A 60,948-nucleotide genomic window follows, 5' to 3' on the forward strand; every position below is an offset into this window, starting at 1 on the left:
AAATATAGGACTTCTGAACATTTATGATGAAAAAACCAGAGTGACATAGAAACTTTGAAGTTCAAACACGAGTGATCAGAAACATTAAAAGATAAATGTGAATGAACAGTGATAGGATAAACTGCTTACATTCAAATGTGGGGAAATAATATACATGTTTGTCCCTTCTGAATCCTAACATCATGTATAATAGAGGAAGTCCAATTAGACAAGTCCTGGGAATGATTTTGTATGTCTAGATCATTTTAAGAAAAGAAAGAAGAATAGGAATATTCTGGTTGGGAAGGGGGGAAGGAGAGGTAATTTGGGGAAATTATATCATATAATCAAAATGCACAAGTAGATTTCTATAACAAAAAAAAAAAAGAAAGACAGAAAAGAAAAGAAAAAGGAGGAAGGGGTGAGAGGAAGTGGCTGAAACTTGAATCTCATTCAGTCAGTCACTAAACACTTATTAAAAACCTGCTATGGTTCAGTTATTTTACTAAATGCTGAATATACAAATACAAATAAAAAAGAATGCTCCTGTCCTCAAGCAGCTTATAGTCTTATGGATAAAACAACACACAACAGGAAGCTGAAAAACAGGGAAGAGAGAAAAGAAGATATCCAGCATAGCAGAATACTGGAAAAATATAAAGAAATCCAAAAGCAATGTAGCTGGTGAGAAAAGAGATGAATGTCCTAAGCCCCCTCATTAAATGGAAATTTTGGATCTCATTGCTCTCCCTTCTAATCAGAGGAGCAGAGGGTGTTGATGAGATGTGAGTCCCAAGGCTAATTCAATTTTGTAAGATGATACAATTTTCTAATAATGAGGTTACCGGGGCATGATGGAGAATTCCAAAAGCAGAGCAGCTTTCATTTGAATCAGTCAAAAGCACACACACACACACACACACACACACACACACACACAGAGAGAGAGAGAGAGAGAGAGAGAGAGAGAGAGAGAGAGAGAGAGAGAGAGAGAGTATGAGAGTTTACCCAACAATAGTTTAGAGGTAAAGGGAAGAGGGAAGCGGGGAATTAGAGAGAGAACAGATTACAAGAGGAATTAGTCCTAAGCAAAACAAACTCTAAGGATACGCAAAAATATTTATTGCTCTTTTTGAGATGCAAAGAATGAGACTCTGAGGAAGTGCCTATAAAATGGAGAACCCATAGATATGTTGTGATATATAAATGTGATGGAATACTATCATGTTGGACTCTTCCCCATGTAATGATAAATTATCATTCCCAAGGGCTTATTATATAACACATTAACTACTTCCTAAGAAAAAGGTGAAGAACTCAGAATACAAAATGAGACAATTATTTTTTGACATGACCAATGTGAATTGATTGACCATACATGTTTGCAATGGATTTTGTTTTTCTTATTTTTTTAATTTGGGAAGAGTTTGGTAATAGAGCATGAAGAATGCAGATTTTGGCTGATTAAAACAAATAAATTATTTTTAATTGAAGAGTTATGAGACAATGACACTCACAAAGAATCAGGATTGTAGCCTTAGTAATGCATATGGCATATCACAGAATCACAAAATCAAAAGGGCCTTTGGGCCTTCAAGTCCAATCCATATATGAATGGGAATCTCCTTCTACCATACTTCCAATAAGAGCTTCTCTAGATTTTGTTTGAAGATCATCATTTAAAGATAACCCACTACTTTCTAGGGAAGCCCATTACATTTTTAAATAGATTTAATTGTTAGCAAATTATATCAGTTCTTCATAACTTGCCCATGTTGTTTCTACTAGAACTAGTCTAATGCTCTCTTTCATATGGCTCCTCAGATATTTGACAATGCACATTTCTCTTCCTCCTAAGTCTTTTCTTCTCCCTACTAATTATTCCCATTTCCTTTAGCAAATCCTCATAATATTAAGGTTTTTACTAAATTGGTCAGCTTTATAGAAACACTTTAATTTATCAGAGTGGTCCTTAAAATATAGCATCCAGAACTGGACATACTTAATTTTAATTTATGTTACTCTAACACTCTAGTTGTTGTCCCACCAGGTCAGAGTACAATAAGAAATCAGTCAACAATTCAGTCCTAAGCACACAGCCTCTCTTAATACAGCCTAAGAGCACATAATTTTTTTTTTAGTTTGCTAAATATCACTGTTTACTCATATTTAGTTTATAATTGGAGTGGAATCAAGATGGTAGAGCAGGAAGAAGTAGTAGAGTAAAGAACTCCCCCTCCCCTAATTCCTCCAAACAAATCTAGAAAATGGAGTAGGATAAACCATGATGGGGAAATTCAAGTTTACATAGTCCACTAAAACAACCTGAATCATGGTGCATTAGCCTCCCATCTTTCCTAGCTTGCACTTTTTTTTAAAAATTATAATTTAATTTTTCAATGGACAGACATTTATTTTCTCCTCCTCCTACTTTCTTTCTCAAAAACAAACAAACAAACAAACAAAAAGAAAAAGAAAATCTATCTTGAACTTATAATGCATATTTTAAAACTCAAGTGTAAGACTTTACATTTATTCCTATTAAATTATATCATGTAATTTGGCCTAATATTCTATTCTATCTAGGTCTTTTTTTTTGTTCCTAACTATAACCCCATATGTTATCTATTCCTAGTAACTTTGCATCATCTGCAAATTTGTTAAGTATGTCATTTTGGTTTTTATCCAAGTCATCAATAAGGACTGTTTAGAAGCAAAGAGCCAAGCATAAAATGCCAGGACATACACTCTAAAACTTCTTTCATAATGATCTCAAACCATTAATGGTGATTCTTTGAATCTATCCATCCAATCATTTTTTTTAATCCAACTAACTTTATATTACCTAGTTCTTCTCCTTCCCTCTTTTCCACACTCTCTGTCTCTCTCTTTATCTCTAGTCCCTCATATTTACATTTCAGAAAGTGCCATAAATCAGGAATTAATTTTGTGTTATTGATTATCTAAAGGAAAATGTTAGTAATATAAATTAAACTTAAAAATGTGTGTATAAGTCCTGCCATGCATTTTTCAGAGAGCTAGTTGTTAAACATTTACTTTTTACTTTTAAAGTCTTGTTTTTAATCTATCTTTTACTAAGAGAGAGGCTCTGGATTTGTGATTTCATTGGTATGGGAATTATTGAGTGAGGAAAATCACTCTATCAATGCAAGTCAAAACTTTGCCTGAAAATTTTAGTTTTAGTTGGTTAGTTGACAGGGAAGTTAAGAAATTTGACAGAGTCACATAAATATTATGTGTAAGTGGCTTTCTGGCTTACAGGTCAGTTTTATTTACTATACCCTACTGCTCCTTTCTTTACTAAAATCTAGGTATACAATCTCAGGTCTTAAAAGATAAGAGGAAAAAGTGACTATAGTTGTGGAATGTTTCCTAAGCTAACAGATATGATCATTTTATCAGTCAGTTTCACAACTACTTTTATGTGTTACAGAGGAAAGTTGAAGTTATATATATATATATCAGAAATTATTGTTGTTTTTAAAACCACAGCAATAAGACATGAGCAATAAAATAAAATCTAAGTATACTATCTCTATGGCATTTTCCAGATTTGTCAGTCTAATACCATTGTCAATAAAAGAAAAGAAGTCAGTCTGTCCTGGCCTTTTCTGAAGGGAATTATGGTAACTCTTTGTAAATAAAACTTCCTTTTTTAGATATTCAATAACTATTGCTTTAATAGACATTGTAGTTTTTTTTTCCCCCAGGAATCAAGTTAACCTTGCTAAATGAGAGTTTACAGACTCCTTGATCTTTTGTTTTTTAAATACCAGAACAGCAGCTGCCTTCCCCAATCCTTTAATATGTTCCCCCCGGAGTCTTGCAAAGATTACTGGCAGTGGCTCAGCAATCATATCTGCCAATTCTTTTTGGACCTGAGGGTGTCGTTCATCTAGGACTGGTGACATTAACTCATCAAGGACACGTAGATACTCTATTACTATCTCACAGTCCCTTTGATGTCTAAATTTCCTATTAGCCATTTTGGTATCTGCCCCTTCCAGTCCAAAGATTATTCTCTTTGATAGAGAAAATAAAAGTGAAATAATCTCTCCTTTCTGTGATAAGTTATCATTTTCCTATCTATCCTAAGCAGCAACTCCATCCTTCTTTTAATCTTCTCTTTCCAAATATAGTTTTGTAAAAGTAACATCCAAGCTCTATTCCAGCATTTTTATATTTGGCTCTGGGTTCATTTGGCTTCTTGTTTCCCAGGATTTACAATATCTGGGAACAGCAGACAAAAGATACTCATGGAGTCTGAAGGCAAAGGATGGGGACTCAGGGGAATTTATGGCCAAAGAGATAGCTCATCCCCATTGGTCCCTCTTCCTCTGGGTTCAGTGGCATTGGGCCTAGGACCTTTTAAGTAATGCTACTTTCCAGTAAAAAGAGACTTCAAGAATGGATGGGTGAACCAGATAAATGATCAGAGTAGCCATAAACCCTACAGTCATGCTCAGGAACTCATGCAGTTATGACACTGAGAATCACTGGAAATTTCCTCAATATTCTCCAACCCTGGAGTTTACACCTGTTGTGAGTTAACTGCTTATACCCCACTCCACTTTAGTGTAAGAGAGATGGTTAATTGTGGAACACAACTTCAGAGTTTGTTGTCTTTTGTTCCCCTGATGTATCTTAGAGAATGAAAAAGGTGGCACTAGAATCCAACACCAGAAGGTTTTATTTGTTTGTTAGCCTTATTAAGGGTTGAAAGTTGGAAGAAAAAGAATATAGCACTTTTCCCATAAAATCACCATAGATAGATCTATCAAATAATCTAGGCTCATATAACCACTCACCTCCAAACTGGAATGGAGGCGAGTGACTGAAACTATGCTGAATCATACTGAAGATAAGGTACATGTGTGATTAATAGGTGAAAACAGAATTATAGGACACATCATTATTTACAGATATTTGGAGGCCAGATCTATGATTTCATTAATTTAGGGAATTCCCAGTGAGAAAAGTCTTTCTATCAGCTGAGATCAGCAACTAGTTCATAACTTAGAGTCCCAAGGAGTTTTATGGAGGTGATTGAGCATTTCAGTAACTTGATGACAGTATCAACATTCGTCAGAGATAGAAGTTAAATATATCTACATATACATATATGTATATGTATATATAAAGAGAGAGACAGAGACAAAGACAGAGACCCAGAAACAGAGAGAGAGAGAGAGAGAGAGAGAGAGAGAGAGAGAGAGAGAGAGAGAGAGAGAGAGAGACTAACATGTCCTAGTACAGAAGACAGAATTGGGTCACTATTAGTCACCTCTCCATAGTCCTTTGTGTTTGTGGAATCCAGATAACACTAAGACAACTTAAAAAGTAGATAAAAAATAACCCCCACAGTTTTGTTTTCCTTAGCTTTTTTTTTTTATCATTCTTGGATTGTTCTGAATTTTAGCATGTTTCACCCCATTCGTTGTCACATATTAATATCTCTTCTCTATTTTCTTGATGACATCTTTTCAATATGTGTTTTAAAAATCTGACTTTGTTGATGGGCATCCTGGCCATCAGAATCTGCTTATTAGACAACTTGCAATTTTGCTCCTCACTGAAATGGTTTCTTTTTGTATCTTTGCTTTCTCCCTTCCCACCTGTCTTCCCCTCTAGGATTTCAGTTTATGTTGTCATATTTTGAGATATGACCAATAAAATACAATCTGGAGAAAACAACATCAAAGATATGCTCAAATCAACTTTTAAAGACAAATTCAGTTAGGGGAGAGAAAGGTCTTAAACCTTGAAATGCAGGGCCCCACAGTGACAGACCCTAGAATTCACACAAAACCAGTGTTCAAGAGGTAATCAGAACAATACCATGCTGAGGAGGAATTAATTTGAGATGTAGCCACTGAGAAAGGGAAATGGACCATTAGGGAGCAGTAAGAGATATAGTGAAGAAGGAAGAGAAGAGAACAAGGGAAAGAAAGAGAAGAGAAGAAATGAGAAGGGAAGGGAAGGAAAGGAAAAGGAAAAGAGAAGGGAGGAAAGGAAAGATAAGGGAAGGGAAAAAGGAAAATAAATAATGTGTCTCTAAGCTGAAATGTTGTTAATCATGCAATAAGAAAAAAGGTCTTAACTATTGATTCAATAAAATCTTGGTGTCAAAATTCACTTGCAGTTCAAAAAACACTAAAGGTAATTTTTTAAGGTATCAGAGCATCAGTTCACAGAATGCATAGTACTCTAATTATTTTCAGTCTCATTTCTCTTGATTGTATTCAGAATATTCTATGCTGAAAAGATGCTCCAAATCATTATTGATCAGAGAAATGCAAATTAAGACAATTCTGAGATACCACTACACACCTGTCAGATTGGCTAGAATGACAGGAAAAGATAATGAACAATGTTGGGGGGGGGGGGAATGTGGGAAAACTGGGACACTGATACATTGTTGGTGAAGTTATGAACAAATCCCACCATTCTGGAGAGAAATTTGGAACTATGTTTACGAAGTTATCAAACTGTGCATACCCTTTGATCCAGCAGGATCTCTATTGGGCTTATACCCCAAAGAGATCTTAAAGGAGGGAAAGGGACTCACATGTGCAAAAATGTTTGTGGCGGCCCTCTTTGTAGTGGCTAGAAACTGGAAACTGAGTGGATATCCATCAATTGGAGAATGGTTGAATAAGTTCAGATATATTAATGTTATGGAGTATTATTGTACTGTAAGAAACGATCAGCAGGATGATTTCAGAGAGGTCTGGAGAGACTTACATGAACTGATGCTAAGTAAAATAAGCTGAACCAGGAGATCATTATACACAGCAATAGCAAGATTATATGATGATCAACTCTGATGGATGTGGTTCTCTTTAACAATTATATATTCAAACTAGTTCCAATTGTTCAGTAAAGAAGAGAATCAGCTACACCCAGAGAGAGAACTATGGGAAATGAATGTGGACCACAACATAGCATTTCCACTCTTTCTGTTATTGTTTGCTTGCATTTTTGTTTTCCTTCTCGGTTTTTTCCTTTCTTTCTAGATCTGATTTTTCTTGTGCAGCAAGATAACTGTATAAATATGTATACATATATTGGATTTAACATATACTTTAACATATTTAAGATGTATTGAACTACCTGACATCTAGGGGAGGGGATGGAGGGAAGGAGTAGAAAAGTTGGAACAGAAGGTTTTTCAAGGATCATTGAAAAATTACCCATGCATATGTTTTATAAAGAAAAAAGCTATAATAATAATAAAAAAGAATATTCTATGCAACAAAAACCAATGTTCTTTAAGATATGATGTTTTTCTTCTTGGCTGAACATAAAATAATTTCCTTGTCATTGTAATTTTAGAGTTCAAGAATAATATGTTTGAATCATTTTACTCCAGGGCTCATCTCTGTCAATTTGATTTGTGTCCCTTGATTTCAATTTTTTAGCAAACTTTACTGTATGATTTGTTTTAAATAGAAAAGGATTCTTCATTCATTTCTTGAGAATCTAAATCCTCCTTTCAGGTTATTTTCTTGAGTTTTGTTCTTCAAATCTATCACCTCTGTCTCTAAGCATTCTTTTATTCATGTTGTTTTTCAGTATTATTTTCTTTCTGCTGATTTTGCCATTGTCTTCCATAAAACTATATGCTGTTTCTTGAATACATTGTTTTAATTATTTTCACCAACTCATCATGTTTTTATTCTTTTATTTCATAGTAATCATGTTCTAATACCTCATATATATCTCGCACAATAGAAGGATATTTTATCAGGGGCATAATGTTGTATTTATTTGTTTTTCATTTTAGCAACTTTGTTTTCATGTTTTTATGTCCATGATACCTTGTCTATCTTATCTCAGGAAGTAAATGTCTTCTGTTATATATCTTGTATATGTATATATGTGTCTCTCTGTGTATAGCAGAGAGTAATTCTCCATCTGCTTATGTACTTTCAATGGTAGGGAGCTAACTACTTTGTAGACCATCCCATTTCATTTTTATACAGTTCAATTATTTTGAAAGTCTTGGTTATAGTCAAATCTATCTCTACTTAATTTTCACCAATTGATTCTTACTCTATTCTTTGAGCAAATGTATGTTGGGATAGGCAATTGTTTTTTCAGATGCATCTCTAAAATTTCATCTAGCTTTCCCACTCAACACTGTAAGGCAGATGAATTTGAGTTGCTTTCCAAATGACACCAAGATTACTCATCAGTATAGCCTTGTGGACAAATAGATGTTGGAACAGATGACTATTTTTCAGTTGGATCTCTAAGATTTCATCTAGCTTTCTCACTTAACTCTGCAAGTCAGATGAATTTGAGTTGCATTCCACATGACACCAGGATTACTCATCAGTATAGCAGTTCTTTTCACAGGGCTAATATTTTTCCTGCTTTATTAACCTTTAAAACATAATACAGGGTAGTAATGATTACTCACAGTGTCTTTTCAATATACCATTGACTAGTCAGGACGAGGGCTGATTCTTGTTTTGCCCTTGGAAGGCTGACATCAGTATCACACTAGAAGAGAAAAATAAAATAAGAAGCAGATATTGTGTAACATAATAGCTTAAACTTTACTTGTTTAAACTAACTCTTAACTATGGAAAATGGGAGATGGATAAATATGAAGAAATGGACTCTGTCACTATTTCTCAGAGAAGTTTAACATGTGAAACAGTCATCACAAAAAAGTAGGTACAGAAATCCAGAAACCATCTCAACCATCAAATACTTAATCTCCTTAGCACGTGGGAAAGAATGTCAGCTAAGGATACCCAATTAGAGCCCAAACTCATCTGTGAAATATTGTGTAAAAGGATAAACATAATTACAAGCTGAATCATCTCATGGAAAAGGCAAAAAATGGAGATGTAAACAAATATATAGAAAATTTAATATGAAATTGAATGCAGACCAACCCAAGTTCATTTTGAGATGAACCTGGGAGAAGAGATATATAGGGAGTCTTGATTTGGAAGAAACTTTAGAGGTAATTTAATTTAACTTCTTCATTTTTTGTATAAATAAGGAACTAACTTCTAAGGAGTTTAAATGACTATCCAGACTTGACAAATAGAAAGCAATAAAAACTGAGATTCTACTCCAGTAGACTATAAATAACATTTTGGCAACAGCAGCTTCTTCTAACAGGTCATCTACTCAGATCTTGCTGCAGACAGGATGAGATATGAAGGACAGGATAATTTAGTATATATTCCTAAAAATCACTTTTCTGTTTTCTGAATTCTTTTAAAGGGACTTTGGGCAACAGATAAATGCCAAATTTCTTTATTAATTTCCTATTCAAGCTAAGGTAATTTTTAATGATCAAAATGCTTTGCAAAAAAAGAATACTTCTCTAATTTGGGCACTAAAATTATCTGATAATTACTAAATAATGGCTAGACTAAATGATTGGCAGTAGAAAAAGTAACATACCTATTGCAACAAATAACTTCTCAACATTGAAACAAGGTTAGGCTAACAAATTCAACTGATAAATATGCATCATCTTCTCAAAACCAAGATAAATCCTCAAAAGCACATGATTTTATATATAAATATAATCAAAACAGCTGACATGCTAAATGGAATATTAAAATAACATTCAGAATAAAAGAATCTTGATAAATAAACAGAAGATTCACTGTAGAATAAATTGGATATTTTATTTCTGTGAGGTTGAGGATATTTTTTCTCTTCTACATGCAAAGAAAGACTGTGATGAAAAGTTAAAGTAAAATAAAATATCATAATAGCCCAATTGCTCATCTACCAAAAACAACTAATTGTCTCAGTCTCTAATGGAATTGAAATAGAACAATTTGAGTCATCATGCACAATTTAGAGAACTTAATTTCAAGAATACATATATATATATGGAGAGAGAGAGAGAGAGAGAGAGAGAATAGATTTAAACCACAACAATCACATATATAAATTACCCCAGAAATAATTTTTAAATGTTATGTATAAAAGATCAAGATCCAAGTTTATTTCTTTTGCATTTTTTAATTTAAAAAAAATCCTTCTAATCTGGGCAAAGTTTATAGGATGAACATTCCTATTACCTTTCTGTTTCCTATATGTATCACAGGAAGCAAGGGCAAAATTAGCAAGTAACTCTGATGTTCCCAGTTATTGACTGCTCTTTGGGTGCTCCCATACTCTCATCTTTGGGGCCAGTTACCATTTTTGGAACTCAGTGTTCCCCAAATGCCTCAGCAAACAAGCAAACAAAAAAAACAGCCATAGCATTTTTTAAAAGGAACCTATTTGAAGCAATACAGTAAATTTCAATCAGTACTGCTTTTTTTAGGAACTTCAAACCATCCTTTTTATTCTGTGATAAAAAGTTTTGTCCACAGTGAAAAGCATTTCGGGGGATTAGTAAAGGGTGGACAATATATTTTAGGAACGAGAAGCCTTTCTGACAGCCCTAAAATCACATCATCAGCATCATTATCATAACCATCAGCACCTTCAGACCAGTGTTGGAATGTACCGCAGAGGTTATTGAGTCTAATCTCATCATTTTACAAATGAAGAAATCATGATTAAGTGATTTGCCCACACGTGCACAGGTAAGAAATGTCTGAGGTGGGATTAATCTTTGGATTCCTCAGTCTAGGGCAAAAGTTCCAACTTCCCTTATTTTGACAATATTAGTATATTTATATAGCTTTGAGGTTTATCCATTAAATCCTCACAACAACCTTGGGAGGAAAGTGCTATTATTACCCCCACTTTATAGATGAGGAAACCGAGGAATATAGAGGTGAAATCAGCTACCCAGTATCACACAGCTGGATCCATCCACCAAATGTGCCACCTAATATCATCACAAAGAATTTGAGATCCAGTGTGGCAGAATGGAAAGAACACTGACTCTCCTGAGAGAGGACCTGGATTAGATTCACTTCCTCCACTTAACAACAGAATAACTTCAGGTGAATGATGTAGCCTTCCTGGCTCTTGATGGGGAAGCCAGCCCTTTATTTTTATTTTTATTTTTAATTTTTTTTTGAAGCCAGCCCTTTAAAAGGAAGACAGTGAGAACTTCATTTCCATATAATCCCTAAAACCTATTTCTCGAATGGTATCAGTCCCCACCCACATCTTCCTTTCCAAACACAATTTTCTAAATTTATGGATAGAAAAATAGATTTGTGGATGTGTATTCTAACAACCAGCTTCTGTTCAAAGTACAAATTCATTAAGGCAAAGGAGATGACAATTCAGCTCCTGTCATGTACTCTTGCTTACAATAGCTGCATTCCCTTTTCAGGAAGTTGGGAAACACTGTGCTGAGGGTAGTCAGGCTTTAAGGGCCACAATAAGCTAAGCATTTGCCATCAGTGAGATTCTGCAAAGAGTACAAGCCTATCTGGCTACTTGGACTAACCACTCTCCCAATTTACTGGGGGAAATTTTTCAAAAGGTCAATTTTCTCTTACTCATCCATCTCTATCTATTGATGTGACCTTTAACATTCTCGTGTGAGAATCTGTTTGTCTTGTTGCACTTAGGCACAAGTGTATTTTATGTGGCTTTTGGAAAAGGAGAGCTTACATCTGAATCTGCTAGTCAATGCTTTGCAAGAGAATATTTTTAGGAGGAGCAATAATGTCTTATGCAGGTTGAGACTTGTGGCAGGAAAACTAGAGGTTCTCTGGCTATTATTACCCTAAAAAGCAATGGAATTATCCTTAAAACTTAATCAGTTCATATTTTCACCGTTTGTTTTTTGATTACTTTTTCTTTTGGTAGTTTCTCCCTTTTGGTCTGATTTTTCTTTTACAACATGATAAATGTGGAAATATGTTTAAATTGACTGTACATATATAACCTATATCAAATTGCTTGTTAACTTGGGAAGGCAGGAGAAAAAAATCTGTAACTCAAAATTTTACAAAAATGAATGTTGAAAACTATCTTTCCGTGAATTTAAAAAATAAAATACTATTGAGAAAGAATAAACAATAATAATAATGATAACATTAAAAAACTTTATCAGTCCAGCTCATGTATCTTCCTGGTTTCCTAAGCATTGGAAAACCTTCTTAGATTTATGTATTTCCCACTGCTATGTGAGTTAACATAGCTTTCAGATTGAGGATGCTATTGTGGCAAGCAAGGACATAAGAATTGCGATACTCTACAAACAAAACCAATACAGACAAGATTAGAAGGGAAGCAATAAACTGGGAAAACATTTTTACATTAAAGAGTTCTGATAAGGGGTTAAGTGACTTGCCCAGGGTCACACAATTAAAAAGTGTTAAGTGTCTGAGATTGCATTTGAACTAAGGTCGTCCTGATTTCAGATGCTCTATTCACTGCACCCACCTAGCTGCCCCTTGACTCAAATTTACAAGAATTCAAGCCATTCTCCACTTGTTAAATGATCAAAAGATATGAACAATTTTCAGATAAAGAAATTGAAACCATTTCTAGTTATAAGAAAAATGCTCTAAATCACTCTTGATTAGAGAAATGCAAATTAAGACAACTATGAGGTACCACTACACACCTGTCAGATTGGCTAAGATGATAGGAAAAGATAAAAATGAATGTTGGAGGGGATGTGGGAAAACTGGGATACTGATGCATTGTTGGTGGAGTTGTGAACTGATCCATTCTGGAGAGCAATATGGAATTATGGCCAAAGGATTATCAAACTGTGCATAGTCTTTGATCCAGCAGTTTTTACTGGGCTTTTATCCCAAAGAGATCTTAAAGGAGGGAAAAGGACCCACATGTGCAAAAATGTTTGTAGCAGCCGCTTTTTGTGGTGGCAAGAAACTGGAAACTGATTGGATGCTCATCAGTTGGGGAATGGCTGAATAAGTTATAGCATATTAATGTTATGGGATATTATTGTTCTATAAGAAATGATCAGCAGGATAATTTCAGAGAGGCCTGGAGAGACTTACATAAACTGATGTTAGATGAAAAGAGCAGAACCAGGAGATCATTATACATGGCAACAAGATGATGAATTCTAATAGACGTGACTTTTCTCAACATTGAAATGATTGAAACCAGTTCCAATGGTCTTCTGATAAAGAGAGCCATTTACACCCAGAGAGAGGACTGTGGGAACTGGGTGTGGAACACAATATAGTATTTTCATTCTTTCTATTGTTCTTTGCTTGCATTTTGTTTTCTTTCTTATTTTGTTTTCTTTTTGATTTGATTTTTCTTGTGCAGCACGATAATTGTGGAAATATGTACAAAAGAAATGCACATGTTTAACATAGATTACTTACCATCTGGGGGAAGAGTTGGGGGGAAAGGAGGGAAAAAATTTGGAACACAAGGTTTTGCCAGGGTGAATGTTGAGTTATCCATGCATGTGTTTTGAAAATAAAAAGCTTTAATAAAAAAAGAAGTGCTATACTCAAGTCAACCAACACTACATTTGTTTAATATTATGTGGCCTATGAATAACTCATTTCATTGTAATTCTAAACCTGAACCATGAACTGCCTTGAATTAGACCTGGACTGACCCTCTAAAGTTATGAGAACTCTAATCATAAATCATTGACTCTTGAACCTTACTCTATGATTTGTCCCCAAGGATGTGTGTGTGTATGTATGTGTGAATATACATATTTGTATGTATGTATATATGTATATATATGCTTTTCCCAAAATACCATTAGGTTTCTCTCATGTTGTCTCTATTTTAATGATTCATGCATATACATTCACATACATATATGTATATATATATATACATGTATATATATATACCTGCCTACATGTGCATATGTGACTACATATGCACAAAAATATATAGATGTATTCATAGTTCAAATAACCATAATTATACTTGAATAGAAATGAATAGAAATTTTACATTACTACACTAGCACCTCATCCATATAGAGCTCACTTATTTAAGTCACAGCTCTTTTGAAGATAATCCAAAAGTGTTCAGAATGATACTGAATCATCAAGCAAAGTGATTTTTTATTTTATGTTGTTTAAGAAGAATCTGAGAACTGATAGTGGGTAACTAATTACCTTAACCTAGTTTAAACTCCTATGCAATGTAAGAACATCCTCTGTGATATTCCCCCAAGTATTCATTTAACCTTTACTAGTATACTTCCAATGGCCAGAAAGTCCCAATTTCAAATGACAACCTGATCTATTTTCTGACAACTCTAATTGCCAGAGTATTCATCTTTATATTAAGTCAAGAATCTGTCTTCCTATAATTCCGCCTATTGAATTTAGTGCTACGCTATGAAGCTACCCTTTAAGCACTGGAGGAATCTCATGACATGTTTTCAAAGCCTCTCACCATCCTGATCAGGCTTCTGGAGAGTTGTTCTAGTGTGGCAGTATCTCTAATAATTATCACCCAAAATGTATGTGATGAAAAAGACTATCAACTGTTTCATCCACAAATCTATTAACTTTTAAAATTTCACTTTTAGCTTCCAAAAATAATCCCTTATCTCCTATATGTTATAGATGTCACAGGTTCAGTTTCTATTCTCAAGATCACCTATGAATTTACTTTGAACTAAATTATAAGTTGATGATTAATTAGATCAAATATATAAGTAAATTAAAAATAAAATTTAAGCTCAGAGAAATTTCGATTCGTCACTCAAGTAATATTCAGTGGTGTTCCATAATTATTACATTCCCCAGTAGAAATCCTTTGAAGAAGTAATCTTTTCCAGTCCAGTACACTTAATGTAGGTGTTCTTGGTTAATTGCTCCATTCTGCAATGCTTAAGATTAATTTATATTTTAATGTAAGTTCAGTTAGGTTTATTCAAGAAGACAAGATTTTGCACACACTATTTTTATCTATAAGCCTATTTTCACAAATTTATGGTGAAATTAAAAATCATTTAGATTAAATTACTCTTAGTTTTTATTACATGCATCCCTGTAACAGGAATGGACACAGCTTGTCCACAGTCCTGATCATCTACATGTAGCAAATGGAATTGTGGGATTGTGGCTTAATTACTTACAATAAATAAAGTTAATTTTTGTTATTAAAAAAATTATTGTTGGGGGAGCTAGATAGCACAATGGATAGAGAATAGGCCCCGAAGTCAGAAAGACCTGAGTTCAAATCTGATCTCAGACACTTAACACCTCCCGTTTGTGTGATCCTGAGCAAGTCACTTAACCCCAATTGCCTCGGCCAAAAAAAAAATTATTGTTATAACAAGAATTGTTAGATCAGTCATCTACCCTCAATCTTTTTAAAGTTCCAAAATTGACAACTGCATTCTGCAAAGGATTATAATTCTTTTCTTTTATTTTCTATTCTCTCAGACCATCTGTAAGTGACAATCCCACTTAGTGCTTGAACCAGAGCAAAATGTAATTGGAAAATGTTTAACAAAATACAATATACCATATATAATGTTAATTTATACTTTTCTAAGTCAACATGCCTATCCACTTTTGTTTGAGTTTAACATCACTACTCTATGGTACCATCTTCACATTCCCTTTTATTATAAGACTTTGTCATATATTTTGCTGGGAAAATAGAGGCAATGTGCCCTAAATTCCAAATAGTCCTCTCTTCTATTCCTCAAACCCTTTTAGCATTATTTCTCATTCTCTCCAGCTTTGTGCGCTCTCTCTCTCTCTCTCTCTCTCTCTCTCTCTCTCTCTCTCTCTCTCTCTCTCTTTCTCATTCCTCATCCTATGAAGTAAACTTCCTCTGTTTGTATCCTTAATTCTATCCCTTCTGAGTTCATCTTTTCAATCTCCCAACTTTTCTCATATTCTATTTCCCCATGGCCTTTGGTTCCTTCTCATTGCTTATAAACATCCCCAAATTTACTTGTTCCTAAAAAATTACTTCCCATTATTAACCCTACCATTCTCACATATCCCATATTCTTCTCTCACAGTCCCTGATTGTTGGAATCCTTACAAACTGCTAACTAATTAGAGTTGATCTAATCTTACAAGAAGATGTTTTGGGCAGAACCTGAAACAAGGTACTAAGTAGAACTAATTAATACAAGGCTTGTGTTCACACCTTTACTCATTGGAGTTCACAAGTATGGGAGTTTCACAAAGTAAACTTTGTAACTTTATGAGTTCACACCTCCCTTGAAGCTCTTTGGGCCAGAGAGCACTATGGGAGAAAACCCACAATCCCTCTCTTGAGCATAAATAGAGCTTCAATGGGCCAGTCAAAGAAGTTCTTCAGAGTGAAGAAGCTACAAGTCGAGATTTCAGGGGAATTACTCCAGAAGCCCTCTCTCCGAGGCAAGGCAAGAGAGAATATATTTTCCACTTGGCTGGCTGGTGGCAGAAGAAGAGTTTTCAGAGGAAGAAGCAACGAGTTGAGAGTTCAGTGGACAACCAGATTCATCTTCATCTCACACCACTGTGGTTGGTGGCTGGGCTCCTGCACGCTCCCCACTGAGACCAAGCTGGTCTGAAAGACTCACCAGAAAGCTAGCCGAGCCCCAAGTGAAGGAGACAAGAGATTCATTCCATCTCTGTGCTGGTTGGAGGCTGAAGAAAGCAGAGGCAGAGGCTGAAGGACCAGACCTTTGGGTTTGGAGATATTCGGAGGGCCCTAAGCTAAACCGGCTGTGTTTTGAGAAGAACAAGAACTCCAACATTTGAACTACCACACCTGATGACAATAAATGCTGGTTGATATTTCACCTTCCTCTCATTCCTCAATCTTTTGGAATATGGCTTTGATCCCTTTACCTATGGAAGCTGCTTTCTCCAATATTATCAATGATTTCTTTGTTTCTTAATCCAATACCTTTCTTACTGCTCATCCTTCTTGACCTCCCTACAGCATTTGATGCTTTTCATCATCCCTCTTTAAATTACTTTCTTCTCCTTATGCTTCCATGACATTGCTCTGTCATAGGTTTCTTTCACCTGGATTGGATCAATCCTTTCCAGTTTTCTTTGCAGGATTAGCATTTGTGATATGACCATATGAATGAGCTCTGTCCTAGATCTTCTTTCAGTGATTTCAGCAGTTCTCATGGATTTCCTGTCCTTAAGGAACTTTTATTCCACTTAAGCGATGTCATAGGTAACTAGATAAACACATTCATGGTATTTGAAGGAGTGAATACAAGCAAATAGAGTTGGAAAAGCTTTTCATGGGAGCACTGAAGGAATTCTAAAAGGCAAAGATAAAAAGGAGAGAATTTAAGATACTGTAGAAGCCATCCAAAGACTGCTAGTTTCAAGGAACAGCCAGGTAGGCTTGATTGTCTGGAAGCCAGCTTATAGGAAATAAGGCTGGAAAGTAAGGCTAGAGCTGGAGTTCTGGACCCCTTTGGCAGTTAAATGTAGTCTATGTATTCTTCAAAATAATATTTTTAAATGTATAAACATATAATATATTCAGGAAAACAATTATATTGAAATGTAGTTATCTCTTTTGTCTATGTATCTTTTTTTTACCATCTATTATCTATCTATTCATCCATCCTATATATCTACTGTCTATCTATCTATTTGTCTATCTACTATCTATCTGTCATAACAAGTACAGGGACCCCAGGTTGAGAACCTCTGGGCTAGAATTAGATTGTGTAGGTCTTTAATTGCCAAACTGAGGAGCTTTTGTCAAAGAGGCAATTGAGAGCTACTGAAGATTCTTGAGGAAGAGAGAAATATAATCAACTTTTGTTTGGAGAAGATTGCTTAGGCAGCTATATAAAGTGCAGAACCTGCTGGCAGGGAGAATACTTCAAATCCAGTTTTAGAAGCTTTTAACTGTGAGACTCTAGGCAAATCAGTTAACATTTGTCTACTGACTTTCTTCATCTGTAAAATGCTGATAAGAATAGCAACTATTTCCCAGGGTGGTTGTGAGGATAAACTGAGATATTTGTAAGGCATTTTGCAAATATTAAGTGCCATATAAATGCATCACACAGAGAGACAGAGAGAGACAGGGACAGAGACACACAGAGAGAAACAGAAGAGAGACAGGGACAGGGACAGAAAGACAGAGAAACACAGAGACAGACAAAAAAGAGAGAGATAGAGACAGAAAGACAGACAGACAGACAAAGAGAGAGAGAGAGACAGAGAAATAGAGAGAGGCGAGAGGTGATGAGAATTAGCCTCTTGTAATAGTTCAAGCAAAAAGTGACAAGGGGCTAAATTAGGGTGCTGATCATGTGAATGTAAAGGGAGGTTTAGAAGATATGCTGTAAGGTAGAATTTTTAAGACTTGACAAGGGATTCAATATGGTAGAGGAAGATGAGGGAAAAGGAAGAATCATGTCTGAAACTGGTGGTAAACTTGGATGACTGGAAAGATGGTGAAGCCTTGAAAATAGGACAATTTAGGGGAAGGATTGGTTTAGGAGGATGTTTTGACAGGATGATTTTGAGAACCTATGGAATATCCAATTGGACTATCCAGTTGTAGGCTATTGAATCAAACATTTAGTGCTGGAAAAGGGATACTAAATGGTTAGCTAGTCCACTAATATCAAACTCAAACAGAAACAGGGGCCACCATTCTCTATATAGGGATTCCTGTGGACAGCATGTTGACTTTATTTTCAAATATAATACTATTTTGTTTTATTGTATTTTGATTTATTTTGTTTCATATTTCCTAATCACATTTTCTTCTGACTCTGGTTGCACTGAGAAGGGATGCTAGTACATGCCGACTCTTATCTAGTCGCCCACCGTCTTTCTAAAGATGAGGAAATGGAGGGTTAGAGACCCTCAGAGAGGTTTAGTAACTTGCCCCCGCTCATATAGACCATAAATGGTTAAAAAAAAAAAAAAAGGTCTTTCAACTCTAGCTTAAGCACTCTCTCCATGGCATCTGCTCCCTCTGGTGGACAGATCAGGATGTGATCATGGAGTTCAGGAGAGAGATTAGGGATACTATTTTAAAATATATAAATGATTTTAAATTTCAGTTTATATTTTTTATTTAGGATTTCGGCTATTATTCAGTATTGTTGCAATATATCCAAAGCCACTGGCAAATAAAATATTCAACAACCATTTTAAGTCAGATCAGTTATTTTGTTTAAGGCATTAAGATATAGAACAGGGATGATCTTATATCTTAAATGTCTTAAATCTATGTCAAATTATATAGATTTAGGGATCATGAACTTTTCCAAATACACATAATGATACTTTATATTAATTTTGTAAGATCTTGTGTTCTAAATTTTTCTCCCCCTCTTCTTGCCCTTCTCAGCCAAAGACAGCAAGCAGTTGATATAGATTAAATATGTGCAATCCTTTTAAAGAAATATCAATATTTTTCATGTTTCATGAGAAAAATCAGACCGAAAGAGAAAATAAAAACATGAGAAAGAAAAGGCAAACATATCAACAACAACAAAAGGTAAAAATACTATGCTTTGATCCACATTCAGTCTCCATAGTTCTCTCTCTGTCTGGATGCAGATGGTATTTGCCATCCCAAGTCATTTGGAATTATCTTTAATTAATGCATTGCTAGGAAGAACCTAGTCCATCGTAGTTGATTGTCACATAATCTTGCTATCACTGTGTACAATGTTCTCTTGTTCTGTTCATTTCGCTCAGTATCAGATGATTTTTTTTGATAACTGCTTTTCAATATAACTAATTTCCTTTTTAATCCTAGTATTTTGTTTTGTGCACTTAGATGCAGTATCATGAGAAGAGGTCATTGCATTGCCAAAGAGATGCATGAGCACCAATCATTCCCAAAATACAGACACAAGATGAAGAACATCTGAATTGTAGAAAAAGCCACTTATACAGAGTTCAGAAGGAAACAAGAGAGTCTAAGAGATAGAGTTCATGAGGGAGAGCATTTCATATATGGGAGACAGCCAATACGAAGTCATGGAGGTGGGAGATGCAGAATTATGTATGAGGAACATTAAGAGGATCAATTTGGTTAGATCATTGAGTTCAAGAAGGATAATAACACATAATTTAGGTTAGAAAGATAGATCAGGGCCAAATTAGAAAGCGATTAAAAAACAAAGAGGAGATCCGACATGAAAGGCAATTTATCCATAGCAAAATGAAGTTCCAGAGTCACAGTGGAAAAATCCATCCACAGATGGAAGGGGGCTCATGGGTATGGAGGGAACATGGAATGATGGTCAGAGAAATAATCCTCAACTTAACCTGAGTCACAGAATTAAAGATAATGTTGATTTAATGATCAATTCTGAGCATGAATGGTGAATAGGGAAGGGGAAAAGGTATATACAATGGAAGAGTGGGGCAGTGTAAAAGAGGAAGATGGTATTCCTTTGAAAAGAATAAATATGACTTTTGGAGCACAGAGTTTTTTAAAGCTAAGTTTGATGTAACCTCAATTGAAATCTGAATCATGGGAGTTTCTGAAGAGCCGACAACCTATTTTGAAAAGACTACCACGATTTGCTTTGACATTTGTGTGTTTAAATTGGAGGAAGAATTATGAATGCTAGAGTTTGACCTATTTCTTGCTTGGACTGCTAGAATTTCATAGTGCAGATATGACCAACAAAAGAGTATGAACAGCAAAATAGAATTGCAAAAGAATGGGGAATTTAAAATTAGTTGCAAAATCCATCCTAACCAAGTGACTTAAACTCGTGGTGCCTCAGTTTCTTCATCTGTAAAATAAAGGGGTTGAATTGATGCCCTCCAAGTTCACTTTCAAATCTAAATCCATAATCCTGATATTTTGAATAGAAGGTAAGAGACTAACTGAAGAAGAAGAATGGCTACTCACCTTAGAAAAAAGATTTAGGAAGAGAAAATCACACATATATTTGGTAATCTATTTCCCATTTGAGAATCCAGTAGCTAAAGTTGTTTGGGAAGAGCTTTGAAAGTCTTGAATCACTGTAGGAAAGTGCTTTCTTATATATCTACTACTGGTACATAATGGTACACTTAATAATATTGATGCAAGCATGGAAATAGTTAACCAGCTATAGGCTATTGCTGCAATTTGTTTCATCTTAGTCCCATAAGGTGGATTGAACACTTCTATTCCGGTGAACTTTTTAAAATTATAATACAAAGTTCTTGAGAAAGTGGTAGGCACGTTGATGAATCAACAACTCACAGAAGAGGTGGTTAATGGACTACTGTGAATGAATGGCTTCCATGTAGCATATATAACTGAAGAACTGGTGTACTGTGGTTACATAATAGCAGTGAGCTAAATTAGAAAAATGGCCTCCTACAGTTGATGACTGAACTTTTCTGAAGATTTGTCCCTGTTTTCCTTTTTTAAAAGGGGCAGTTCCAGCTTGATTGACTATAAGTCTGTCTGATATGCCTAAAAATCTTATATATTTTTTCTTTTTGTCTTCTTTTGAACTCTTTTCCTAGGCTGTCTCTGCTCTGGACCTGGCCCGCTCATCTTATTTAATACTCCGTCTGGAAACATCCATATCACATAATAGAAATTTCCCTATTAACACAAGGTTTTGCAAGGATCAATGTTGAAAAATTATCCATGCATATGTTTTGAAAATAAAAAACTTTAATAAAAAAATGAAAATAAATTCTTTAAAAAAGAAACTTCCTTACTTTGGGCATTTCCCTAATATCTGCCTAACTCTGACATCAGAAATGAAAAATCTTTCAGATGAATTTGATTGAGAATAGGATGCTATGCTAGAAGCAATAATTCTAACCCTTCTTCCCTCCTTTCTTCAAGTTAGTCTAGTTTTTTTTTTCTTTAAAAGGTATTGAAACATGAACTGATGCTGAGTGAAATGAGCAGAACCAGGAGATCATAACGATACTGTTTGAGGATGTATTCTGATGGAAGTGGATCTCTTCGATAAAGAGAGCCTTAATTGATCAAAGATGGACAGAAGTAGCTACACCCAGAGAAAGAACACTGGGAAATGAATATAAACTGCTTGCATTTTTGTTTTTCTTCCCGGGTTATTTATACCTTCTGAATTCAATTCTCCCTGTGCAACAAGAAAACTATTCGGTTCTGCACACATATATTGTATCAAGGATTTACTGCAACCCATTCAACATGTAAAGGACTCTTGCCATCTGGGGGAAGGGGTGGAGGGAGGGAGGGGAAAAATCGGAACAGAAGTGAATGCAAGGGATAATGCTGTAAAAAATTACCCTGGCATGCGTTCTATCAAAAAATTATTAAAAAATTAAAAATAAAATAAAATAAAAGGTATTGAAATCTTCGTTGAAACTTGGTTGACTCAGGGAACTAAAGTTTTAAACCACTGATATCATTTCCTTATCACTTGAGTTCTAGGACCACACTGATTTTTGGTTGGTGGATTGTGATATGTAATTCAGGTAACAGAACTTCACTAAAGTGAATCGATTCAAGTGTTTTAGATGCCTATTTTTATTTTTCCTGTCTATGGCTAAGTCCATCACTTTTTGTTAACTACTTGACAGAGGTTTTCTATTATTCTAACATTGAACTGGTCTGAGTCAAGCCCAGCTCCAAACATATCCCCTTCCCATAAAATTCATGTTTTTTTCCCTGAATCAGCAGATTGACCTGATAAGGAGAAAACCAAGGACCTCTTACCTCTTACATCAGGAGGACATGAGAATTTGGCAGAATCTAGATGTACCATGTCCAATGGCAGCCTCCCACTAAACCATTGCTGACCTCTTCCTGTTCTCCCTACCAGAGCCAGAAGACCATCATAAAGGAAGATTTTATTTTAAATTTTCCTATTGTTTTCCTCACTTGTGCTCTCCCTGTCTCCCAATATCCAGACATCTCATTTTATTCTCTGGACATTCCTTTATGTGAGTTAAATCTGTCATCATAAAAGTCTGCTGTTTTATACATTATGTAAGCCTTTAAATCCCAAACTGCCATATAATGGACAAGGGCAGATGTCAGTATGGAAAACATTTGTGTGGGATGTTGCTCAAAATCTTATATATATATACTCACACATATATACATATATATGTATATATAATTATGCTTCTAGGGCATTTAGGGGAAAAAATGCATACTGCTGAGAAATCACTATGTGAATACCAACTTGGATCACATGAAATGAAAAAAAAAAAAGAATTCTTTTGCATATCATTTGAGACAATAACATCAGGCTATTTATGTAATAGCTCACAGTTGTCTAGCTCTTTAGGATTTACAAAGCATTACAGTCCAAAAAATCCTATGAAATATGCTGCACCAAAGACTACACATAATAAATATATATGTATGGATCATTAGAATGTAATCAAATGCAATTTAAAGTAGTTCAGCGCTAGGTATCTCTGCATGCCAGGCTTTGTGGAACTGAGCACAAGTTCTATTTGAGGACATTGTATTCAGCTTCTGATGTGCCTACCGAAAGAACTGCTGCATGTCATTCAGGGAGAAAACCAAGAGAAGGAAAAGGGAAGTCCATTGCCAAATTGTTCCAAATATTGTGTGCTTTAAAATTAAGTTGTTCTAGGTGCTCTTCCATAGAGGGCTGAGTGGATCAATGGATGGATCAATCATCCCCACCCAAATTGAACTCACAAGAAGCTGTGACCTGTTGTTTGTCCTTTGTTTTCAGAGGATCAGTGAATTTGCAGGGTGATATCTTCACGTGAATGGGATTTAAATAAAGCAGAATTAGACAGTCTTCAGCATCACTCTCTCCTCCAGAGTCATCAAATTCCAATGTCAAGACAAAAATCAAGATAAACTGCCAACGGTCTGGATGTAGTGGATTACCTTGGCACCTTTCATATCTCACCAAATTCTAAGTGTTCCACCAGTGCCTGCTTCTGCTTCCTGGGTGGCTGTTGGAACAAATTCCCAACAACCCATTCCACTGAGGAAAGTCTTCGTGTGCTTGGAGTAGATATTGCCTAAACTCACCAATAGATTTGAGGTCTGTTGGTTACCCTAGGTTGGCCCATCTGCCAACAGTTTATTGGGCCATTGTACATGCTACAGTTTCTTGGGGCAACGGGTGATATTTGAATAACAAGTACACAGAAAAAGTAGATGAGCAGTCCTGAGAAAGGCTCAGCAAACTAGAGAAGCCAGTCCTTCTTGAACACCCAAATACCCCCCTGACACCAGTATCTATCTAGATGAGCACCTCTTCAATGTTTTAATCAGTCAGAGTTAAAATAGATGCAAAAAGTCTCTGATCATTTTATCAGAATGAAAGTCATTGAAATGAAATGGCATGGACATGGGTATCTAGATTGGCTAAAGAGACTTGGTTACATTCTATGGGTCTTGTAAAAAATGGCAAATCTGAAGGAAAATGACATTTTCTTACCTGGCCAATAAGGCAGTCCAGCCAAGACCCTGAGAGGGAATCATCCAGGGAAGAGAAGTTTTGTCTCCTCTTTCCTACTTCTTGACCAGAGGATGACTGTGTGAACTTCAAAATGTCAGAAGATTTAGGACTTTTCATTGCTTCTAAGTGCTCTACCACTGTGGCACTATATGCATTAAACACTAACGATAAATTAATTTCTGAGAGAAAAGTGGCTTCAGTGTTCTAACAGGCAATGCTGCACCATACCTAAGGAGAACTTGACAAAGCCCTTATAAAGGAAGAAAAAGACTTCAGGGGCTACGTTACCCTCTTTTGCCACATCATAGGCTTTATTTTTGAGCATGCTTTTTTACTGGACGTATTGCATACATATGGAGAGTTTGTCCCAGTTTGGAGGAATATTTAATAGCAATTGTTTTTGCCATACAACTGAGTAAATACTTATTTTTAAAACCAAACTAAGACTGGGTGAATAAGTATATCAATTGATATTAATGGGAGAAACACAATAGTGGGAGATCATGAGTTTTCATACTAAAAACTATACTACTTTCGCGAGGGTCTTCTAGAACTCAGAAAGGAAAAATACTAACCAATGTCCCAGGGCTGGTGATAAGGAAAAGAGTAGGACTCAAATCTATAATACAGAAGAATAGAGCTAAAAATTTAAAATACAGGAACTAGGGAAAATAGAATGATTCTCTAAAACTTAAGTATGTGGTCATTATGCTAATGGATATGACAAAATATTTTTTGGTTTAAAAAAATCTTGATATCAATCATAGCTTCTTTTTTCAATGACAGCTGACTAAACATTTCAGAGAACTGCAATTTGAATTATTGGAAATTAATCTTAAGGTTGTGATTTAAATGCTTTTCTTGTTTTAAGATAAAATACACATAAAATGTATTTTCCATTTTTTTTTATTCTAGATTCTTTTGTGGGGAAAATTTTTTCCTAAAAAGTTCTTTTAGAGTTTGGTCCATGGAACATCAAGGCCCTCTAGAATGAAATTTCATCATCATACTGTTTGATTCAGTTTTTGGATACTCAACATCTTCTCACTCCCTCTGGCTTCTCCACTCCCCCTACTTTCTTTTCGGTTTTCTTTTGTGTGTTGTCTTCCCCTACTAAATTATAAGCTCCTTGAGGGCAGGAACTGCCTTTCTTTTTCTAATTTGTATTCTAGTGCCAAACATAGTGTCTAGCACACTGGTGCTCAATAAATGTTTACTGGATTGAACTATGGAGTTTTTTCCCTTACGATTTGACCTTAAACATCAAATAAAATAAGTACTTCCATATACATAAAAAGGTTGCATATGAAACTGCAAATGTCTATTATGTACAATGTAGATTTTCTCAGGATGAAAAAAAAATGACTGAAAATCTTTATGTATATGGTACGTATATATATGTATATGTGTGTGTGTGTATATATGTATATACACACACACACATATACATATATATATATATATGCATACATCTAAGGTATCTTGTAAACAAGTAACCCAATAACATCACACATTGGGACAGTCATCTGTATAAAACATTAAAAGACAGTTTAATAAGTAAAATGATAGCACCTTTGATCACCAAGTTCTTTTAAAAGAGAATAATTGGGAAAAAAAAAAGCTTCTGAAATACCAACATCTCTACTACATTGAAGGATTATGAAAGACGTGCTATAAAATGAAACAAATAATTCTGGAAAATAAGATTACATCTATTGACTGTAAATGTAAACAATATAATATGCTGAAAGCCAATCTTTAATCCATGATTCTAGGATTTCCCCCACCCCAGTCATGATAATCTCTCTAAAGTAGGTCAAACAGTTGCCCATTATGAGAAGGGATCCACATCAACCAAAACCTTAGGAGAATTAGCTTAAAAATTAAAATAAATTTTAAAAAATTAACTAACATATATAAATTACAGCTATTGATATAGAGAAGAATTTGGGATAAAATGAGAAAGATCTTTTTTATTTAGTTAGTTAGTTGTTTTTTGCTGAGGCAATTGGGATTAAGCAACTTTCCCAGGATCAGAGTTAAGTGATAAGATAAGCGTTAAGTTCTGAGACCAGATTTGAACCCACGTCCTCCTGATTTCAGGACTGGTACTCTATTCACTGTGCCACCTAGCTGCCCCAGAAAGCTCTTTTTTAAAAAAGGATTCAGTCATGAACCTTTATATGCAAAGGACCTTGTTATAAAATGCATTTTTTCCTTAAAATTTGTACTGTGGGACAGACACTGAAAATAGAATTATAACAAGGTTTTATCATGGAAATATGTACTTATTTTTACTTTTTTCCCCTAACTCCTTTAACTCCTGAGAAATTGGAGAAAAAACTATTGAACAAGTAAAAAACACAAAGCTTACTTTGGGGGTAAGGGTGGGTATCCAAACAAACAATTATTTTTTTCACAAACTGATACCAACAGCTTAGACACATTATTATGATTGCATTCCCCTAAAGCCAGAATTAGGGATATGTACAGGGTAGGCAGCTGCCAGGAAAGGCAAGATGAGTGGTGAAAAGGGGAAGCACTTATTAATATTGTATTTTAAACCCACATACTTTTCAATCGCAGAGATCTGCAGGTAAGCATTTATTTCATGATCCTTCCAAGTCATATGAATTAAAGCCAATGCCTAAAGCCTCCAGTGGACAGAAATATCCAGTGGGTGCTATTTTCAAATTCAGGTAGACCAAAGTGTCAAACCTTGCCTAAAGTACACAAATGCCTTTCCCTGTCCTTATGTTAAACTCTTCACTATAAGCAATTCAATGACCACTTGTCATTTTTGTTAACTTTATAATTTTATAGGACAGAATCTTTCTCACAGCCAGGAAGACCTGGATTTTTCAATTAATTTCTCAGTACCCAGGTATTTCTCTAAGACTAAAAGTGTCAAAGTAGTTGCAAATATTCATTAATAATGGTAATTGATAATCTTCATCCAGAAGCTCCCCAGACCCACAAAAAAAGTTCTACTGCAGAAAACAGTCTATGTCCCTCCTGTGCCATCACAGATCATATACTTTATTTCATAGCTGGACAAATTGAGTTAGAGAAATATCAATACATCGTTAAAGAAATTATGATCTTGGATTTACTTTACTTGACAAATGTCATTTGAATGGCACTCATTCCCACTTCTATAATATTAAGTCACTAAACTAATTTATTAACATTGATTTTAAAAGACTAAAACATTTTTCAAGGCAAACACATTACTAAGATTACTGAAGACTTTTTTTTAAAGTAACATTTCTATTTGATGCATATCTAATTAACTCCTAATGACTTCTGATACCTATTAGGTATTTAATAATAAAAATCCATTTAACATTTTATGGTTGATATTTGCATAGAACTTATTGCCTCTAAAATAACATGGCATAATTTGAGGTAAAAAAAATGATAAACGTGAAATTTCAAGTTAACATTTAGGAAATAATACAATCCAGGTTATTTCAAGATGTTGTTTATTCTTGTTATTAAACTTGTATGATGATGAGGATCAAAGAGTTTTTGTGAATTTCTCATTCTGAAAAAGCACCTTCCTCATAGGGATACTCAATCATCTTTTTCCACAATCACCTCTCCATGAAGCACCTTTCTCCTTTGCCGCAACATGTGAAAATACAATTGTGGGAACACTTGATTGAAAAGAAAGAAAACAAGTAAAAATCTGATAATGCTTCAAGTTAATCATACTATAATTATGTAAACAGCAACCTATTGAAAAGAACAAAAATTGAGAGCAAATGAACATCTACATCTACATACTTATGTATATATCTCATATGCACACAGAATATGCATACAGATATATATTTATACTTAATGTATCATAATAACTGGCACTAATTATAACATTTTAAGTTTTGCAAAACACTTTATAATATTATGTTATCTTAACTTAATAACAACCCTGGAAGATGAGCTGCTATTATTATTCCCATTTTATAGATGATGAAATTGAGATAGACAAAGCTGGATATGTTAAACACCTATTTTATGTCAGATACTGTGCCTGGTACTAGAAAAAGAAATACAAAGAATATACATGTAGAAATAGATATACACATATATACATATATACAAGTACACATATGCATTATATAAACATAAATATCTGTATATATCAGAATAAAAGTGAATGTTAATGTGCTTGATTATTTTATAGATGAGGAGATTTAGGCAATTTGTCCAAAATGGGACAGATAAGTGTCAGAGCTGAGATTTGAACTCAGATTCTCTGTTTCTATATTCAGTACTCAATGTACCACCTTGAAAATATTAACTTAAGAGGAACTAAAAATTTCAAGTTCTTTGAGTACAGAAAAGATTGGCAGGTTCTTATGTTATATATAATATACAGACTTCTATGTAGAAATCTTAATATATATGGTCCATCAACATTTGATGCTAAAAGAGTATCTACTAGGTGTGTGTCCTAAAGAGATCATAAAAAAGGGAAAAAGACCCACACGTACAAAAATGTTTGTAGCAGCCCTTTTTGTAGTGGCAAAGAATTGGAAATTGAGGAACTGCCTATTAATTGGGGAATGGTTGAACAAGTTGTGGTGTATGAATATAATGGAATATTAGTGTGCTATAAGAAATTATGGGTAGGTAATCTGCTTTCAGAAAAACTTGGAAAGGCTTACATGAACTGATGCTGAATGAAATAAGTAGAACCCAGGAGAACACTGTACAGTAACAGCAACATTATGTGATGATCAACTATGAGAGACAGCTCTTCTCAGTAATACAATGATCTAAGAAAATCCACATCTAATATTATTGTTCTGTAAGGAATGACCAGTAGGATGAATAGAGAGGACTGGAGAGACTTACATGAACTGATGCTAATTGAAATGAGCAGAACCAAGAGATTATTATATACCTCAACAATGATACTGTTTGAGGATGTATTCTGATGGAAGTGGATCTCTTTGACAAAGAGAGCTAATTCAGTTTCAATTGATCAAGAATGGACAGAAGCAGCTACACCCAAAGAAAGAACACTGGGAAATGAATATAAACTGCTTGCATTTTTGTTTTTCTTCTCAGGTTATTTATACCTTTTGAATCCAATTCTCCCTGTGCAACAAGAGAACTGTTGGGTTCTGCACACATATATTGTATCTAGGATATACTGTAAACTATTTAACATGTAAAGGACTGCTTGCCATCTGGGGGAGGGGGTGGAGAGAGGGAGGGGAAAAATCGGAACAGAAGTGAGTGCAAGGGATAATGCTGTGAAAAATTACCTTGGCATGGGTTATGTCAATAAAAAGTTATTTTAAAAAAAAGCTATAAGGAACACCAAAAAAAAGAAAAAAAGAAAAAAAGAAAAGAAAAGAAAAGAAAAGAAAAGAAAATCCACATCTAGAGAAAGAATTGTGGAGTCTGAATGCAGATCAAAGCATATGATTTTCACTTTTTAAAATTTGTTTTTTGTTTTGCCTTTCTCGTGGTTTTTGTCTTTTGTTCTGATTCTTCTTTTACAATATGAATAATATAGAAATATATTTAATATGATTGCACATGTATTGCCTGTATCAGATTGCTTTCAGTTTTGAGGAAGAGGGAGAGAAGGAGGAAAGGGAAAAAATTTGGAATTCAAAATCTTACAAAAATGACTCTTTACATATAATTAGAAAAAATACTATTAAATGAAAAAAATAAAAAATAAGTACTCCAAGTACTACTTCATACTAAAATGTAGTATTACCCTAATTAAGTTGATTCTCATTTAACTATATATACATATGTATACCTATACATATACATATATATGGAAGATCTTCTATAAGAGGTACCATAGTCATGAAAAAACTTAAGACTTTCCAGAGTTCCAAAGTTGCCTTCTTTTAGAAAAAAATAAAAATATTTCATAAACTATGTAAAATGTTGGAAAAAGTCCCTACTTCTCTCTCTGCATTAACATGTAATCTTCTTATGGATTTTCTTTTCTTGCCTCATTGGAAGTGCCAGGAAAAGATTTGGCACCTTTTTTGAGTTGGGATGTTTGCCTGGCAGCCCCTGAGGTAAATCCATTAAAGGGTATCAACAAGTTCTGCTATGTTGTTGATGGAGAAAAAAGATCTTGAATAATTTCACCTTCATGTCTGTTCTTTCCCATTTTGATATAACTCAACAGTGCCAGGGTATGGTTATAGAAAATAAGGAGGACCCTTTCTAAGCACACAATTCAGATTTGAATAACCTTTGTTATCTGAAAAGTTTTTAATATTTTGGAATTCAAAATAGACTTATGGTACATTTCCATCTTCTGATGAAAAAGGTAGATTTTATAGTGGATTGGCTATTGATTTTGGAGTAGGAAAGATGCGAATTGAAATCTTTCCTCAGACTAGCTGTGCGAGTCAGGTCAAGTTAGTGTCTTGAAATTTTTTTTAAAGAAGAAATAATGGAAACTGAAAATTATAAGCCAAAAAGCTTGAATTTAGTTCCTGGATAAATTCTAAAATTAATTATTAAAGGGATATTAATGAACAACTAAAAAGGTAACAGTGATCATAAAAATATAGAATGGCTTCATCAAGAATAGACTATGCACGACTAACTTCATCTTCTCAATGGAGCCAATCTCATTATCTCAGTTCTCCATAGGGCCAATTCTCTATATCACCAGAGTTGATCAGAAGAGTGTAAGACATCATTTGCCTAACAAACTATTTTTAAAGTAAATTTAAAGAAAAGATGACAAAGCTTCTCAGGTTCTTCTTGAGGAAAAAATGGGGAGATGTAGGTTATTTGATAGTACATTGATTTGGAATGGAAGTAGTTATACCCAAATTCTAATTATGAAAGATTCCATGTTAATTAGAAAAGAGTCTCTAGTGGAATGTCCCAAGGATCTATGCTTAGTCCTGTGGTGTTGAACATTTTTATTAATAATATCTTGATAATAAAAGCTTCCACAGCATGTTTATCAAGGTGTTTTTAAAAGGGGAAGAAACAAAGAAGGTTTACCTGATATTTAAGTCAATGAGAAAAATCATGTCTAATTAAATACAATAAATATGGGGGACTTTTCTGGGTCACATAAGCAACAAGATGGCAGACTGGACATTTTCTCCAATCTCCACTACCTCTCAAACCTCTCCAAAACAGAAATTTTAAACATTATTTATAATTATATAAAATATAAATATAAAATATATTTTATTTGTATGTAGTGAATATATATAAACCCAAATATAAAACAATTTCAATTGTCTTCATGGTTTAGGACAAAGATTCTTAAACTTTTTCCACTCATGATCCTTTTTTGCTCAAGAAATTTTTACATAACCACTTGTATAGGCATATCCAACCAATTAAATTAGATTATCCAAATTAGATATCCAAACTAAACATGATATATTTATATGATGATATTATATTTGATCATATATTATATGATGATATATAAATCATAATTTCACGAACCCCACATTCAGTTACATGACCCCATATAGGGTCGCAAACCACAGATCCTGGGATCAGGACACTAAGAATGCAAGAGAAGGTTAAAAAACAAACCCCAAACAAACAAAAAAGAATCCACCATCCAAAATTAAATATAATGAATGAAATATTTGATCCAAATATTGCCTCCATTTCCCCTCCATACCTGGAAAAAAAAGCCTGCGAATTTTTTTTTTTTGGAGCATAATTTGTATACACAGTTTCTCCTTTCAAAGAAACCTCATTTCAGACATATTATTTTCATACACACATAATATATGAAACAGAAAAATGGAGAGACAGAGACAGAAAAAGATAGAAAGAGACAAAGAATGGAAAGAGAAAAAGAGACAGAGAGAAAGAGAGGGAAAGACCCACAGAGTGAGACAAACAAAGAGAGAGAGAGAGAGAGAGAGAGAGAAACAGAGAGGGAGGGAGTGAGGGGGGGAGGGAGAGACAGACAGACAGACAGACAGACAGAGAAAGACAAACAGAGAGACAGAGACAGAGAAACAGAGAAGGGGGGAAAGGGAATACTTTTTTTTCTTTTTCTTTTTTTGTGTATGTTTTCTTTTACAGCACAACTAACATGGATATATGTTTTATATGATGACACTCGTATGGAGTATATCACATTACTTGTCTTTTCATTGGAGGGGGGGAAGGGAAAGGAGAGGGAGAGATTTTGGAAATGTAAAATTTAAAAAAATGAATGTTAAAATTGTTTTACACGTAATTTCATATTCAAAATGATAGAGGGAAAAAGAGAGAAAGGGAGGATTGAACGAAGGAGAGAGGGAGGGAAAAACAGAGAGACAGAGAGAGGGAAACAGAAACACAAGAAGAGTATAGGGGAAGAGACAGAGAGACAAAGACTGAGAAACAGACAGAAACAGATAGAGTCAGAGACAGGCAGAGAGAATAAGGCAATAAACAATGAGAGACAGAGAGAGACAGAGTAGGGGAAGAGAGACACCTTGAATGAGGAAAAGAGAAAAGGGGAAAAGTTGAATTCAGAGGGACCTAGTTCAATCCTGCCTTTTCCCGCTTGCTCTCTGTGTTTCCCAAATGCACATTCACTGCTTTATAGAATAGTTTTAACAGCAAATGTCTCTGCTCAGCATCACAAAACCTAGAATTAGTGATTAGTGAAAATCCAGTGGTCAAGTCAATCAGTAAATGTTATTGTTCCTTCTTAGTTCTCAGAGTGGATGACATTGTGAGGATGATGTCCTGACTCACCAGTGAATTGCATGTAAATGAAGCAGAGCTTTGAAAGGTCACTCCATCTCCTCCAGCCTCCTGAATCCAGTGCTAAGACCATTGGTGATGGCCCAGGATGCAGTGAGAGACCCTGAGCTAAGGCCTTTTTCAGACAAAATGGCTCTCAGTTGGTCTGAGGTAATGCCCATTTGGTGATTAAAGGATAGGTAAGAATTGAGAGAAAAGATGGCCTAATTTGTCATCCCCAAAGCAGCAGTCTGGGAGTGGAAGACCTTCAGAGTTTCTGAGCAGAACAGAAACAATTCCTATTGATCTCCACTTGGAGCCATCAGAATCCCAAAGATCAAATGGAACTTGGGCTGGAATCTATGATTGGCTAATCAATGAAAGGCAGAGTGATATGGTTTTAAAGGCAGAGCCAAGGAGCTTGATTTGAATTACAATGAGCTTTTTCAAAGTCTGTTTTTCCAGAGCTATATTTTAAGAAATCATAAATTAAAGCTACTTGATTCAGTCATTCAATAAACATTTATTAAGTGCCTGTACATGTCAGGCAGGGGCAGCTAGGTGGTGCAGTAAATAGAACACTGTGCTTGGAATCAAGATCTCTCTTCCTGAGTTCAAATCCAGCCTCAGATACACATTAGTTGTGTGACCCTGGTCAAGTCACTTAACCCTGTTTGCCTCAGTTTCCTTATCTGTAAATTAATTCTGGAGAAGAAAATGGCAACTCATTTCAGTAATTTTGGCAAGAAAATACCAAATGGAAAAACAATATGTGCTGGTCACTGTGCTAAGTGCTAGGAGTACAAATAAAGACCAAAAAACCCACAAAAAACAAAACTAAACAAACCAGGTTCTGCCCTGGAGGAGCTCATAGTTTAATGAGGGAGACAACATATAAAAACCAAGGTACAAACATGCCATATTCACAGTAAAAAAAGAAAGAAGAGAGGTTTTTAAATATATATATATATGTTTAGTTGTATCTACTTTATCCCTTCCCCTACTGAACCAGATTATTATAACTGCCAAAAATTAAACTACTATAAAAAAGAATCCCCAATCCTAAATGAAAGTAGAAGTGAATACATACTTACATGGTATGTAGGAGGCCATAGTTATAAGAAGAAAATAATAATAGTCAAAGGAAACATTGTACTTGTTAGGAAGTCTTAGCGAAAACATTCCTGTCTTCTTTACATAGGGTAAAGCTGCATAAATAGTAAGAAGTTCACCAACAACTCCAACAGGATACAAGATGATAAAAAAATTGTATCTGCAGGAGAAAAAAGACCAGAGAATTATTTTCTAACAAATAACTTAAATCTAATTTCTGTGATTTCTTGTAGATGTGGAACTACTTAAAATATCTCTCCCTCTACCATCTTATTACAAATATATCTTAGAACAGATTTCTAGGTCTTTTAAAAGGATAATAACACTTCAAATTTACATAGTGCTTTTGGATTTGGGCTCTTTTCTAATAACAGCTTTGTAAACTAGGTAATTCAAACATTTCTATCACTATTTTTTAAATGAGGAAACTTAAGACAGAATTAAGCAATTTAGACTTTCTCACATTATAAACAAGTATGTGAAGAGCAGAGAAAGAGAAGGATTTGATCAGATTCCAAATCTATCCAGTACTTTTTCCTTTGGTTTTAGCATAATTAGTGCTATTAGTGTATAATTGATTCTTCTTCATTTACATTATCCAAATGATTTAAAAAACAAACACTATCCCCACTGTTACCACAAAGGCATAGATACCAGTCAGAGTTTCTACATGCAATTTAGTCTTTGAACTTGATGCTAATTAATTAATAATTGTATAATAATAAGTTAATACATACTTTAAAATCTTACATAGTAGCAGTGATAGTGAGGTACATAGGATGTTGTGGAGTAATTTTTCAGTCATATTTGAATCTTTGTGAGCCCATTTGAGGTTTTCTTGCCAAAGATACTGGTGTGATTTGACTTTTCCTTCTCTAGCTCATTTTACAGATAAGGAAACTGAGACATAAATAAGACTCAATGGTTTGCCCAGGTAGAAAGTGTCTGAGGCCGGATTTGAATTCAAGAAGATATGTGTTACTGACTCATGCTTGGAACTTTATCCACTGTGCCATCTAGCTGCCCATATATAAACCTTGAAATCTCTAAAGTTATAAAAAAAAATTTTATTTAAATAGAGAATTTCAAAAAATAAACTTTTGTTACTTACGCACTTATTTGCTGACTTGTTTTTTGCAAAAATGGATTTTATCACTCAAAGGGATAGCAATGAAAATTATTAAATTGAAACCAGAAAATGAATCTATGTGGTACTTCCAGAAATAATACAATAATGACACAGCCAATGTGACTGCTTAAACTAGGGTAAGGAAAAAGTGCTATTTTCTTCCTGATGTCTATTAGGTGTCTCTCTCTTTCTCCCAAAGCCTGGGAAAAATTTTTTAAATGATCTCTTACTTTAGCAGGAATATCTTTAAAGGCCATAAGCTGGAATAAAAATCATTTTTCCATGATTCAACCTCTATTTGCTATGATAGGAACACAATTAAGTTTAGCATCCTGGCAGAAGAGAGAACAAATAAATCCATCTCTTTTTAGATTCAGTTTTAGAAAGGAAAATAATGACCAAAATTAGATATTAATTAAGGAAAGTTGAAAAGGTAAAAGTTTAAAGGATTTCCTAACTTCTGGTAAGTTTCTGACTTAAAAAAAACCATTTTATCTGGAACCCAAGTAAAATTGTTCCTAAAAAAAGAAAGTGTTAAAAATGAAAACACTCCTCCTCTTCACAATTAGCATAGCTGGCTGACTGGCAAAGTCAAAAAAATTAGAGAGAAAAAAATTATTAAAAAAATGGAAAGTCTAAATGGAATGAATCTGGAAGCTCAGAAAATATCTGAAGGTCAGGTACAAATTGAGAATTAGGTAGACACTTTGAAAGCACATGAAAGAAGGAATATAGATCAATTAGTAGGATTACTTGAGCAAAAGTACACTCAGGTCAAAGATACATAAAAAAAGTATATTTTAGGAATTCAAAAAATGTAGAATTAGTATTCAGCAGGAGAGGGGCAAGTGGTAAGGCTGTACGGAAGAGTACATTAAAGCAAATTGATCAGAATAGGATTATGGGGAGAGAGGCCAAGATTGGATGGAAGATTTTGGCCTTGATGTCTATCTCCTCCTTCATTCCTCTGAATTTAAGCTCATAAGTCTACAAAAAATATTTTCATAGATGACTTTTCCATTTTTGTCTTAAAAGTCTCATTTTTCTTTAAAATGCTATAATGTAGAATGGAAATATATGTCTATTGGGGTATCCCTAAAATGAGAACTTTTTGGAAAGAATCTATATGCAGGATTGTTAGGACCGTGTTAGCACTCTGGATGCCTTAGAATCAGCCAGAGTCAGGATAAGCAAAAGTTCTTGGTCTATATTCTTGGTCTTATGCTAATAGAGTATTGTCCAATAAGTAATTAGCCTTAAGTGCTTGGTTGTCCAAGTGCACCTACTCAGAGTTTCAGACCTTTACATTGGATAATATTAATATACACATATATAATTATTTTTACTTGTACTTATATACAAAGATGATTTTTATATATCACTGAACTTCAGTAGAATAAAGTTCCCTTCCCTTAGTTGTTGTTCAGTTGATTTAGATGCTACTCCATTTGGTGGGGTTTTTTTTTTGGCAAGGATACTGGAGTGCTTTGCCATTTTCTTCTCCAATGGATCTAGTGAATCCATTCTGTTAGGCAATCAGAGATTAATTGATTGCCCAGGGTCACACAGCTAGAAAATACCTAATGCTGGATTCTATCCATTGAGCCACCCAATACCACCCTACAGTTCTTAGAGTCGGTAAGCATTCCAAATAAAATGAGAATAAACTTTGTGATTTATTTTTAAATATGCATTTTTAAAGGAATGTGTAGAATGACTACATTTGATAAACTTCTTACAGGGCCTCAACAGGAAAATTAATTGCTCACCATTTAGACTTGCACTGAAAAAGGCATAATGTTTCTTGACAGTGTGAGAATTCTTAAGTATGATTACTATTATGTATTGAGATCCAACATTTTTTTTAGAGGAAACACATATTTGAAAATAAAATGGAAGCCAGAGGGAAAATGTGATTCATTATGCAAACATTTACTCTATTTACTACTTATTCATAACAGTAACTAATAGACAAAATTAAGTTATGTGAATATAATATCATAGCTGTCTTTATGTTTTATGCATAGGAAATATTTATGAACTTAAGAGATTTCAAAGCAAAGTATTGTTAATAGCAAGGTTCAATATTTTGAATAGATATAAATTTAAATATAACTTCAATTTATTTATAAGAATGACAGATGTATTTAGAAATGAATGCAAATCTTAATGCCCACCAACAATCAATGAATGTAACATCTTCTGTGATATTTTCAGGCTTGATTAAACAAACAGACCCAAATAACATGAATTAGATGAAATGAACACATGCAGTTTGAAAGAGTGTAAACCCAAAACATATCATTTAATATCAAGGCAAACAAGGCAAAATGCTTTCTTAAAGTATCACATCCAACATGCAATTTTTAAAACGAAAATTAAATAACAGCACTGTTTGGAAAACATTTTCAGAAACTTAGTCAAGACATGCAGAAGCAATTAATTACTTATTAAAAAGCACTTTGGCAAAACAATGAAAACTAGTGTAAGGACCTAAAAGAAATGTACAATGAACATTCCTTAACCTACCCAGATGATTTGTTCTTTAAGGTAGATTGAAATGGAAAATTTTTATGAACAAATAGGTAAATGAAGGTAAAATAGTTTAACAAATTTGAAAAAGAGTTGATTATATAAATGATATTCATGAATGATGATAATTTTGAAAATAGGATAACTACTAATGACACCTAATTGCATTTTTAAAAAACACCCCACTGTAAACAAGCAGATTGATCATTTGAAAGACTCAATAGTTGCAAATGAATGTTAAAAGTATTTGGTAGTGAAGTGTTCAAGTGAAATAATACCTTTGTACTAAAATTTTGGGATCAAGGTATAAAACTTTAGAAGTATATTTACATTCAAACTGTGAATATCTAATTTTTTCCCTATAATTCAACTAGTTGTATTGTTTCCATTGCACACACAGTAGGCATTTAATAAACATGTTCAGATGAATTTATTCCTAATCTTAATCTATAGGCTAATTGATTGTTTAAATGTCAGTATATTTCAAATATTTAATTATTTAAAAGGATAATCTCAGAGTACATTTGGCTCTGTATATGCCCAATTCAATCAAAGAATGATTCCAAGTTTAGGAATATCATGAGAGTGTTAAACATAAGAAAAGATCATAAACATGTTATTTTATTTTGGAAATAATATAAGAACCAGAAATGTATAAAGTAAAAACCCCTCTGAGCTATTTGACTCAATTATTCTTAAATAATGAGTAAATAATAATGGACAAATCTTTTCTAGATATGATTCAATCTCAAAAGTGCAATAAAACATGTAGCTTATTTATCCTTTGTTTTACATAGCAAATTTATGATACATTAAAAAAGTAAAAGAATTTAGCTTTAGGAAGATTATGGGGAATGAGAAATGCTCCTGTAATCTAGAAAATTCATATAAAATTTTTTGGTCTTCCTTTCATACCAGAAAAGAAGTCTGAATTTTTTTCCTTTTTTATGGGTGTTTATGGTACATTATTGTAAAATTTTGGGCTGATATTATGTTATGCTATATTTTATACATTTCTGAGTTTCTAAACTTTTTCAGCATCATCTGCTGGCCTATCATCTATAGCTTCCATAAAATTCCCCCAAAACTTCCATTTAATTTTTTATGCCAATTCATAATATATTGAAACTGTGACAGGAAAAGTCACAATGCAGAACAGATAAATGTATAGCATGACTAAATTTAGTTGAAATGTTAAAATAATTTACAGTATTAAATTAAGTTGTGCAGTTTTTAGAATGCAAATTGTAACATTTCCAAAATCCAAAATGACAGTATCCTGACATGTGGCCAAAACTCAAAATCTGTTCTTTGATGTTAGCTCAGCATTCATGAAATAAACATGCACAAAACTGCAAGACATTTCCACCTGGCCCATTTAATGAAGTATGGCAAGTGGTTCAGAAGATTGAATGTGTAGAAGGAATATCGAGTAATTTCTGTCACAGTCCACGCCACCAGAAAAAGTACCACACTGTCCTCATTCTGGATCTGCAGAATTATAAAGAATCAATAGCATTTTTGTGGAAAACTACATTTTTAGTTTAAAGTTATTAATTCATAGAAATTTTGAAAAGACATGAATTTAATGCCTTATTGGAAAAGATGTTCTTTATACAAATAAACAATGGATAATAAACATCTTACCTACATACTAACCAGTTGCACAGTCTCCTATTCTCTTTGACCCTCATCTCATCCATCAACTCACTCTAGCCAACTACTAAATTGTCTTGGAACAATGGCACCACCTTTTGGTCAAGTATAGAAAGATCTAAACTTCTGGTACAATTTTTCCCATATTCTATTTCCTTTCTTTACCCTCAAGCAAATTGTATTTAAGAAAATCAAGTGACAAAGACTATTAAAAGATTGTCATCTAGGGCAAAACATTCACTGGATTGTTTTTATTTTATCATTGCCCACTATTTGTCCAAATTTTCTTCTTTCACCACTCATATCATAGTTAATTTCTCCTCGAAAAAAAAAGTCCTTTTTTATATATTCCCTTTAATCATCTTATTCACTCTTCCATCTCTCTTACCTGGTTCTTTTAGGAAAAATCTCTCTCCTTTTTCTCAAGCTTAATCTATTCTGGAAGTTAAATAATGAGCTTAAACATGACTAAGCATAAGAGGAATGTTACTGATAAACCGGAATTAAGGGAAAAGAAACCAGAAGTTTTGAATTGAAATTAATACATAATATTAATACAAAAAAAGGAAAATACTCAGAAATTCCACTTAGAATTTCTTTATACATTTTTAACTCTTTTTCTCTTCCTCTAATTAAAGCATTGGTCTCAGAGATTTTTCTTTTCAAAGGAAGAGCACCTGTTTCTAATTTAATGGGGGGCGGGGGGAGGGAGGAAGGAAGAGGGCATGAAGAAGGAAAGAACTAGCTCCTAATAGTAATAAGCTATAAATCTTTGACAGCAGGCATTTTATTTTTTATATTTATATTCCAAGTACCTAGCATCTACTGTCCCTGGAACAGTAGCTATGTAATAAAATAAAAATAAATGCTTACTAACTCATTGTTACAACAAATTGTTCTTTTTACTTTTTTAGTGTAGCATATATTATTTCTACTATATTGAGTTAAATAGACTTTGTGACCTAATCTACAAGGCAAATGACTAGCTGTATGTTTTTTTCTTCTCTATAACAACAAAAAAGTGTTCTGAATGTTAAGTAAATGACCTACATATTAATTTTTGGTAAATAACACATTCATAAGTTACCAAGGTCTATTTTGAGGAAAAGCATTAGATGATGAAATTCAAACTGCACTAAAGCCTCATTCCAATAACTGAGAATCTGAGATTACTAAATGGATATAAATTTACTTTCATTTAGAAAATACTTTCTTCATAAATAATGCAAATAAGCAAGAAATATATAACTTTAAGAGAACAAGTTTTAAAAGAATTTCAGCACATTACTTCTATAAAAGTTAATGCTAATTACAAATAAGTATCATCTATTCATTTAAAAACTATCCTTTGCCTTATTCCTGGTCTTAGAACTGCTGATGTTCCAAGGATTATTTTTAGTTATTCTAACCACTGGTCAATTTTCAGTGATTCTCATGGCAGATGGCCAAGGTGGCAATAGTCTGAGTCACTTCATGTGGGTAATAGATGGATTCTTCCCTCCAAACTCCCTAAATTTGTTCTTTTAAGAACACTTTTTAAATGGAGTTTAACAACAGCATTAAAAAATAGGGAAACAGGTATTACAAATAAGTAAGGCTATTTCTCGAAATAAAAGTCAACAAGCATTTATTAAGCACACTAAGTGCCGGGCACTATGCAAAGCACTGGACATACAAAAATATGGTTCCTGTCCTCAAGGACCTTACATTCTAATCAGGCAAACAATATGCAAACAACTAAGTTCATATAAGCTATGGAGGGGTTTCGTCTGGTGAAAGGCATACTGTCAGAGTGAAAGACATTCTAAGGAGGTGTTAAAGTTTGTTTTGAAACACTGTGCCTCGCAAATAACTTTGTGCATGTCTGGGAACTTCCTCAAACTGACAAGCACGGGGCCTTGTGAGATCTCTATTGAGCTGAAAATCATAACAAAGATATAGTAATCAGATACAAGCTGTAGAGCAAGACATAACAAGGATACCGTGACCAGAACATAATCTTCACTATATCCACCACATTGCCTTGAGTGTCTAGTTTCTCACCTAGGATGCTGGCCTGTTGCCCCTGAGCCCTGGGACCCAGGCCCCAAATTAGTACTGCTTGCTAAGTACAATGCAGATCTCTAATGACATATATAATGATGCTTTGCAGCTCTTCTTTCTTTTGCTTGATTTCTATCATTACCATGGAACTTTTGGGGAGTCTTTGTGGGATCCACTGAATAGTCTGGCCACTACCCCAGACTATATGAGATCCAGTGAATTGTCTGGCAGCCATTCCCAGACAGCCACTATGTAAGTAATCCACCATGATTATTATACCAATCATATAATAGTAATTAGAACTTCCTGCCTCTTTCTTTGGTAATTTAACTTGCCTCTTAGTTAGGGGTTGGGGGGAGCAGACTCAGGGTTCCTTTGGTTGTGGAATTCCAGACTCTACAGATATATAAAAATTGAAGGTAATTTCAAAGGGAAGGTTTTCCATGGAGGAGGAGGAGGAAAAGACTTTTGTAGAAAGTGATATTTGAGTGAAGATTTGAAGGAAATCATTGAAACCAGAGGCAAAGACAAAGAGAGAGAACAGTCCAGACCTGGGGGACAGTTAGTGAAAATGCAAGGAACAGGGAAGGAAGAGGACAAGGAAGTTGGACCCGTGTGTAACTGCGGGATCAAGAAAAGCTGGGAAGGAAATATAGGATTTGGCCTCACTAGTCAGCCTGCCACCTGGTGGGAAAAGTTTAAGAGATGATGAGAGACTGGGCACTGAGCTGACTTTGCCTTCCGCTGGCTGTTTCTGTGAGTGAAGAGGAATAAGATCACAGTCTCTGGGAATAAAGTAGTATAAGAATATAGGAAGTTCTTAGTAAGGAAGGATCCACAACATTATGGTAATATTCCTCAAGAGGACAAAAGAAGATAATCAATAGGAATCAAAGCTTTTGCCCTTTGTCACTAATCACTCTGACCTTTTTTCTCCCCTTAAATGTTTGCCCTATTCACTGTTTCTATTTCTCAGACCTTAGCCACTGTTGGAAACATATTCTTTCTCTTTAATAATAACTCTTCTTTTGATTCTGTTAATGTTTCATACTAGGGTTAATATTTCATACTAGTAATCTCTACCTCCTGATCAGGTCTGCTCTCCGTGATGTCTCTTACCTTCTACCCTATAATTTGTTCTTCTGTTTTAGAGTCCAGACTTCCATTTAATGAGGGGACCCAGTCCCACTTAATTAGTCCTAGCCCAATGCGCTCTCTGGAATTCACTTGCTAGTCATCATCTCTGACCAATTATGGGTAACCTCTCTTTTCCCTTTCTAGTTTCCCTTTATAAATTGTTTTCTCCTATTAGAATGAAAGCTCTTTATGGTTAGGGACTGTCTTGTTTGCTTGTATTGTTATCTCCAGCTCTTAGCACAGAACCTATGTAATGAAAGGTTTACCCCCTGCCTCAGTGTGCACAAGATGTTACCTAAGTAGTGATAATTGGTCAAAGGGTTAAATCAGTCAAGCTGATCAAAGGACACAGATAGATCAATTGAAGATATTGATTCATAAAAAGATCTACAAAGAATACATACAAAGAATCTCTTCTCAAGTAGACAGGAGAGCAGGGGTCTCTTCTAAGAAAGAAAAAAGCAAGAGTTCATCTTTCGGCAGAGAGCTTGTTAAATATTAAAAGAATGAACAAAACGATAGGGAGGTATATCCCCAAGGGACAGGTGATCAGGGATCTATGTAGAGTGGAAAGAGAACCAGAAAACTGTTCCCAAGAACTTGGGAGGCTTTGAAGTCTTCCCAGAAGGTCAGGAGTGAGCCATAGCATCAGGGCGGGGTGGAGTGGAGAGGACAAAGATGTTGCTATTCCAGGCCAAAGTAAGCTCTTGGCACAGTAAATCAAGAATTGGCCATAACAATATGCGTAAGCCATCAAGTTCAGTTCTGTGTCCTCAAGTCCATGAATATTTTGTTCTGAGGATATTCTCCTATTTTTTGGTTTTTCAATTAAGTCAAATTAACAAGCATTTATTATTACCTACTATGTGCCAAGCACTGTGCTAATGTCTGGCGAAACAAAGAAAGTCAAAAAGTAACATTCTACCCTTTCCTCTAAGTGCTCACAGTCTTAATAGAATCTCCTCCTTTTTCACTCCCTCCTAGTTATTTTTTTATTTCCTAATTTCAAATCTTTCTCATTTTTAATTAAATCTCTTCTAACAAACAGCTCAGTCCTTTAATTAATTTTATGTCTAAAAATATTCTGTGCTAAATTATTAAAAGTGAAAATAGTTTAAACTAAGTTACAAATACAAAGAAAATATGATTTTTAATGCTTGTTATTAGTTATTAGATGCTGGGCATCATATTGTAGAAAGGATTGTTAAATTGGAAAGTGTCCTAGGGAAGAACAACCCAAATAGAAGAATCCATGCCATAAGAGGATCAACTGAAGCAACTGGAAATGTTTACTCAGAGAAAGGAAGAGATCCCAAAGTCTTGATAGTATTTTCAAGAGCTTGAGAATCTGGCAGAAGTTTTTAGACTAGACTCATGTTTGTTTCAAGAACAAAGCTCTAAAAGCAATAAGCAGAAGTAGCAAAGAGGCAGATTTTTATAACAACTCCATGTTGAGGAATTTGCCTTGGAAGATAGCATGTAGTCCTTACAAGAAAGCTTCAAGCAAAGGATGGATGACTACTTCTAGGATTTATTGTCATATGGATTTGTTTATAGATATGATTTGGAATAAGCAGCTGCTGAGGTCTCTTTCAACTCTCTAACTTGCTGAAACTTGTTGCTTAATATTAAACCGATATTCAGTTACAGTCTCTAACAGCACCTAAAACCCTGATTCAGCCTGTGTTAAGTAATATTTCAGCTTTTTTTGAAAAAGACTAAAATTTCATATTAGAAATTCTCCTCTAGACTGTCATAGAACAAAGTCACTTACTGGTTTTATACTGTGGGTGATGAGCCACACCATAAAGATTCTTGAACTCACTTGGACCCCAGTCACAAGTACAGAAGTAGGTACAATTCCTTCAAGAGAAAAAAGAAAGTCAACAATGTCTCTTAATGAAACATTTAATTAACCACAACTGGATCTAGTAGAAGAGGACCTGAGTTTATCACTTACTGCCTCTCTGATTGTAGGCAAAGCATTTAACCTCTCTAGGCTTCTGTTTTTCCATAGATGAAATAAGAGGGTAGGATAAGATGACTTTTAAGATCTCCCCTCCCCCCAGCTTTCAGTCTAAGAAAGTACAAATAAAAGCAGGAACTCACCAATTATACAGTGGACTATCTGTAAGGAAATGGAGAAAAAATGCAATTACATAATTTGAAATTTGTTTAGAATCTGCAATATTGCACAATATCTCACAAAGTGAGAAAGCTACACTAAAAAAAATGGTAAGCTAGGTTTTAACAACATAAGATTTGGCTTTCTAATCAAATAAATTTTCTTATAAATAAAGCAAGAGAAATCAAGCAAGATGGAGAAATTAAATGTTTACCTCCAGCAATGCAAATGTCTGGAAAAATTTGAGTGTCTTCTGAATACTTTTGTATAAACCCTTGTGTGTTCCTTTCTCCATATAAAACCGAACCATGGCAACAGCTAGTACCAGCCAACTAGATTAAATAAAATGTATTGTGAGAAACAGCAAAATTAGCACAACTGAATTTCTCTAGGAATATAAATATATAAAGATCCAAACATTTAATGCTTTTATGTGGACTATATACATGAGACAATCTGATTTATGTAGTCAAAGGAATATCACACATGGAGTAAGGCAAAATCTTCCTTTTATGGATTTCAGGTTCTTTATCTGTAAAATGGGGCTAATAACTGGGACAGTATTTTGGGAAAATAAGCTTTTAAAAAAAGCTATAAACTCATTTTTCTTCTCTTATTTAGAGTTAGAGCATTTTGTTCAAATGAAAGGACAAACAAAATACTTAATACCATTTTTTATTATTATTTAGAGCTAGAGCATTTTGTTCAAATGAAATAAGCCATGAACAGTACTATATAACCTTGAAGAGTCTATGAATACAAATCACCATTATTAGTTACTTTTGCTCCTCTTGAAGACTTCAACTGGAACTTTGGATCAATGATATAGGTCATTGATTTTAGACCCTCAAAGTGTAGAATAGAATACATAAAAGAACAATCAACAAGATTTATTATGCACACACCACATATATACTAGGTACTGTGCTGGGAATACAAAGACGGGATAATGCCATATAAGTAATTTATTAACTAAATTATTTACATAAGGTGGTACAAGCTATGTACAAAGTAAAAAAAAAAAGTTATTGGGCAAAGAGAAGTATTGGAAGTGAATCAGAAGAGAGCTTATGTAGAAGTGGTAGTTGAATTAAGCTTTCAGGGGAGAGAGAGATTCTACCCAGTTAAGAAAAAGTGCTAAACATGGGGTAGGGTTGGGGAGAGGGTGAGGAGAGGAAAGATAAGGAGATAAAAAGCTTATATAAGTGGAAGAGCAAATATGTCAGTTTGGTGGGAAAAAATATATATAGTAAACTCAGAATAAGGTAGTTTGGAGCTAGATTGTGAAGGACTTTAAATGCCAAAAAAATAGATGCAGAAGGAAGACACTGGAGCTTTTGGAGCCAAGGACTGACATAGGCTGACTAGATGTATAGATTTTGGAGTTATGTACACCATGAAATGATAACTGAACTTACGGTAACTGATGAGATTTCCAAAAGAAAGTATAATCATCCCTTTCACAAAATAATTTCCCCCCATTGAAATTTTGATGTATCATGGAATTAAAACATAAGAAATTAAATGAGAATTTTGAGGGGAAGAGTTTTGGGGAAGCCATAGATAACACAAAAAAAGTTTAGAAACTGAGAAATGCATAAAATACATGTATAGAATTGTATAATATAGCCTCCAACCCAACTTTTACAATGTTACTGTAAACACTCAATCAAAGAAAAAGAAAAAATTTCAGACTTTTTCTCTGGCAAGATAGGTTTTCGATATCATCAAAACCTATAAAGCAGCAAGTTGTTGTTTGTCCTTCCTTCTCAGAGAATCATAACATTACAGAGGTGACATACAAATGAATTGGATTGAAGTGAAGGAGAGCTGTGTAAGGTCACCTGCTTCACTTTTTCTGAGTTTAGTGGCCATTCTGGAGACTGACCTGGATTCAGAGATAGACCTGGGCCTTTTTATTCTAGTCTTTAATGGGTCTGGATTTGATTAAGGCCCTTCCATTCAGTGACGAAGGCGAGGTAAGAATGAAGTGAGGCAAAAAAAAAAAAAAAAAGCCAAAAGAACAAGTAGTTGGGAGAAGATATTGGTCAATATTGTTAAATATTACAGAGAAGTAAATAAAAGGGAAAACAGAAAAGGTTGGTAGATTTGGCAATTGAGTCCACTGGTGATTTCAGAGAAAGCTGTTTCAGTTGAGTAATGAAACTGAAGTCAGAGAGCAGGGAATAAAGAAGTGAATGAGGAGGGGAACAATCTTTTGTTTTTCTTTGTTATATTTGGCTCTGTTGCTTTAATACTTGTGAGACACTGGATAAGCATTCAATCAACAAGCAATTATTGAGTGCCTACTATGTACCAAGGCCTGTGCTAGAGATACAAAGAAACAAATTCCTTGCATTCAAGAAGTTTACAGGCAATAAATAAGACAGTTATTTTTCATAATCTGGCTCTGAAAAGCAAAAGGGAGTTTAGGATTATAGTTTGTGGGTAGGGGAGATCTAATGAATCATTTTTGAGAACAGAGATCAGATTTTTTTTTTTTTTTTTGGCAGCAGGTAAAGAGAAAGTAGACCAATAATACCAAAATCCAAAATTAGGTCTATTATTTGATAAATTCAATAAGACAAAAGGACTTTAATACATGAAAGATGATTGTTATGTACAAAATCTATAATGATAAAGAAAAAATATAAGACTATATTGGAAAAGTCAGAATATAAAAATATAAGGTATTCAATGAAAATTACTAATTTATATTTTAGTGCTCACTAAAAATATATATATTTTGCCATGCTTCAGGAAACCTCAACAATTCATCAGGCCTTTGCTTTAAAGGACTTTTTATTTTAGAAAAAGATAATTTCTTAGAGCAATTTTTGGAGACATTTACATTTTTTAACCATTGAATCAATTTGTTAATCAAAAAGTTAGTTGTCATTGGAATAAAATATCATAAGTATATTGGAAAGAGAGCCTTGAGTCTTAATTTTTGAGCCAAAAAAGATCTAGATTTCCTCAATACATAGTAGATATATGACTTTGAATAAGTTACTTAAATTTTCTTTCCTAGAATTACTCTAACTGCAAAGGAGGAGCTGATCTGCTTTGATAGGGGAATTCTCTAGCTAATGAAACTATAATTCTAATTCCTATTTTTTAAAAATGACATCCTTCCTTCCCTCCTCTTCTGTCACCTTACTAGGTGTGTGTGTGAAGTAATTAAGCTCTTAAATGTCTGTGAAGACAATTTTTTTTTCCAATTCTATTTGCATCTTCTATTTCTTTTCATCCTCATAACATCCAAATGAAGAAGAGATGAGAATATGAGAGCCAAGGAAGATTGTGATTTTCCCAATGCCTCAGAAAACAGAGCTGAGATTAGGATTCAGCTATCACTTCCAATTCCTTTATACCCCTCTGAGAAAACCCATGTACCTTTTAGAAAGTAAGAATTATATTCCAGTAAAATGTAAGCTACTTGAGGGCAGGGACTGGCTCATTTTTGGCTTAATAGTCCTGTATCTAAGACTGTACCTGGCACAGAATAGATGCTTAAATGCTGTTGAATTGACTTAGTAGTTGGCCACAGTTATAACCAGTTTCTTGTAGGGAGGGTTTTTTAAAAATTGCATTTCAGTTTGATTATCCTATTATGTCTAAGGGATTATCCTATTCTCTGAAACACATTCTTAAAACCATCATTCTTCACAGAAAATGCATTTTTTTAAAAATTAGGCCAAGGATTTCACAAGTTTTAGCTCAAGAATGGAAATATTTTTTACTTAGAACAATTATACCAACAACACCTTCGGGGAGGGTGTTAATTTGAACCGGAAATCTGAAATTATATTTGCTATTGCTTTCAGAAAACCAAAAGTAAGAACCAATATTATATTAGGCACAGTCCCAGAATCCAACCTAAATTTGACAAAAGTGTGTTTGGTGTGATGTTCCAATCACATTGCAGAGAATCATTATTTATGACTCTAATGAAAACTATTGAGCTAAAGGTAGAACTGGATAACTCAGTGGTCCTCCGTGTATTAAAATGTAGTACTCCATCTTAACCTGCAACATAGCCATTGATTTTGCATTCTCTCTCTCTCTCTCTCTCTCTCTCTCTTTGGTATAAGGTGAGATTTCTTCATTTGTTTTCTTTTTAAAATCTTCTTTGGCCATTTGCTTCTCTCCCTAAGCTTCTATGTGCAGATATTGGTGGAGGCAGTTAAGCAAATTATGACATGAATATAATGTCTTCAAAGGACTGATGAATATGAATTCAGAGAAAATGGAAAAACCCATATAAGTGTTACAAGAGGAAACTGGGAAGGAAAAACCAAATAAGTTGTGTTTATCACAATGTAAATAAAGACATTAAAAGGCAGAAAATTCTGGAAAATGCTATTACCTCAACAGTTAAAACACACTTACTTCATGCTATTAAAAGATGAACTACAAAAGTAGTAGGGGTCACATACTGTCATATGGTTTTATTTGTTTGGGCTGAACTTTATGGTGGTAGTTGATTGGGTATTTCCTGGATATTTTTGTCACAACAAAAAATGTATCAACTTAAAGAAAGAAAATAAAGGGATTGGGCCAGTGAGAAGTAAATTGTCATAAATATCTAAAGTCGCAGGCCCTTCAACAGTGAGAAAAAAAAAATATTATCTTCTTTCTGTCTTCTTTACTAAGAGATCTGATGTCTAGCAGATAAAGAATCAAACACTTCTTGCATCTTCTCTCTTTCCCCTCCCTTACTGCTCGAGAGCAATGGTGCTTCACAATTAATCTTTCATATCTGGCAGCCTATAATGTTCGTGTAGAAATTCATGCACATCTCAGGCATTAACTCAAAGCAGTTATTTATGAAGTCACATCTGAGGCTTCTGAGTCTAAACAGACAAATAACCTTATCTCACATGGTAAGATCTCCATCAGAGATAACTTGAAAGCTCTTGTTCTTGCTTTTCCTGCCTTTTACTGTCTTGAGGATAGACCATATCTGCACTCAAATCAGTACAAAATTTCATCCTTTAAATAGAAGCTCTCAATTTCCCTGAAAGACAGATAATGGACTAAAGGTACAGAATGAGACAGACATTTCCAGGCAGGCCTTTAAGGTTATTTGCTTTGCTTGACTATGCATATCTGTTATGTAATTTCCTGCCCTGAGAGGCACAACTCCATTATCTGTGCTATGCATGTGGAAAGACTTTTGATTGTCCCAGAGAATGCAATCTAGGTGTTGCCAATTATCCCAGTAAAGGAGATTGCTGGAAGACTCTTAAGAGTAGGATTTTGATTAGGAACAGTTGATGAAACAAGCCTAAACTTCTGAATGGCCAATGTGCCCATCCTGTTGCTCAACTTCCAGCATTTGCCATCAAAAAAATTGATGAGAATGAACATCTACTGGTGAAATCTTGGCTAAACTGAGGTATTTTATTTCTCTGGGCTTAAAAGTTCCTTTATTATCATATCTTCTCTATGATATCATATCATATCATATCTAATATATTATCATATATTAGAATTTATACAGTTTCCCTGACTTCTATTTATTTTTTCGTTTGGATAAATGGGTGCAGAGAAGTTAAGCAAGGGAACTTAGTTAGCCTAAAACCATCAGGCACAGAGCCTTTTAAGCTGAATTCTTAATACTCTAAAAGTAGACACAGTTGATGATTGAGAGAGGATTATTTTTCTAGCCCAATATTTCTCTTAAAGAGACTAAAGGTGGGGACTATTAGTTGGTGCAATGGATAGAGCACCAGCCCTGAAGTCAGGAGGACCTGAACTCAAACCTGGCCTCAGACACTTAACACTTCCTATTTGTGTGACCCTGGGCAAGTCACTTAACCCAAACTGTTTCAGCAAAAAGAGAGAGACAGAGACAGAGAGCAGAGAGACTGAAAGAAAAAATGTTCAACCTCAGTTCTAGGACTGCCTAGAAAGAGAAATCACCCAGTTCTTTGGCTCATCTACAAAGGTTAGCCACTTTTCAAATAACATGCATAAGGTCTGCAAGCTCTGTCCATTTATTTAGACAGACACAGAATGCATTTTTTTTCCTTTTCTTTTTTTTTCAATTGGAAGGTGGTGGGAGGAAGACAAGGACTAGGGATGTGTTAACTAAGGAAAAAAGAAAAAGAAAAAAATCACAAAAGCAGCTTTTTAAAAATAGCACAGAAGAGAAAAAGAAAGCCAAAGAAAGAACAACAGAGAAGGACATATTTAAAAGTTACATGTTGAATTTATTAAAAAGAAAAGGCATGCTGTATATGTTGGATCCATGTTTACATGGAAATGCACATTTATTTATTAAGCTCAGAATTTTTTCTTAAAAAATTTAAAAAAATGAGATTTTTGATAACTAGAATCATATATTATTTGGTATATCCTACAGTGGAGCAGCTAGGTGATATATACATGAAGTGTCAAGCCTGGAGTCAGACCCATCTTCCTAAATTCAAATCTAGCCTCAAGATTTCCTCAAGGAAATGGCAAATACTAAAAGTATCTTTGCTTAGAATATCATAATGAGGTCACAAAAAGTCTGACACAATTGAACAACAATAACAAGAGATACAAAGACAAAAAAAAAAAAAAAAGGGTAATAGCCCTACCCTCAGGAAGCTTACAATCTCTTCAGAAAAACCACAAATACAAATAAGTAAATACAAAGTAACTGGGGTGGGGTAAGGGGGACTCTCATAGCTGGATTATCAGGAAAGATAATTTATAGGAAGACTGCATTTTAATTTTGCTTTTCAGGGTCAGGTTGCATCACTCAGTGTCTCTATAAGAATCCATTAATTTTTTTTTTTACTCTACATATTCTAAATTTTAAAACTTATTTCCCCTCAATGCTAGCAGATTATAAGTAGCCAGTTAGAAAGCTTAGCAAAAAGGAGACAGGCACATAATAGTTGCAGAAGATAACAGTTGGACATTAATCATGAAGAATAGGTGGGGAAAAGAACACAAAGTGTGTGATTTAGAAGATGCTGATGACCCCATCCAGTTTTAAGATCCTATGCTTATATAAGAAGAAACAAAGTGGGGGGAGGGAGAGAAAGTAGAAAAAATAGGGAAAAATAGGGAAAAGCATAAATACATATTCTATTTTTCATAAGGAGATTTTATTTTTCAAATGGAATCTCTTTCAATGAACAAAAAAATCAATTTTCTATTCTTCCCACTTTCCCCTCTTCATGGTGATCAGGAGAGAAACAAGAAAAACAAAACCTCTTGTAACAAATAAACATGATAAAGCAAAACAAAAAGTATATATATCTTATGTCTTATTGTATATATAATACATAAAATAAAAAAATGGAGTATAGAGACAAAGGAATAAAGATTAAAAATAAGATCACTCAGAGAAAAAAGGCAGCATAAGGATGGAAAATGAATTTAAGAGAAAAACATCCACTATCACCAGGCTGCACAAAATGTAGAAAAAATTTCTCCAATGTGACTGGGGTCTGGTGCCCACACAAAGCTCATCACCTTTCTTGGCTAATGAAATTTCCCCAAGGTGGGGAGAATGAGGATGATGTATAAGGAAAGTGAATTGGAGAGAATAGAGCATTGATTAACATTTTGCACTTAGTTCTTTTTATTATTTTTATTTTCAATATTTTATTTTTCCAAACACATTCAAAGATGGTTTTCAACATTTATCTTTGCAAAACCTTGTGTTCTAAGTTTTTCCCCCTTTCTTACCCTAACCCTTCCCCCCTCCCCAGACAGTCTTTGTATAGGTTAAACATAATGCACCTAGTTCTGATCATTTTACCAAGGGTAATGAGGAGGTTGTTTAAATGGCTGTGTAGCTACAAGGAAAGGGAGTAGTTTCAAAAAGGCTTTTAGTGCCACTTCAACTCCCCATTCCCTTCTCTACTGATTCCTTCACTCACCTCATCTAGTGAGCAACTAAGCTATAGGAAGCTATATTTGTTCTTTTCTGTTCTAAATAAAGGGAGTAATCTTCATCCTTACACATTTAGAAAGTTTTATAGGGAATCTCAGCATCTCAGCACTAGAGAAGTATTATCTTGATTTTTTTGAAAGTATAAGATCAGAGACTCCAAGCTCCTGCTCCTAAAAAAAAAAAAAAAAAAAAAAGCAGAGGGTACAGACCAAGGACAAAAAACCCTCTGAGGGGAGAAGACTGTAAGGATTCTCCTCTTCTAATATGATCTTTTACCAGATTGGTATTTGAGTGAATGAAACAAAGAGAAGGAATTTGAAACTGAATCAGGCCTTTTGAAAGATTCTCCTCTCTCTCAATCCCAGTTACACAACCATACACACCAACGCCAAAAAGGTTCCTCACAAGTAAATCAGAACCAGGTACAGAATGTTTATGCATTCCCCATAATCTCTCCAAGGTACTGCACTCACATATCATAACTCTCGAAGATTTCCAAGCAGCATAGGAAAAATCCTATCCTGAAGCAGACAAACAGGAAACAAGTTTCTTGGTGGTTATAGTTTTCACAGGGAGATTTTATTTTTCAAATGGAGTTTCTTTCAATGAACAAAAAAAATCAATTTTCTATTTTTCCCATTTCCCCCTCTTCATGGTGATCAGGAGAGAAACAAGAAAAACAAAACCTCTTGTAACAAATAAACATGATAGAGCAAATAAAATCCTGTTTTGGCCACATCTAGGAAAGGTATCTCATTCTGCACTGAGTCCATCAATTCTTTTTCCTATATGCTCACTAATATTGTGGCCATTATATTGACCAATCAGAATTCTTAAGTTCCCTTCTAAATGTCATGCTTATCAATCTAAGTTTTAATTTCAAATTTCATCTTTTTTGTCATCAATTAAGGAGAGAAAAAGGTAAGAGGCAGCCTATTATAGTGGATAATATTGGGTTTGGTAACTTCTTAGCTGAGAAAAGTCATTTAACCTTAGCTAACTTCTTCTAGGAATTCTCTACTAAGATATAAATAGATCGTGATCTACATTGGGAAAAGAGTTTTCCCATGGGAAACCATTTCTCTTGGTTGGAAAGAAAAAATCAAATCCTTCAAGTATTCATGCATATATGTGGGTGACTAATAATTAATAATAAATAATAATGAGAATCTTCTACCCAATTCTTTCTGTTGTATTACTGTGATGTGAAGGTGAGGTGAATGAGTAAAAGCTAGACTAGCTTAGCAAAAACTTAATAATACCTACCAATCTGAAAGGATAACTTTTCAAATGTGATAGAAATTGCGAGGACTTGGGCTCTACTCTCACAGCCTTTGAGAACCTAGGGAACCTTGCAAAACAATGAGGTATCAGTATAGAATGATATTTTTTCTTTTTAGATTCAATCCATCATCCTGGATATCAAGATCCATTCAAGATGTTCCTTTTGTCATCACTTCCTTGAGCCTGAAATCTAATGCAATGATTATATGAATGAGTGGATTAAAATGCATTTATAGAGCTCTTACTGTGTCAGACACTGTATCAAGTGCTGGGGATGCAAGAACAAATAAGCAAAGCAATCTCTGCCTTTAAGGAGCTAACATTCTACCTGGGGGGAAAGACAACATGTAACAAGATGTAGAGTTGGAAAGGAAGAGGTTAAGATATGTGTGTAGTGGCCTGATTTTAAAATGGTCAGGAAGTGATGTGCTGGCCTGGTTCTAGGAAAGATAAGGTTAAAGCTCTCTTATCAAAGCCCATGCTCTAGGGGAAGTTTTCCAAGTTGGTGATGGGAGAAGGAAGAAGGCCAGAGAGTCAGCAGAATACTTTGGAAATGACTTCTGTGTTAAAGTTGAAATCGTACTTGATTTGGAGCGAAAGACCCTGAATTCCAATCCCACTGTGTGTCTTTAAGCAACTCATTAACTTCTCAGGGGCTTCATTTTTCCTCATCTATAAAATATTTGGACTAGATGACCTTTTAAGGTCCTTTCTACCTCCAGATGGAATTACTCCTACTGTTTCTAGGTAATGCAGTAGATATAGTACTAGACTACAGATGGGAGTCAGAAAGTCAGAAAGAGTTCAAATTTCGATTTAGACACTTATTAGGTTGTGTGATCCTGGCAAGTCATTTAGTCCGTCTGCCTTAGTTCTTCAACTGTAAAATGAGGATAATAATAACTACCTGGAAGGATTGTTAGGAGGATTGAATGAGACAGCATTCGTAAAGAACTTAACACAGTACCTGGCAAATAATAGATATTATACATACCTAGATATATATGTATGTATGTGTTATATATGCATGTGTGTATATATATGTGTGTATTCCTTTCTCTTTATACATTCCCTTTCACCCTCCTGCAATTGGATTTCTACTACTACTTTACTGAAAACTTTCTCAAAAGTTAAATTAATTCTACATCTTGCCAGATTCCATGTTTTTTCCTTCTTCTTTCTCCTCTACCTCTCTTTTATATCAATGGTCATCTGTGTCTTTAAACTCTCTCTCCTTCCTTTTAAAAAAAATGATATTGTACTTTATGATTCTCTTTTTGCCAAACTCCTTTATTGTCTTTACTCTCCATTTATTTTTCTCTCTACCCACATTCCCTTACCTGCTATTATGTTTCTATCACCTGTGTTGGACTTTTAATCATCTGAAGACACTGCTTTGTATAAAGAACAGCAGATTTGACATCAGAAATATGTTATTTACTAGCTGTACATTGGATAGATTACATCACCTCCTAAGGCCTCAGTTTCCTTATTTGGAAAATGAGAAGTTTGGACTACTTCATCTCTAAGGTCCCAGGTATGGAGTTTTAAATCTGGAAGGGATCAATAGTTTAAACTTTCTCATTCTTCATTCAATGAACTAAGACCTAGAGAGGTTGTAATTTGTCCAACGTCACAAAGGTTATAAAATGGCAGAACCAGGGTTCCAATCCAGGTCCCTTGCTAGCACATTTTCCCATTGTAATTCCCCACAGTCACATAGCTAAGTGTCAGCTCTGGGAACGCAGATTTCTGACTCTAAGTCTCCAATAGAATTAAAAGATTAAATTAGATGTTCTCTGAGGTGGTCTGAAGTTATAGTTCTATAAGTCTATATTTATATTTTTAAAAACTCATATATTGCCTACTTATACTATTTCAACAATTTGAAAAGATTTCTAGAATAATGTTTTGGATTTGCTATTCCAAATATTGTCCTTAAATTTTTTCTGGTCTTAACATTCTATGACACTATTGTGTAATGTAATTTTAAATATTGTTGAGTGCCTATATGACATTGTCACTATGACATTCTACTATCAGCTTGAATTTAATACTTGCATAGTAGAAAGAACACTAGACTAGGAGACAGTAGTTTTGAGTCCTACTCAGACTGTAACTACTGTCATAACTTTGTACAAGTTACATTTTTTAAAAAGTATTTTGTATTTCGTGGCTAGAAGCTGGAAAATGAATGGATGCCCATCAATTGGAGAATGGTTGAGTAAATTGTGTTATATGAATGTTATGGAATATTATTGTTCTGTAAGGAATGACCAGCAGGATAAATACAGGCGAGACTTACATGAACTGATGCTAAGTGAAATGAGCAGAACCAGGAGATCATTATATACTTCAACAATGATACTGTATGAGGATGTATTCTGATGGAAGTGGATCTCTTCGATAAAGAGAGCTAATTCAGTTTCAATTGATCAAGGATGGACAGAAGCAGCTACACCCAAAGAAAGAACACTGGGAAATGAATATAAACTGCTTGCATTTCTATTTTTTTTCTCGAGTTATTTATACCTTCTGAATCCAATTCTCCCTGTGCAACAAGAGAATTGTTCGGTTCTGTACACATATATTGTATCTAGGATATACTGTAACCTCTTTAACATATAAAGGACTGCTTGCCATCTGGGGGAGGGGGTAGAGGGAGGCAGGCGAAAAATCGGAACAGAAATGAGTGCAAGGGATAATGCTGTAAAAAATTACCCTGGCATGGGTTCTGTCAATAAAAAGTTTAAAATAAATAAATAAATAAATAAGTTTTTTTAAAAAAAAGTATTTTGTATTTCCCCAGTTAGATGTAAGAACAATTTTTTAACATTTGTTTTTAAAACTCTGAGTTCCAAATTCTCTCCCTTAAGTTAAAGCACTTTGGGTCTCACTTTTCTTACTCTCAAATGAAGGAATTTTTTTTAATAAAGGATAGGTCAAAAGTTTTTTTGACTTTGCCTTAAAAATTAAGTCACATTAAGACTTTGGGGACCTCCTATATAACTGAAATTTTTAAATTCAATTTTTCCTAAGGTAATTTGATTTTATGTGCAAAATAAACTCCTCCTATTCATGTCACTTGTGTCAATGGCATCATTATTTAAAAATGTTTCCTTTTCTTCTTTCAAAATAATCAACCTGTCAACAAGTCTCATTTTATTTCTCCCTTTGAAAATGCCTCTCTGATGTCATTCTTCTCACTTACCACTGCTAACACCCCAGTCCAGGCTCTAATCACTTGACACAAATTGCACCAACCTCTCAGCTGTTTTCCTGTTTTGTCCTCTTGCTCTCTTAATTAATATCACTAATCTTTCTAAAATACAGCTTTACTTCTGCTGAAGAACAGAGAATCCTATGGCCTACCACAATAAATCCAAATTCTTTTTTCTGACCTTCAAGCCATTCTAGAACAAAATCTCCCAACCCCAACCCATTCCAACTTATTTCCCACTATTCTGTGACATAACGCTATCCAAATTAGGCAAGCTGTTTTTCTCACTGCCTCCTAATACATATGATGCTCATTTCAACGTTTGAGTCTTTTTTACATGCTACTCTTTGCCCATAGAATGTCATCCCATACAATTTAAATCCTATTTCTACCTCCCTCCCCATTATTTTAGTGCACATTAATCTCTACTTCCTCTAAAATACTGTTGTTCAAGTAGAAACCATTCAATTTAGCAATTAATCGCTGGAAAACTGTTTCTTTATTTGTTTTGTTATATTGTAAACGATAGGATTGGTGATTGACAATAATAAAATAGACAAAAAGGCAATGTGGTTTGGAAATGGCATAGTATTGCCCTAACAATCATAGAAAAAGTTCTTTAGCGGGGAGAAATTAAAATTCTTTGAAGGAACCCTAGTATATAAACTTATATAATAAGACATAATTAACGCCAGAAATAGAAGTCGATATATTGGTTATGAAGGGAGTAACCACAACGCTAGATTACTGAAATGCTCAAACCCCCCCCCCTGATTCTAAGTATTTATGCTTGAATAAAAAGTTTGGGATTGGAAGGATAATTCTGTCTAGCACTTGTCAGGTCTTCATTGATTCTTCCCATTTCCAGTTTTATGAACTGGATAAGAAGTCATTTCTTCTGGTTGCTAGAACAAGAATGGATCAGACCGTCTTGAGAGCCAAACGTGGGAAGGAGGATCTGGAGGTGACCGGGGAGCAGCAAGAGGCTGCAGCATTTCTTCAACAGCGGCAGCAGTAAATTGAGCCTTGAGAAGCAGCCGTCCGCCGGTGTGTGGGGGGTGGGGGCGAGTGTGAGTGAGAGAGCGTGTGTCTCTCTCCCCCGTCCCCCTAGGTCGTCCCCCGCATTCCTAACTCAGTCTATACTTAACCTCCCGGTCGGCCAGCCTGTCCGGCAGAGCGCACTGACGCGCCGCGGCTCCAGCGCCCGGCACCGTATTAGGCAATGCCCCGCGAGTCAGGGACCTTATGCCCCCCTCCTCGCTTTCATTCAACCGGTTGGCGGTTCCCTCCAGCTCCCCGGCTCCCCTCGGCTTAAGTGCTCCCCTCCAGTGTGTGCCCCCTCCCCCCGGTCCCAGCTGCCTCCAGCAGCCGGTTCTCCAGCCGCAGCGGGCTCTCACCCCAGTTGCTCCCTCTCGCCCGCGAGGGCAGCTGCCAGAAGAGGGGCCACCATTCCTCCCCCAACCCGCCCCGTCCCCGCCCCATTCAGCCCCTTCCCCCCCAGCTCACCCCAGGCGGCCCAGCGCCGGAGTCTCACCGGACTCGACCTCACCACCGCCCTGCCCAGGCTCCCGCAAGGGCTAAGGGGAGCTGTCCCGGTAGAGCGCGCGGAGGATGTCTGTCTGGCGGCCACCACTTACCCGGCGGTCATGGCGATGTTGTAGAAAGTGAGCCAGGCAGTGGCCAGGAAACCCAGTCTCCTCTTCTTGACCGTCTCTTTCTCCTCGCCCGCCTCGGAGGAACCCCCGTTGCCGCCTTCGTCCTCGCTGGACGCCATGGTGGCCGCACACCCCTGCGGGGAAGAGGAGAAGAGGAAGAGGAGGAGGAAGAGGAGTAACGGAGCGGGCGGGAGAGAGCAGATTGGAAGCGCGGCTGACGGCTGGGAAGGCGACCCGGACTCTAGCCCCACGTGTCTGGACTAGGGGGCTCAGCGGCCGGTGGCCAGCGCCTCTCACACGCCGGGGGGAGGAGCGGCGCTGACGCCCCCAGCTCTGTCTCCTCCCCCCTCGGGAATCGGGCTGCTGCAGCTGCTGGGGCCACAGTTCCTCACACCTCGGGGGCACACCCCCAGTCCAGCCGCGCTAATGGTGGAGTGGTAGGACTTGGGGGGATGCTGCGCCTTTCGTTCTCTATGGATTATGGAGTCCATTGGTTACAGATCTAAGGAAAAACTTGGCCAGAGAACGACTCCCTGGTAATTTACACGAGCACCTTTTGGCCCACGAAAAGATGCTGAGGCTCACCTGTATGATGCCCTTAAGAGGACAACCTACATTTTCTTGGGGAAGTGGAGACTAATGGCTTGGAGTCTTCCTGCCCAATGTCCAGTAGACTCTGTGGGTGGATATCTACTTTAAGTACACTCGAAGGTCCTTGCGGGCAGGGACTTTTTAATTTTTTGGTTTTGAAGTCTATACAAGTATATATTTGATAAATATTTGATGTTTATCATGACTTGGTTACCAAATCTGATGCTTAGCAAAAATGGTGTGAAACTGCTGTGATATCCATCGCCACTTTTTGCCCATTTTCTTTCCCTCGGTCCTCTTGACAAAATTTTTAACCAGCTTTATTAAAGTCTGAAGTTGTAAAAGAGAAGGTGGAAAAGAAAGATTGAGAAAAAAAGAAAGATTGAGAGATTGGTCTCAAAGAGAGAAGGTGACACAGAGATCATCTAGTCAAGAGACAGAATGATTAGCATATGGACTGGCAGCCTACAAAATCGTTGTAAATGCTGGGAACAAAAAAGGTTGAAAGTACACTGGAGATTTTGAAGGAGAGATTATTGTTAATAGGATTTCAACTAGATCTTTGAGACAGGAGTGTCTACTGCTGGACATTTCTCCTGCAGTAAGGCTCATTTTGCTTGGACTAATGCTTTGCAAAATTTCATTTTGTGAAATCATCTCAGAGAGAGAGGTCACTTAAATTAGTCTATAATTTAGGCCAGTCCAGTAAGTATTCCTCCATGGGCTGACTCAGCTCTCTCAGTATCACTCACAAATCAGGCAGTGATGTTGCAGGGAAACCTGGATGGAGAGTAAGGTTTCTTCCCACATTTTTTTACATTCCTTACAACTAGGAGTGTAAATTGTTGCAAGAGACCTCCTATGTGCTGGTTTACAATGACATCCCACTGTTCACCACATACAACCTTTTGATTTTTCTTATAATTCCTATTCCATTTCTGTGCTAATTTATATCACTTTCATTTCCCTACACTCTCCTCTCTCCTCACCCTTCCTCCAATGTTTTCCTATGCCAATGGCAATTTTATGCATATTTTGCATCCACTATTGGCACTCAGGGCTAAAGTAGCTTATGCCTGGGTTAGCAAAAGGCCAGTCTAGTCTTATTTGAGACAAGTTTTTATAACATAAGGTCTTTAAAAAGAGTAATGAGTGCAGAAATGATTTTTTCACAGTAGTACAATAATGTAAAACTTTCAGAGCAAACTTTCAAAGATACATAGTATTTTCTAAGTTATTATTTGGCTATTTAGAAAACTATTCATCATCTCTTGTCCTACTACAATAACTTTTCTAACTGATTTTAAGTTTTTCCTTACTAAAATCCATCATACCTTCAGTTGCCAGTTTGATTTTTCTCATTCGTAGGTTTGTCCGAGTCACCTTTACCTACTCATTGAGCGTAAAGGCTCCCTCTTTAAGATCAAATTTAAACTCTTTGGGATTTAAATCTCTTGGTAACTTGACCGTTTCTTAACCTTTCTATCCTTCTTATACTTTATTATCCTTTGTGGATTCTATAATCCAGCTAAGGAATATTTAATGTTCCTTGCAACAGGATATTATCTCCTCTATGT

General features: G+C 35.1%; 1 protein-coding gene across 1 annotated transcript; it reads right to left on the minus strand.

Moving 5' to 3' along the window:
* Nucleotides 1-25,796: 25,796 nt before the first annotated feature.
* Nucleotides 25,797-59,028, minus strand: HACD1 (3-hydroxyacyl-CoA dehydratase 1). The gene is made up of 7 exons (XM_052001369.1): nt 58,763-59,028; nt 44,936-45,053; nt 44,706-44,724; nt 44,371-44,459; nt 39,130-39,251; nt 34,081-34,259; nt 25,797-27,930 (listed from the first exon to the last, which is right to left on the minus strand). The coding sequence occupies exons 1-7, from the start codon at nt 58,897-58,899 to the stop codon at nt 27,848-27,850; spliced, it is 747 nt and encodes a 248-aa protein (XP_051857329.1). The 5' UTR covers nt 58,900-59,028; the 3' UTR covers nt 25,797-27,847.
* Between the last annotated feature and the right edge of the window lie 1,920 nt (nt 59,029-60,948).

This window comes from Antechinus flavipes, chromosome 5, assembly GCF_016432865.1.
Source record: "Antechinus flavipes isolate AdamAnt ecotype Samford, QLD, Australia chromosome 5, AdamAnt_v2, whole genome shotgun sequence".
Classification (NCBI taxonomy): domain Eukaryota; kingdom Metazoa; phylum Chordata; class Mammalia; order Dasyuromorphia; family Dasyuridae; genus Antechinus; species Antechinus flavipes.

Excerpts from the sequence above, each read along its gene's own strand:
- HACD1 (XM_052001369.1), bottom strand. The coding sequence starts at position 58,899 with ATGGCGTCCAGCGAGGACGAAGGCGGCAACGGGGGTTCCTCCGAGGCG. Across the intron at positions 39,252-44,370 it reads TCACCCACAGTATAAAACCA|ATCCAGAATGAGGACAGTGT; the intron begins GTAAGTGACTTT and ends ATAATTCTGCAG. Across the intron at positions 27,931-34,080 it reads TATGGCCTCCTACATACCAT|TGTTCCCACAATTGTATTTT; the intron begins GTAAGTATGTAT and ends TTTTCAATCAAG.